Genomic DNA, 61,400 nt, shown 5'->3' with positions numbered 1-61,400 from the left:
TTCATGCTTTTATGACCTCTAGAATAGACTATTGTAACTCGCTACTCGGGGGATGCCATTCAAATCAGGTCAACAAGCTTCAGCTAGTTCAAAACGCTTCTGCAAGGGTACTTACTCGATCTAAGAAGTATGACCACATAAGCCCAATTCTAGCATCTCTACACTGGCTACCAGTTAAATATCACATACAATTTAAAATATCACTAATCACCTACAAAGCCTTAAATGGCCTAGCACCCTCATATCTTAGAGAATTACTATCAGAATACAATCCATCATGCACACTACGGTCGCAAAATTTTGGTTTCTTGATTATCCCTAGACTGTCAAAAGTATCTAAAAGTGGAAGATCCTTTTCCTACTTAGCCCCTAAGCTCTGGAATGATTTACCAACCGATGTCCGAGAATCAGACACAGTGGATCATTTTAAATCTAGACTTAAAACTTTTCTCTTCAACAAAGCATTCGCATAATTTGTCTAGAAAAGGTACTCGCAATAGTTATTTTTACGGAACAAAGCACTCACGGTCATAACACAGACCAACCAAATAAATAAATAAAAACCTTTTCTGCATGAACACTTAAAATGAATTGCATTAAATAGTTTGCCACCGTTTGCCACTGAACCTGCATTAATGACGACAGTGGGGCTTCCGGCCTTAGTCAAACGTTTGGCACGTATGGTTGGGTTGCGATTTTGGTGCTTTCGTGTGTCTTGTGAATAGTATGCCATACATACCCGTTTGCCACTGAACCTGCATTAACGACGACAGTGGGGCCTCCAGCCTTAGTCAAACGGGTTGGTATGTATGGTCGGGTTGCGTTTTTTGCGCTTTCGTGTGTCTTGTGAATAGTATGCCATACAGACCCGTTTGCCACTGAACCTGCATTAACGACGACAGTGGGGCCTCCAGCCTTAGTCAAACGGGTTAGCACGTATGGTCGGTTTGCGATGTTTTGGCGTTTTCTCGTGGTCCTGTTAATGGTATACAATATAGACCCGTTTGCCACTGAACCTGCATTAACGATGACAGTGGAGCTTTAGGCCTTAGTCAAACGGGTTGTCAGGTTTCATTTTCTCTTAAAGATCGGAAGGTGACCCTTATTTACCATATACACCCTCGCATTGGGCCCCCAATTTGCTAAATCCTCAACTGTGGATAATATAATTATGCCGCAATAGTTAGTCTGTCTGGAACTAAGTTGAGTTAAACCACATCACTGTGTGACATTTCAATACATATGAACGGGCGCTACGCTAATACGATTTTGTTTTTCTCTCCCTGTCTCATCCTCGACCCGAGGACAACGAGACAAACAGACCCAGTTCCGGTAGATGTGAAAGTCGGCACACCTCTGATCTACTGGCCGTCCTTCAACGTGATGCCCAGCTGATGCCTGACCAACGATCACCTACAGAACCCGCTTAATCTCCGCTAAATCTCCTTATCCGTTCTCCCAAGGGTTTTTCCCTCCTATGACTTATTTTTCCTCAGATAAAAGCCCAGGGTTTTTTTTCCCCCTAGGGGGTTTTTCACCCCGGGAGGCAGCCTTTTTGGGCTTTAGTTACCTCTTCTAGACGTTACTTTAGTAATACGTTCACTTATAATATTGAGTTATAGCCGCAGCAAATTTAACTGCTCATGCTATCATGTATTTTGTTGTGCTATCTGTTGTTTTTCTGTGCTTTTCACTGCTTCTATTTATGTAAAGCTGCTTTGAAACAATTGACTTTTGTGAAAAGTGCTATATAAATAAAATTGAATTGAATTGAATTGATAAAAGTATGGACTAATTCTAGACTTTTACTTTACTTAAAGGGACACAAGGCAGCATTTTTATGTTAATAAATCATCTTCGTAAGTCGGTATATGGTAAAATGACTCATTACCGGACGAATGAAGACTTTCTCGCCCGCCCCTACCGTCTGTAGGAAGAATACCCCACTTGCAAGTTCGCTGTATCCGACCCGGTGTCCTTCAGTCTCGCAACGTCTCAGATATCGCGAGAAGCAGGATCACTTTACACCAAACAACACAGAGGCAGGCGAGCTAAACACGGCTAGCGATTGTTGCAAATGGCAGAGCCGGGGAAGAAGCATCGAAAACCCTTGACGGAAGGGAATCATAACTGGATTGGAAATAAGCTGATAAACTTGGTTCCGAGGGGGGAGGGACAACAGTTCGTTTTTACGACAGTGTGTTTGAAGCATTTACTTTCAGACACTAGGGGGAGCTCGTAGAGAAATATTACGCAGACTTGCCTGGTTTCCCTTTAAGGTAATGTGATTGGTACCAGAGCATGTGAAATATTCCGCTCTACTGTTCAAGCGCTCCACTCAGTCGCTCAGTGCCCAAGCAAGCGCTCCGTTAACTTTCTGCTCACGCTCGCAAATAAACCAATTCCCGCTCAGATCCCGCTCCGACATAAAAAAATATTTAGTAAGCCTAATTGTTTTCTGTATTGACGTTGTTGGATAATTGCATTTAATTAAAGTATTAGCTGATAAATCGCAGTTATCTACAGTTGTGTGTTTGTCACAGGGTGACTTTTATAGAGCGGAACCAAAATTGGCGAAACTTGGTTCCGCTCGAAGATGGTTCCGTCCAGGCCGCATTCGAGGACACACTCCTTCACTTCCTGGTTTCCAGGGTAACGTAACCGGGACCTTACGAGCCACAGGTGAAACAAATTGAATGAGTAAATTATGATTGAAGGCGGTGTGAGGACGAGACGTATAAAAGGCTCTGCAGAAACATGAATGAGGGGCAGCGATTGACACGGAGGCGATTGGCACAAAAAGCATGATTGACACGAGGAGCGATTGCCACGGGGAAAACTCCTTTGCCAAAGGCAGAGTAAATGACACGCACCTTTTGAAGAGCCCGAAGGCTCTGTTGATCCGGGCTGCGCTGGGAAGCGTGCGGAAAGAGGACAGAGCCACAGGAGGCGAAAGAAAGGCAGGTCGTGAATCGATTGAAGGAGCACCCGGAAGAGAGCAGTTGTTGTTGTGTGCGGTGTGAAGCGCTGCGCTTGCATCCTCTAGTACACTGGCTGTGGGCTGCTTATCTTTCTCTCTGGCTGGAGCTTATATGACTGTGTGGACTTTGTACACCTTAAGGGTTGAAGAAAGATCGGAAACATTGGAAACTGAAACGCAATAACGAAGAGGAAGTAGAGATAACGTGAGTGTATATCTGCATGGAGAACATTGAGATGCATGACATTGCTGTGTAACCCTGTTAGGAGAAGAGACGCCCTGTGTTGGGTGACCGAGGCGATCGCCGTGTGAATCAGAACAGAGGACATTTGGAACCAAGGTTGACAGCATCCGTGAGTATAACACACTTAGCTGAATATGCATTGTGTTGGATATCCTGTTCTGAAAGCGATTATCTCTGAGTGAAGGAGGACGGCCCTACCCCTAATTTAGCGCGGTGGGTGAGCCTAAGGAATATTGGCTGGGGCTAGCCACGGCGACGCATCTACTGACTGGGCCGTATTAACCATCGCCGAACAGACCCCGGCGAAGTGGAGAAAGGCGGGCATCTTAAGTGTACCCTGGATCGTGGGGGGTGAGTCTTTTGTGCTGTGGAACTTTCACTTTGACGTGGTGCTGTGTATTGCTGTGTATTGCTGTGTGTCTTGTCAGCCAAAACCCCCACCTTCATACGCCTCGTCGAGGAAGAACGAAGAGGCTGCCGGTCTCAGTGTGGTTACTAAATCATGTTGTGAGCACGCCCCAGGTGAAAAGGAACTGTGTGAAACCCGTACTTACTGTACGCTGTGTCCAGCAGAGAGGTGAGAGCAAACCAAGTCCAAGTAACTGTGCCTCTTGTGTCCCAGCTGTTGCCTGTGGAAAGGGAGAGAGAAAGAGAGTGAGCGACACGAAAAGGAACTGTGTGAAACCCGTACTTACTGTACGCTGTGTCCAGCAGAGAGGTGAGAGCAAACCAAGTCCAAGTAACTGTGTCTCTGTGTCCCAGCTGCTGCCTGTGGAAAGGGAGAGAGAAAGAGAGTGAGCGACACGAAAAGGAACTGTGTGAAACCCGAACTTACTGTACGCTGTGTCCAGCAGAGAGGTGAGAGCAAACCAAGTCCAAGTAACTGTGCCTCTTGTGTTGTGTCCCAGCTGTTGCCTGTTGAAAGGGAGAGAGAAAGAGAGTGAGCGACACGAAAAGGAACTGTGTGAAACCCGTACTTACTGTATTTATTGGTTTCTAGTTTAACTGATACGGATATAATTCAAATTAACAATTTGTTTCCACGACATCCACATGTTTTACTAATTCACAATTTTAAGTTATAATAAATTTAATAAGTAATTACGAAATATTATAACAATTCGTTCCCCTTATGAGAAAAAGATTAACAACCATAATATTATATAAATATATTATTTGAAAAAAACTAAAATAAATTGAAGAACAATTTCTTAACAAGAAGGTTTTTAAGTGCGAATTTACATTGCATCGGTAAAAACAGAACACAGTGTCTTAAAGAAATTAAAATTAGACAGTATTTATGAACCTGTAAATGTACAAAACTAATGCAATACAGAATATTTATTTATGGAATTTTCAATAGTATATTAGTAGATAAATTAACATGTATCTATATAGTATGAAAACGAATAAATCATTATTTTGGCTAAATTAATCTGGATAGATAATTTTAGTCAGACTAAACATTTCATCATTTCAGAACAAGAACAAGCTTAAATGCTATCTATAACAACTTACATTTTATCCCAAATGTTACATGGTCGAAAATATGTAGAAATATAGCTTATACGAGAACAAATTACAGAACAAAAATGTTTAGCTCACGCGGTAACGAAAAGCCGTTAATTAAGCGGACTTTCTGTAAAATAGAGGACGTGCTGAATCAGTCGAGTCTGCAGATTATCATCAATGTTTATAATGTTCCACGCAGATACTGTTGATGAAAAAATGGTATATCTAAATGTCCAGGTAAGTCAAGTGTTCAGTCAGTTAATACTAAAGGCACAGGCGGTTTTGGCTACAGCTTCCTCATCCACGAAGTGGCCGCTGTACATACACAAAGAACTATAAATATTTTTATTTTAATTCAATTCAATTCAATTCAATTTTATTTATATAGCGCTTTTCACAAAAGTCAATTGTTTCAAAGCAGCTTTACATAAATAGAAGCAGTGAAAAGCACAGAAAACGACAGATAGCACAACAAAATACATGATAGCATAAGCAGTTAAATTTGCTGCGGCTATGACTCAATATTATAATTGCACGTATTACTAAAGCAACGTATAGAGGAGGAAGCTAGTTAAAGCCCAAAAAGGCTGCCTCCCCGGGGTGAAAAACCCCCTAGGAGAAAAAAAACCCCCCGGGCTTTTATCCGAGGAAAAATAAGTCCTAGGAGGGAAAAACCCTTGGGAGAACGGAAATGGAGATTTAGCGGAGATTAAGCGGTTCTGCCGGTGATCGTTGGTCAGGTATCAGCTGGGCATAACGTTGAAGGACAGCCAGTAGATCAGAGGTGTGCCGACTTTCACATCTACCGGGACTGGGTCTGTTTGTCTCGTCCTCGGGTCGAGGACGAGACAGGGAGAGAAAAACAAAATCGTATTAGCGTAGCGGCCGTTCATATGTATTGAAGTGTCACACAGTGATGTGGTTTAACTCAGCTTAGTTCCAGACAGACTAAATATTGCGGCATAATTATGTTATCCACAGTTGAGGATTTAGCAAATTGGGGGCCCAATGCGAGGGTATATATGGTAAATAAGGGTCACCTTCCGATCTTTAAGAGAAAATGAAACCTGACGACCCGTTTGACTAAGGCCGGAAGCCCCACTGTCGTCGTTAATGCAGGTTCAGTGGCAAACGGATCTGTATGGCATACTATTCATAAGACTTACGATAGCGCCAAAATCGCAACCCGACCATACGTGCCAACCCGTTTGACTAAGGCTGGAGGCCCCACTGTCGTCGTTAATGCAGGTTCAGTGGCAAACGGGTCTGTATGGCATACTATTCACAAGACACACGAAAGCGCGAAAAACGCAACCCGACCATACATACCAACCTGTTTGACTAAGGCTGGAGGCCCCACTGTCGTCGTTAATGCAGGTTCAGTGGCAAACGGGTCTGAATGGCATACTATTCATAAGACTTACGATAGCGCCAAAATCGCAACCCGACCATACGTGCCAACCCGTTTGACTAAGGCTGGAGGCCCCACTGTCGTCGTTAATGCAGGTTCAGTGGCAAACGGGTATGTATGGCATACTATTCACAAGACACACGAAAGCGCGAAAAACGCAACCCGACCATACATACCAACCCGTTTGACTAAGGCTGGAGGCCCCACTGTCGTCGTTAATGCAGGTTCAGTGGCAAACGGGTCTGTATGGCATACTATTCACAAGACACACGAAAGCACCAAAATCGCAACCCGACCATACGTGCCAAACCGTTTGACTAAGGCCGGAAGCCCCACTGTCGTCGTTAATGCAGGTTCAGTGGCAAACGGTGGCAAACTATTTAATGCAATTCATTTTAAGTGTTCATGCAGAAAAGGTTTTTATTTATTTATTTGGTTGGTCTGTGTTATGACCGTGAGTGCTTTGTTCCGTGAAAATAACTATTGCGAGTTAAGAACCTTTACTAGACAAATTATGCGAATGCTTTGTTGAAGAGAAAAGTTTTAAGTCTAGATTTAAAATGATCGACTGTGTCTGATTCTCGGACATCGGTTGGTAAATCATTCCAGAGCTTAGGGGCTAAGTAGGAAAAGGATCTTCCACTTTTAGACACTTTTGATAGTCTAGGGATAATCAATAGGCCCGAATTTTGCGACCGTAGTGTGCGTGATGGATTGTATTCTGATAGTAATTCTCTAAGATATGAGGGTGCTAAGCCATTTAAAGCTTTGTAGGTGATTAGTGATATTTTAAATTGGATGCGATATTTAACTGGTAGCCAGTGTAAAGATGCCAGAATTGGGCTTATGTGGTCATACTTCTTAGATCGAGTAAGTACCCTTGCAGAAGCGTTTTGAACTAGCTGAAGCTTGTTGACCTGATTTGAATGGCATCCCCCGAGTAGCGAGTTACAATAGTCTATTCTAGAGGTCATAAAAGCATGAATAAGCTTCTCTGCGTCAGATGTAGACAGTATATGGCGTATTTTTGAGATATTTCTAAGATGGAAGAATGCTGTGCGGCAGACGTTGGCGATATGACTATCAAAGGATAAGTTGCTGTCGAACATCACACCTAAGTTCCTAACCGTGGAAGATGGCACCACAGTACAGCCATCTATGTGCAATTTGTAATCTGACATATTATGTTTATAGCGATTTGGTTCAATAATAAGTACCTCTGTCTTATTGGAGTTGAGCTTAAGAAAGTTATGTGCCATCCAGTCACTAACATCGCTAATGCAGTCTTTTAGCTTAGAAAACGTGTGTGTTTCGCTGGGATGCGAGGAGATGTAAAGCTGGGTATCATCCGCATAGCAGTGAAAACTTATGTTATGTTTCCTGATAATGTCTCCTAGGGGTAACATGTATAACGAGAACAGGATAGGACCTAAAACTGATCCCTGCGGTACACCGTATTTAACCAGGGAGTGATATGACTCTTCCTCATTTACATAAACAAAGTGATAGCGATTGGTTAGATATGACCTAAACCAGGCTAGCGCCTGACCACTGATACCAACATAGTTTTCTAGTCTATTGAGTAGGATTCTGTGGTCTATTGTGTCAAATGCTGCACTAAGGTCTAGTAATATAAGAATTGAGATTTCACCACGATCGGATGTTAATAGGAGGTCATTTGTAACTCTAAGCAACGCTGTCTCTGTGCTATGGTGGGGCCTGAATCCTGATTGGAACTTTTCATATGTACTATTATTTGTCAAGAATGTGCGTAACTGGCTTGCCACTACCTTTTCTAATATTTTCGAAAGAAAAGGGAGATTTGAGATTGGTCTAAAGTTATTAAGTTCTCCTTGGTCAAGCTGTGGTTTTTTAATCAGCGGTTTAATAACTGCTAGTTTGAAAGCTGTTGGAACGTATCCTATTTCTAGCGATGAGTTAAAGATATTTAGAACCGGGGTTGACACTACAGGGAATACTTCTTTAAGTAGTTTTGTGGGAACGGGGTCTAATATACAGGACGATGATTTGGATGATGTGACTAGTTTAGAGAGCTCATCTATTGTAGTAGGTTTAAATGAATCAAGATGTTCGTATGGTAGTCTAGTGTTAAGTGAACTAATGGGTAGAGTGGTGGCTGCCTGTGTAGCTACGATGTTTTCCCTAATAGCCGAAATTTTGTTAGAAAAGAAGTTCATGAAGTCGTTACTATTGTGTTGAAGTTTACTATTGGTTTCTGTTTGTTCTTTGTTTCTAGTCAGTTTCGCAACTGTGCTAAAGAGGAAACGAGGGTTATTATGATTCTCATTTATAAGCTTGCTAAGATATGTAGATCTGGCGGTTTTAATAGCCTGTCTGTAGTGTTTAACACTCTGTTTCCATGCTGCGCGCCATACTTCTAACTTTGTGCTTCTATAATTTCTTTCCATTTTTCTAGCTGCCTTTTTAAGGGCTGCTGTGTCATGGTCATACCATGGAGCTGGCGGTTTTTCTTTGAATCTCTTTTTTCGAATGGGAGCAACGGCATCCAATGTGTTAGAACAGACATTGTTTAGGTTTTCTATTACAATATCTAGATCGTCACAGTTATCTGCTACATGTTTCATTTGGGACAGGTCTGGAAGAGTGCCAATAAAGCTATCTTTAGTGGTGGAAATTATTGTTCTGGCTAGTCGGTAGCATGTTGTAGATTGAGTGATCCTATCTAGAAGTACAGTGTATGACACAAGGTAATGGTCAGAAACTGCATCACTCTGAGGTGATATTTCGACGTCATTAATATTGAGTCCGAGTGACAGAATTAAGTCTAATGTGTGATTACGAGTATGCGTTGGCCCTGTCACGTTTTGTCTAATATTGAGAGAATTTAGAACATCTATAAACGCACGTCCTAATGCGTCTTTTGGGTTGTCCACATGGACATTAAAATCACCAACAATAAGAGCTTTATCTACAGTGACTACAAGCTCAGATAGGAAATCTGCTATTTCATTAAGGAAATCTGCATGGTGGCCCGGTGGTCTATAGATTGTCGCTAAAGCAAAAGAAAGCTGTTTGTGGTTACGATCAGTTATTTCCATATTTAACAACATTACTTCAAATGATTTAAATTTTAGCTGGTTTAAGTGGTTTTAATGCTGGTAAGCAATCAGTTATATTATGTACAAATATATTTGTATTTGTGTTGATCAGTTAGATTAAAGTTATTTTAATCTTTAAAACTGCATCTAGATGCAGACGACGCTACAGTTATTCTGTCATCTTAGTTTCATTTCTTTCATTTATATATAAGGCTGGCGACTTCATTAAAATAATATTTGAACTCCATAACTTATTGCAAGCCATTTTTACAGATTCTCGAACTAGCAAATTCCCAAAGGGCATTCTGGGATGAGCGAGCGGCGCTGAGCGTATTGAGCGAGCGGAGCAGAATTTTCGGAAATGCGCTCTGCGCTCTGATGGAAATATTACCGCTCCGCTCCCGCTCCGCTCACATGCTCTGATTGCTACTTAGGAATATAGTTGCAGATTCGACTATCCTTGCCTACCACCAATAGAAAAGAATAGGCAAAAGGTACTAATTTTCGTACTGTAAAACAGTATACACATTTTCAGATTCTTCTGACTGTTCGGCATTCAAGTTGTGGGTTGTGGCTTACGCAAAGATCCAGTGCACGTCACATTCACCCTTAGAGAAGAAACTGGCAGGTGCTGATGCAATTATGCATTTTTTGTATAAAAATATATACATTTTGAGCTCAGTTGTGGCAATGGTGTAGATTTTGCACATTTTTGAGTCTACACATTCCTCACTCATTGTTCTCTGTAGTTGCAGATCCTCAGAATCAGCTTTTGATTATTAAGTGCATGCATCATTATTAATGTGTGTGTGTGTGAGTGTTTGTGGGTCAGAGGTTCAGCTCTGTTGTTCCTGAGCTGTAGTGGGTTGAGTCACAGGATTATTGATGCAGCTTCTCTCTTCAGCTCAGACACATTCATAGACGTCTCGAGAAGAAGACCAGCTGTATGCTTCTTCAGTCTGACGTCCCTTACCTGCAGGATGAGAAAAAGGCAGATTTTTCTTTTCCTCGTCTCAATCTTCATTTCTATGGGTGAGTCACTGAGCTTTTAACTAGGTAGGGTAAGATAGTCTTTTGTCTAATCAGCTAATCAGAGCTCTCATTACATGGGTAATCCGTTCAGTGGAACAAATGAGTTTGTAGGCAGGCAACATGCCTAGTTATTTGTCATTTCATACCTTCTTAAATTAGAAACAGTACAATTGAGAGATTACATGAAATTTACAACCATGTTAAATGTGTCTAAATTTACCTAAACTATATAGTATACATCTATGTTCCACTGATCCAAAATGGACAGTTTTAGAATCGTTTTGACTGTCATGCATTTATTTCTAAGCACATCATAGAGACCCTTGTGTATTTAAAACTTTGATTGTTTTATTTGTTATTTCTGTGTTTCAGGGAAATCTGATTTCGCACCATATTTTTATGATAATGGTGATGACAGTTTCAGTGGAAATATGGCGTTATTCACTGTTGCAGAAGACACATCTGTCGGTTAGTTCTCAAATACACTTCTGAAATCAACTATAATATCTGCATGTTATCATGTTAAATTTGATATGTATACGAATTTTATATGTATTTTTATTATAGTGGTGCTACTGTGTTATTCTCAGTAATATGTTTCTTTTTTGTTGAGTTTGTATTGTAGACTTTATATTTAATAAATTGAATATAGATTTTTTGGTAAATTGGGTTTATTGTAATCACAAGCCCTATTTGTACTTCATTTATTAAATAAAAACACTATACGTACACACAAGGACACATGCCAAGGTAATTTAGACTAATTGTGGTGCGTTTATTTCACAGGAACTCATTTGTATACACTAAATGGCTCTGACCCAGAAGGGGAACCCGTGACCTATGGCATGACCTTTGATAAGGGCTACAAAGAGTATTTCAATGTTGAGCCCAAATCAGGTCATGTGACTCTCATTGAAAGTCTGGACAGAGAGGTGTGTAGTTAGGTTTTTAAAGCTGCAGTCCGTAACGTTTGCCTCCATATCACCATCTCGAATTGAGGGTTACATTTCCCCCGAAACCATCCTTGGCTCAAATTAAAAATCATTATATTTTGAATTGGAGTAAGGATACAGATTTTAACACTTAAGACTCAAAACCGATTCTTTTTTACACCAGAAACATTACGAATTGCAGTTTTGACATCCCATGATGGTAAGGATCGATTCCAGCTCATCTAAGTTAACAATTCAATTTGTTTTGATTGCTTAGGTTCAGGATGAGATTGTGACATTTGTGAGCATCACAGATGGCAGAAACAAGGTGACAGACTGAACCAACCCACAACAAATCACTAGCTGAGGGCACGCTCATATTATACCTAACCCAACCGTTTCAGTGTATTTGTACTATATCATTTATTTAAACAAGATATAAGTATCTGTTATTTGTTTGTCAAATGTGCTTTCAATCTGATTCCTTCAGGTTGTGGAAAAAGTGAGTGTGTTTGTCACAGATGCTAATGATGAAAAGCCAGAGTTTTTAAATCTACCGTTTATGGCAGACGTCCCTGAGGTGAGAAAGATGGCATGATATCGTCATATTAAAAATGATTGAGTCACGATGAGGGCTGGAGCTCTTAAACTGAATGTTTTGACACTGTGTCTGTCTGTGTTTGGGTTAAAGGACATCAAACCGGGCAGAAGCATCTATAGAGTCCAAGCTGTAGACAGAGACCTGGGGTCAGGAGGAAGTGTCACCTACTACCTGCAGGTCAAATGTCATCTCACACACTGTTTGTCAGTCACATGTATACCAAATACACTAATGTACCATCATGTGATGCTCTTGGATTACATTTCAATTACATTTGTCCAGGTATTGAGGGCTTAGCCTCGCTAGTCTTTGCGTTTGACTGATTGAATTGATTTAGCTTCAGAATCTGCATTTTTAATGTCACCTCAATGGGTAGAGATCAGAGGATTGAGCGAGTGGGCCACACCATAACCTGAATCGTTTTTTTTTAAACCAGGACTTTGCCCTCTTGCCAGTGATGATGCCAGCAAAGCGCTGATAAGGGGGTGTCTGAAATACAAAGGGGGGCGATCACATGAATGCATATAATTCTCCCAGCTAAAAAATACATATACCTTCCTTAAGTTTTAACGTGTTATAAACAAACATCTCGATAATACAACCACAAAAACTGCAGCTATAGTGAGCAACGAGCAGAGCTCTGAATAATCTTACTACAACAACAACAACAAAACGCATAGAAGTTGCTGTGTAGTTTCTTTCTTTTTAATGCATTTTAAATGTCCATGGTGTAATTAGTTAATCCAATATACAACCTTGAAATTATGGAATGTTCGTATATCCTTCATGTCTGCTTTCCATAGTACAAGAAATTTTACATAATGAAACATAATTTAACTGTCTTTACAGCACACTGTGGCTTAAATTCAGTATCAGGGGGTCGCCTGAGGTTGTGTCTATACCCCAGAAGAACATGTTTACTCTCATCAGACCACAAAAATGACACTATTTTTATTTGGGTCAGATGATGTGGTTCTGCACATGACTTTTATTCAACAATGCTGCTTTACAGGGGCTTCTTGCAAACAGTTTAGCCTCAAATTAGAGGTCTTGTGACCGTCACAGTAACTACAGATCATCTTAGATAATCTTTGATCTTTCTAGAGGTGATGAAATGCTGCCATCCTGACTATTCATTGATCTGTTTTAACAGTAGTTGCTTGTTTTCTTACATGGGTTTTGGGTTTTTGTTGCCATTTTAAAGCATTTGAGATCATTTTAGCTGAGCATTCTAAACTTTGCTGCATTTCTTTATACGTTTTCCCTCTCAAATCAACTTTTTAACCAAATTGCGTTGTTCCTTCAGGCAATGTTTGAAATGGCTCATTTTATTTAACAATTCAGCAGCAGGTTTAGGCCCAATTCCATTTCTACCCCTTACCCCTACACTTTCCCCTACCGCTCCGCTTAGCACATTCACATGAAGGGCTAGCAATGTTGCAATTTTCTTTTAGTTGAAGGGATAGGGGAAAGGGGAAGGGTCAAAAACTTGACCCTTCAAACAAAGATTTTTCAGGACCTCACTTCAAAACAGTAACATGGCTGCTTATGCAAGTATATTTCAAGTCTTTTTTTCAGATTAACAAAGTTTTTAATGACAAATAATCACGTGTTACATTCAATCTTGTGTTCATATTTACAGTACAAGAAATTGCAACATAGACAAATGTAACCTCCGCAGTGTGATCACATCCCTGTTCCCCCTGACTGCATCTTTTACAGTCTATGGACTGAACGCGTCCCTGTTTCCCCGTCTGATCGCGTCCCCCCGGTCTGATAGCGATCTGGAGGAGGGACATGGGGAAAACTCTCGTGCTTAAGATTGCCAGTCCACCGAAACGTGAATAGATGGAGGGAGAGAGCATCTGATTCGCTAACAGAGGGATGTGTGGTGTGCTAATTTTGGGCTTCCAGGGCCACCTTTTAGGCTGTAACTAAACGTATATGACTACATTTAAAGGCAGCATCCTTTAAAGCAACACTATGTAGTTTTTTTTACCTTTAAATAATGTCTCTAAAATTATTTCAGTGATAGAACAACTTTTAACTGGACAAATTGTACTGTTGCTGCAACCTGAGCAGCCTCCTAGCTGCTACAAGCACACGCTGAAAGTGGAGGTGGAGGGTAGGAAACACAACCCCGCCCCTCCCCCTGCCTGCAAATGAGTGTCTGATACCAGGCACTGTTGCGCTTTTCAACCACATGGGGGAGCTGTAAGTCATTTTTACATGAAAACTACATAGTGTTGCTTTAAGTTGATGATAAATATAAGCATCTATTTTGACATATGACGTAGGCCTATGGTAAATGATGACATATGGTTGTGTAGTAGTGGTGTCTCATTTCTATTGGAATATTTTTAACCCTGTCTCCTCTGTTTCAAGGGGGAAGGGGTGAGGATTAGAGGTAGGGGTATAAAATAAAATTGAAATTGGGCCATATTTTATAACAAACATTTGCTTCCCTCTTTCTTAATAAAGGACAAGAAGGTGCTGTTTTTTCGTTAACTCGTCTGCTTTTATTTTTATCACACCACTCTCAATGAATCAGTCTATAACTCAGAACAAGTAGTGTGTAGGGATGTGCCATATCATACCAACGTCATATCATGATGTCAATGATATAGCAACTTGATGACGTATGTCGCATTTATGTTCCCTAATGCGCACAGCAACAACACCTGAGAGCAAGAACAGCAAGGGGGAGAGACTAGCAGCGGGTGATGTGCGCCAAAACAACAGCATAGCACAGAGAAAAAGCTCAGAATTTTTTCTTGGCTTGTCATTCATTAATTCACTAATTCTTATTTTGTGTTTTTCTTGCAGTCTGAACTCAACAACAAATTCACTATTGATGGTCACAATGGAGTTCTGCGCATTAAACTTGGTGAATCGTTGGATTATGAACTTTCAAGGATTCATTTTGTAACTGTGATCGCAAAGGTGAGGATCAAACTCAACAAAACAAATGTGTCTTTTCTCTTTCCTCTGCGATAGTGAAGGGAGTGTGCATCCAGGGTTAGAGTTAAAAAATGAAGTCATCATTCACTTCTCTTAATGACCCTTTTGGGTGTCTTTTGTTAAACACAAAAGGAGGTGAATTTAATTTAATGGGAGTATATTATGACTCATATTAAAGCAGTAGTGACCTTATGGCTAAAGAGTGTTGGGCTCGTAACTCAAAGGTCATCGGTTCGAGTCTCATGTCTGGTAGGTTGCGACTAAGGTGCCCTTGATCAAGACTAATTTCTCCCAGTTACTCACCGGGCACTGCAGTGATAGCTGCCCACTGCTTTGTGTGTGTGTGTGTGTGTGTGTGTGTGTCTGTCTGTGTTTGTGTGTGTATATGTGTGTGTTCACTACCATACTTAACATTTACATTACTTATTAATCATTTTTCAATGATTTTGTTTTTAAGGATTATATGTCTTATGTGTATTCTTTTCCAAGGACGGTGGTGGTAAATATAATGGGAAATACCATGTTTTGACCTCAACAGCGATTATAACCATCAATGTACTTGATACCCAAGATTCCCCTCCAGTATTTGTTGGTACTCCATATTTTGGATTCGTTTATGAAGTCTCTGTTCCAGTAAGTGATATGATTACACATCTACAATCCAGAAATGGATGGAATGTAATAATGCAAGTAATATTATTACATAATATAAAATAATTATAATTACATAATATAAAAACAGGTCGATGATCACATTATTGTCTTTGTTGTTTTGACTTTATCTCGTCAGGGATCAGAAATATTCACTGTAATCGCAAAGGACGGTGATCAGAACAACGTCAATCCAATAAAGTATTCCATCCTAAATGGTACCAATTGAATTTTTGAGCTTGACAGTCAGACACCTGGTTGATGTTTCTGGTTAAATGTTGCTGGTTTTAATGGACATTTGGGACTTTCTGTTTGCATCAGACAGTGAGGGATTCTTCAGCATCAACGGCACCAGTGGTTGTATTAGCTTGACGTCATTTCCCGTACAGCTGAGAAATGAGCTATATGAATTGAAAGTCAAGGTTGCCTACATTTTCATCAGAAAATTACTATCACTAAAGATTGAATGTAAATGTAGAAGTTGCCTGTATAATACGTTTTATGTTTTGAAGGCTTCAGAAGTTGGTTCTGACAACCAGTTACTTGACTATGCCATTACCACGGTTACTATTCGTGTGATGGACCTCAACAACCACCCACCAACCTTCTACGGTGAAACCGGTCCACAGACCATGTTTGAGTTGAGCATGTATGAGCATCCACCTGAAGGCGATATCCTCCGAGGTCTGAAGATCACAGTGAACGACTCAGATCAGGTCAGTGAATTAAACGTTCTGACTTGAATGCATTTGACAGATGTCATGTCATGTACAGTAGGTTTCATCATATCAGGACAGTTGTGGATAGTAAAGATTTTTATGTATAGATTTACAGTTTTCAGGAAGCGAAACAGGTGTCAGCGTGAAAGTTGGAACAAAAGCAATAAAATGTGTAACAAAATTTTAAACCAGTAGTGTTTTTTAGTATTATTAAAGATTATTAGTAACACTAGCATGTAATTTTTTGTGATCCCTGGGTTAAAATGTCATACTGAAACCTGAAATTTCAGTACAGCTCTAATCAGCTGGGATGGGTTTTGTTTGTCTTTACTGTTTATTAATATAGGGAGCAAATGCTAAATTTCGACTGCTGCTGGTGGGTCCAGCACGAGTTCTCCGCGTGGTTCCTCAGACCGTTCTTAATGAAGCTCAAGTTACCATCATCGTAGAAAACTCCACTGCCATCGACTATGAGAAATATCACTTCCTAACATTCAAGGTTACTCTTGGTGTTGTTTAAAAAGGACATCATATGATGCTCAGTGTCAGAGCTAAAACCGTGTGTGTGTGATGTTTTTCAGCTGTTAGCCGTTGAGAGCGACACTCCAGAAAGATTCAGTGCGACTGCAGATATCGTGATCAATCTTTTGGACACAAATGACAATATTCCAAAGTTTTCCTCTGAATTTTACATCGCCAAAATCCCTGAAAATTCTCCCGGCGGCTCCAATGTGGTTCACCTCACTGTGAGCCAAACCCTATTTGGAACAGGACACAGATGAATGTTGATGAATAACTTTTATGTGTTTGTGTCTCACCTATAACAGCAGCTTCATAATCGGCTTTATTATAATTTCTGCTGTTTTTGGATTCTCTTCCAGGCGACAGATCCGGACTCTGGGCTTTGGGGAGATGTGAAATATTCTATCTATGGTTCTGGTGCCGATCTGTGAGTAAAGAGAAATGAACTGTGCCAGCACTATTGATAACTATGGTCTTGAACAAGTGATTCTGGTTCTTATGCAATGCAAAAATGTTGTCCCTGAATTAATGGGACTTTAAAAGTAAAAAAAATATAACATTTTAGCAAGCATACGTTTTATAAGATTTTAGTATTGTTGACTGTAACAGGATAATATCGGATAATAATGGAGTACTAACAGACAAACTCCAGCAAAGGCTCTGACTAATCTTCTAAATAATTGTCAGAATCAGAAATAGCACATCCACACTCGCTAGTGAGTCAGGTCCCAATTAGGCAGCAGTTTGACAGCTGGAGGTAAGAAGCACACGGTTAATTCAAAACCTGCAAATTTATGCTGTGACTCTTCCCTAGTGCAGGAGGCAAATTATAATCTTGTGAAAGATCGCAGCTTTCCGACCGACTGTTAATTTTCACATTCAGAGTCACATTGACAAGAATAAAGAAGCCAATTAAAATACAGACTGGCTTACGCGATTGATTTTCATTTCAAACGCAGACAATTTATTTTGACCGTAAAACCATCTTTTCAAATTATGTTCTGGTTTTGATAATTCACCCACCGCCTGTGGTGTTGTTAGGATACAGAAACTTGATTTCAATACAGTGACAGTTTGTTCTCTTCATTACTAAATGATGGAAAAATGATGCTGTCATCATAAGTAACGTTTGACACGTTTTCTATGTTGTTCTCAGTGAAGTGGCTGTTATTGTGTGTTGCAGGTTTTTCATTCATCACACCTCTGGTGTTATTTACACACAGCCCTGGGCGTCTTTAGATGCTGAAGTGAAGACAAAATATAATTTCTACATAAAGGCTGAAGATATTGAGGGCAAATATAGCCTTGCAGAGGTGTTTGTGACCGTGCTGGACCGAAATGACCACCGCCCAGAGTTCAATGACAAGTTCTTAGAGAAGACCATGATTATTGGAGCTCCACTGAAAATAGAGGTTTGCTTTTTTATTATATAGTCCTATGCAAAGGTTTGGGCACCCCTGACAATTTCCATGATTTTCATTTCAAATATTTGGGTGTTAACTGATACAAATAACTCAAGGACAAAGTAATATTTCAGTAGTGAAATGAGATTTATTGGATTAACATAAAATGTGCGATATGCATCAAAACGAAATTAGACAGGTGCATACATTTGGGCACCCTTGTCAATTTGAATACCTGTAACTACTTAGCACTGATTCAGAAGTGGCAGGCCACGTAAATAATTGAAGAGGCAAAGGCGAAGGATGGTGAGAACTGTCAAAAACAGCCCACATACCATCTCCAAAGACCTACATCATCAACTTGCTTACGCCGTGGCTGGATATTTCAACAAGAGAATGACCCAAAACACTGTTCAAACTCTACACTGTTCAAACTCCCCTGTATATTCTGATATGTTCTGGAGTGGCCATCCCATTCCCCAGACCTGAATATCATTGAACATCTGTGGGGTGATTTGAAGTGGGCGGTCCATTCTCGGCATCCATCCAAATTAACTGGACTAGAGATTTTTTTTAAGGAGGAATGCTCCAAAATACATTCATCCAGAATCCAGACACTCATTACAGGCAATAGGAAGGATCTAGAGGCTGTTATTTCTGCTAAAGGAGGCCCTACTAATATGAAATTGCTGATCCAAACACCCAAATATTTATAAATAAAAATCATGGAAATTGTCACGGGTGCCCAAACTTTTGCATACGACTGTAGCTTTAACACAAAGCGGTATGTTTATCATTTACTCCATTTCTGTACATGTACTGTTATTTTATAGACATGCCTCAGTCTGTATCTCCAGAGTAATCAAAACCCCCTGAAGCCCCTGCGTTCAATCTGCTTATAGCTGCACAGCTATGAACTGTACAGCAGAAATCTATCACCAAATCTAAAGAATCCACTTAAGGAAGATTATTTGGTCCTGTTCCTTGGTTTGTTTTTAGGCTGTGGATGAGGATGCAGAGGAACCCAATAATCTGATTGAGTACTCCATTCTGAAAGCTGATCCAGACAACATTTTCGACATCAACGCATCCACCGGTGAGATCAAGCTGAAACCATTTGCTAAATCTATGGAGATTGTGCAGAACATCACCAGGCAGAAAGACTGCCGGTGGTCCGTGGTGGTACAGGCTCGCGATCAAGGCTCTCCATCCTTCAGTACCACTGCTGTTTTGAAAATTGATATCACAGAGGCGGTAAGACAACTTTAACTCTACATGTCAACTATGATAACTATAGCTGGACACAATTACTGAATTGTTTTTTGAACACCCTAATATTGTACATGCTTGTATTCATTGAAGAAGCTTGTATTACCATGTAAATACCATGTTGTACAGAAATATGAAGTTAACATATTCCAGTATCGTAACTTTACTAGCACATTCGTTTTATTCGATAATAATTTTGCGCATGGGCTTTAATGTCCATTTCTCCAAAGGCCCTGATTTACACAGCAACTAGCAGTTGAAGTGAAATGAATGCTTGTTATTTATACATTACTAACAACATTGTGTATGTGTGTATTAGAATGGGCTCAAAGGTCCTGTGGCTGCCTTTTTAATGCAGAGTCGAGACAATCCAGTGAAAGTTCTTGGTGTGGCAGCTATCATCGTTAGCGTTATGCTACTGGCAACTATAATAATCTCCACGGCTATGTATTTTCGCAACACAAAGTCTAACAGGATCACACCAGCACGACGTATCATACGCAAGAGACCCAGAGAGCATCACCAGTGGACCTTCAGACCTCCCCTCGGACTCACAGACAGTAACGATACAAGGGGCAACCACAACAACAGCCCCAGGCGAAAGCCACCTGCCCCTAGTGCTCCTGTCTTACCCCCCCCGCCCTCCAACTCGGGTGAGCGACAGTGGCCGACAGTGCCCACAGTGTCTGGTGTCGTGACGTCTGAGAACTGCAGTGGCAGCTGTAGATGGAGCTCAAATAAACCCACAGATAACGTTACAGGACACATGAACTCATCTCTGGTGTCTGAGTTAAAAAAGAGAATAGAGCAGAAAATCATTGATGCAAATCAAAGTTATTACTGCTGAAAACACTTAACTGGGTGATTACCATACAGAAACTGTGTGCACGAGCATGGGTAGGGCTGAGCGGGGCACAAAGTAATGCAGGATAAATTGTAACATGGACCTTTTATATATGTACACAAGGCCAAGCAATCTTTGCTTTTGATCTTTATTTCTCAATATCATAATTGATTCAAATTTGTAAAAAGTTATAATGTGTTTTCATTAAGATACTAAAAAAATAAGCACAACAGCAAATTTCTTTATCATATGTTTCAATGGATTCTGTGCATTCTCCTGCATCGGCCCCCGGAAAAGCGCAAATTCAAATCAGTGTAATTCCTGCATATTTTCCCTAAAAATCTCGCAACAGCACCGTGCCACTTACTAGTCCATATCTGGCATTTAAACTATTTATAAAACTACTACGTTATAATACATTTAGAGAATGTCTCATTGTGCATCTTTGGCAGGTTTTAACCTTTTCAATGTTACAGTTTAAAGGACACCTATAATGCAAAATCCACTTTTACAAGATGTTTGGACATAATATGTTGTAAACACAACCACCCTATGATGTAAAAAATATACCCGCTTCTTGTTTTTTAATCCCCATTAAACCATAGCAGTCTCATTAGACATGCCATTTTAATTCTCTCATCAATGTGAGGTCACATTGATAAAGCCCCGCCCACTTACAGTCCTGCATTACCATTGTTTTCACTCTCGGCAAGTTCTACTCTGTCCACTAGATACTATTGTCTCTCAGACTGTATTAATCAGATCTATTTTAACTGAAAGCGCTCACTGTATGTTTGTAAGGGAGTGAGGAGCTGTAGCTCATTTGCATTTAAAGGTACAGACATTAAAACAGAGCGGGTAAATAGGGTCATTTTGCACATGTTATAATGATCTTGGGGTATTTTAGTTGAAACTTTACAGACACATTCTGGGCACATCTAAGACTTTTATTAAATCTTGTAAAAAGGTTACAATAGGTGCCCTTTTTAACATAATGGAAACAACGCACTGTCACCAAAACAAAAGAGAGTTGCGTCAGCGATCTGGCGTCAGCATTGATTATGTGTTCTCATTAGTAGAAAAAAACATTTACCATAGTACATATGCGTTTGCTTTTGAGTGTCTGTGACATGAATAAATACATGATGTGCTTAAAAAGACCATTTTGAGGAGCCACAACTGCAATTCTTACAATATTTCTGTGTGTGTGTGTGTGTGTGTGTGTGTGTGTGTGTGCGTGCGTGCGTGCGTGCGTGTGTGTGTTTTTGCGGTTGTGTGCGTGTTTGCGGTTGTGTGCATGTGTGTTTCGGATGGATCAAACATTTAATGTTACAAATGGATGGTAAAGCAGAAAAGCAGAAGTTCTTTTAGGCTTCAGCTGTGTTGTACCTTGTTTTACAGTATTTTATCTCTGTCTCTATGTGTTTAAAATGTCTTGTATCTGTAAAACTATAATAAAAAATTCAAGAGGTTGGGAGGGGTTGATTATTATTAATTGGTGTTGATTATTTCAATACTTTCATGAGTTGATATAAAACACAATTTGAAGAATATAAAGAGAAGTGTTTAAAAAAATCTGAGGTAACAAATGTAAAACATTTACATTCTAAAAATGGCTGGGTTATTAGACACAACACACCGCTGGGTTAAAATTGACCAAATGCTGGGTTGTTTTAACCCAGCTGCTGGGTTATTATACACAATGGTTCCATAACAGCAACCCAGCATTGGATCATTTTTAACCCAGCATGTGTTCTGTCCAATATTTACCCATTATGGTCAAAAATAACCCAGACATTTTTAAAGTTTAATGGCAGTTTCCCAGACAGGGCTTAAATTTAGTCCCAGACTAAAATTAATGTTAGATCTGCCTAAACCACTTCACTGTCACCCAACCTTTTTTGAATGGGGGGGGTTTGAAAAGTTGATGTGCTCCTTCAAATTAATATCTAAATTTAATATTAAGTAACTCTGGCAAAAAACTGCGACTACATTATTTCTATCATCAGAAGACCTTGAAATATGAAAACTACATTATGAGAACTTTCCAGTGATATATAGTTTATCAAGATTTTTGGGGTTTAGAGTAGTGGTTTAGTGTTGTAAATATGTAAAAACAAATTGGGTCCACTTGTGGCCCCATGACATTTTATAAACTGACTCTCACTATGTCATAATTTTCAGAAAATTGTGATGAAATATAAAAACTGCATTTTTAGAGCCTTACAACGATTTATAGTTTGTCAATATTTGATAAGAATCCATATGCAAAGCATCCCGCTGGCAGGACAGTGACATTTAGCAGAATTAACAATGTTTTGAGGCACATTCTTATCATAATTGAATCGCTTACTCTCTGAACAAAATTTATTTTATAAAACAATGATTTGTATTCTAGAGCTTAGACAATTCCAACAATATATAGTTTGTCATGATTCAATAAACATTTACATCCAAAATATTAAAGTAAACCTATATATCTACAGTAAGTTAATTAAAAAAACATATTGTACTAACATATCTTAACATATATCAATTGCCACTGTTCTGTTTCAAGATGTACACCAGTCAAAACTACTTCAATGCTGTAAAATTAAGGCCTAGTCCTGGATTATCTAAAACTTTTCTGGGAAATTACCCCTTTGTGTTTCAGTTTTATTAAATAACTGATAGTAAATGTATATTTTAAAGCTGCACAGACATCTTGCAATCTGTTTATATGAATGACAGTTATATTTTTTTTAATGCAGGGGTCTTCAATGTTTTTCAGGGCAAGGACCCTTTAGATGAGAGAGGCATGGAGCAGTGACTCCCGATATTAAATGTGTAAAACAGAGATACAAGTAAGCAGTAAGGTACGGGAGGCTGCTTTATTGTATTAAAACTGCGGTCGGCAACTTTTTTGATAATATTTTTTGATCATATTCACTGAAACCAACACTTTGCTCCATAAGAACAACATAAATTAGACTGTTTAAGAAATAACCCGCGCTTCTAGCTCCACCCAGAGCCTGTTATTTGTTTTGCAAAAAGCACTACCGGTTCACTTGGTCCAATCAGCGCAGGGCTGTGTAAAATCTGCCTGTCAATCACAGTACCTGCACGCTCCACAGACCCCCTCCCCCTTGGCACGTTACAATATCACGTGCACCCACCTAAAGTTCACAAGCGTGTTGGATTGAATGCAGCGTGATGGTGAAGAGAACTTTCACTAACAAACTTTCAATTCCTTGGTTAACAACCAGAGCTAGGAAAACAACCGATGAAAAGAAGGAAACAAAGATAGAAAGCGACCGTGACCGTAATAAAACTAGGATCAATATCAGACCAGCATTTGAAAGGTGGAGGAATCTACGAGATTTTAAAGGGTTCAAGCTGGATGCAGAGCTTACCACATTTCTTCTCGACAGGTAATTGTTGTTCTTTATCAACCATTGATTGTATTTCTGAGTGTTAGGTAAGTAATCTAAGTATTCTTGCTAAGTATTCATTCACAACAATACTGGTGCACACGTGCTGACCAGGACGAGTTGAAGGGAGGTTGCTCATTGGTAGTGGGGGAGGGGCTTGAAATTGTAAACATTTGGAAACTGCTCAATCCTCCAGAGTTGCCAACGGCAACTTTGAGCACAACTATTTACATTAGCACTATTATGCTGTTGTTGTATGCATAATTTTCTGTGTAATTTTTTTGTTATAGTACAGCTGAACACAAAATTAATAAAATGTAATTTCTTTTTCAAATATTTTTAAAGTGATGTTTAACAGAGCAAGATAACTTCATTACAGTATTTCTGCTTATATTTTTCCTCTTGCGAAAGCTTTATTTCTTCCAATTTGCCTGAAATAAAATAAATATTTAAATTAAAGAACTGCTATGATCAATATTAGCAGAAAATATATATATACAAGATGAAACGTTTTTTTTTTCAAGTTTTGTTTGTTTATTGTTTGTTTGAGCAGAGGGTTTGTTATTTTATTTAATAAATGTGTATGTTTATATATTTTTAAAAGAAAGTTTTCCTGGAAGGCATTTTGTGAAACTTTTGTCAGGTATGGGGGAGGAAAGAACCCAAGTGCAGACAGCTCGTAACTTAAAGACGTTTAATAAAACATAAATATCCTTAAGGCGCAAACAATGAGAAGAACTCAAAAATATAAACACGACAGACAGAGGGATCACACGCGATGGTATCTTACGATACACAATGAACCAGCACAAGACATCAGACACAATGGCATTAAATAGGTGAAACTAAATTAGGGAACCATGATAAACAGGTGTGGGGAATAAACTAATCTAACACTAGATTACCATACGAACATCTTGAGTTATTTAAACCTACTACAATAAAAGAGCTCTCTAAATCAGTAACATCATTCAAATCATCGACCTGTATATTAGACCCCGTTCCAACAAAACTACTTAAAGAAGTATTCCCTGTAGTGTCAGACCCAGTACTAAAAATCTTTAACTCATCGCTAGAATTAGGCTACGTTCCAACAGCTTTCAAACTAGCAGTTATTAGACTGCTCATTAAAAAAACCACACCTTGACCTGGGAGATATTAATAACTTTAGACCAATCTCAAATCTCCCTTTTCTTTCTAAGATAGTAGAAAAGGTAATGACAAGCCAGCTATGCACATTCTAAGTGAATAATATTACATATGAAAGGTTCCAATCAGGATTCAGGCCCCACCATACCACTGCTCAGAGTTACAAATGACCTCCTTTTAACATCTAATCTTGGTGAAATCTCAATCCTTATATTACTAGACCTTAGTGCAGTCTTTGACACAATAGATCACACAATCTTACTTAATAGACTAGAAAACTATGTTGGTATCAGTGGTCAGGCTTTAGCCTGGTTTAGATCGTATCTAACCAATCGCTACTACTTTGTTTATGTAAATGAGGAAGATTCATATCACTCACTGGTTAAATACGGCGTACCACAGGGATCAGTTTTAGGTCCTATCCTATTCTCGTTATATATGTTACCTCTAGGAGACATTATCAGGAAACATTACATACGTTTTCACTGATATGCGGATGATACCCATCTTTACATCTCGTCACATCCTAGCAAAACCCACCAGTTTTCTAAGCTGCATTAGCGGTATTAGGGACTGGATTGCACATAACTTCCTTATGCTAAACTACAATAAGACAGAGATACTTATTATCGAACCGAATCGCTCCAAACATAATATGTCAGATTACAAGTTGCCCATAGATGGCTGCACTGTGGTGCCATCTTCCAGGGTTAAGAACTAAGGTGTGGTGCTCAACAGCAATTTATGGAAAGACAAAGGCAATTAGTTTAGGCTTAATAATAAGAATTGTTAATGATCACAGAGAAGAACAAGGACATACAGGTTTATCAAAGCGTTTTCAAAAGCCAAGAACTGCTGTCAGAAGTATTATTAAGAGATTTGAAGAGACCAGCACAGTGGAAAGCAAACCTGGTAGAGGTAGAAAGTGAAAGATTTCAAAACTTTAGGAAAGAAAAGTAGTGAGAGCGGTTTCTAAAGACACAAGAACAACTGTCAAGACACTAATGAATGATTTAACCAAGTCTAGGATTAATATCTCTAGAAGCCTGCACAGGAATGGACTAAGAGGCTGATGACAAAGAAAACATTGTTTGAAGGAAGAATTTTTAAGGAAAGTTTGGTTCCAAACTGATCATGAGCCCCATTCACTTCCAAAATAGAAAAAAAGAATACTATGGAGGTGAATGGGGCTCAATTTTGTAACAGTTTTGTTACAAACATTCATCAGAATATCTTCCTTTGTGTTAATTAGAACAAAGACATTTATTCAGGTTTGTAACAACATGAGAGAGCGAAAGATAGTTAACGTTTTCATTTTTGTGTGAACTATCCCTTTAAAAAGTTTCTGTTTTTCAGGAATACACAACAGAGCCGTTGTGTTTCAAAAGAAGTTGATTCAAATACAGATGAAGCGTTCAGGAACCAAGGACCATATGAAAAGTATTTTATTTTGCCATAATTTCCAACACAAATATATTACAGACACATTTACATACACCTAATATGCTAGATTATAAATAGAATTATTTTGAGAAAAATGAAGAATTAGAAACCATGTACAGGGCCAATTTTAAAATTCTCATGTGACAAGAGTATTTATGGAAATTATCTTTAAACAGTGCAAGATAACAAAAGAGGACATTCATTCATTCTTGTATTACATTTTTGTCTCTTTTTAAGACTGAATTGTAACTAAAGGTGGGTTGTATCCTGTCATAGCAGAGGACACTGATATGCATTGATGCTTAAAAACACACATTAATTAAGTCTCCTTTAGTCCATGCCAAGAGTGCATTAGGCACACTGTGAGACCATCACAGCTGTGGGGAGAAATGTGTCCATCAGCAGAAGTATTCATTTGGTTGCCCGTCCGTCCTGGCCGTAGCCTCTGAATCCACGCTAGAACGAGTGGACAGCAGGCGGTTGGATTCATCCTGGTTAAGTCTGGTCAGATACTCTCCCTCCAGTCCTTTAGCTTTGGTGCCTGGAGAAAGAGTTTCAAATGTCACATATGAATCTTGAATGTCTTTGGACTTCCTGCCCATCAGTTTTTGTAGCCTCCTCTTTAGCGCCCCGCAGCACACAATGAGCGTCAGGGGAACCGCGATGACGCAGGCAACTGTGATCACGACAACATTAATGAGCTTTTGCGTGCCACTGGCACTGGCGGCTTCATCCGTTGAGAAAATCACACATTGCTCCTTCTTGGGAATGAGACCTTTCACGCACACACATGCTATGTACTTGGTTTTGGGCACCAGCCCTTCGATCGTGATGCGATTTTTTCCTGGCCCAACATTAATGCGCCGCATGTCCCTCTCGCCAAACACAGCATACAAGACGCTAAATGATGTGGTGTTGGTTGCGGTGGGTGCCCTCCAGTTCAGCGACACAGCATGGTCTGTGTCGCCGATAACTTTAACTGAGCGGACCACTCTGCGCTCTGGGCCTTGCTGAAGGGAAGAGGCATTAGCATCAAGGTTACTCAGCACATCTTTCTCCAACTCGTTTGGGCTGTTGTCCGGCACGGCGGCAGCTGCAGGAGATGCCCCGGCCTTCACCTCTGAAGCCTCATCAGAAATGCTGTAGCTTTCGATCTGGATGGAAGCTGTGGCTTTTGGTCCATTGAAGGGTTCAACGAGGGGCACCGCCACTGACGTTGTGGATGGTGGCATGTATCTGGCAATGAGTTTCTCCTGATATGCGGCACGCACGAATCCGCCACTCTTTTTGCCGTGGTTTTTCTTGCCGATTTCATCTATTTGCCATGTGTCTGAAATGACGAGTGAGATGATGGCGTCTGCACTCCCAACAAAATTGGAGGCTCTGCAGACATATTTTCCTGAATCTCGATATGAAACAGCAGGAACGCTGAGAATGGACCAGATGATGCCCTCTTTTGAAATTTCCTGTTGAACTGAAAGCCAACATATTAAATTTCTACATTTGATGTCTAACAGAACTACTACAAACAACAATGTTTGAAATGGCATGAGATAAATTTCTTACCAAACTTACCAGTGGCATTCATTGGTTTGCCATCAGCTCGTGACCAGGACAGCTCTGGGATGGGCACTCCGATGGTCCCACAGCGCAGCAGGACATTGTTGCCGAGGGAGCTCCGGACCCTGGCGACTGCCGTGTGGACCCGGGGAGATTGACACTTGCGAAGCTCTGTGTCAGAGAAGGGAACTCCAGACAGGCTCTCTGGCTCAGTGCAGCGCAAACGTGTATCGATGAACGCCACTGAAGATGAAGGAAACTTCTGGAACTGTACCAAGTCAAACAGACGACAGTCACACAGCCAGGGGTTGTCATGGAGACCTGTGCAAGGAACAGATCATTTTGACACTGGATGGATATCTTTTTCTTTTACATAACAATCATTTGAATCCTTCTGTTTTAATTTAATTCAAACTACATGAAGTGATCAGGTGTAAAAAGGCTGTAAAAGATATATGACTAAATCTATACAGTGGCTTGTTAAATATAAAAACAAACTCTTACCCAAAATCATTTTGGAATTATCTGTATCTTGAGGAGGTTTCAGAGAGAACCATGAAGAAAGAACTTCTGCCGGAATGGTAGTCAGACTGTTGCTGGAAAGATCCAGGTATGTTAAGTTTTTGATGTACAAAGACGCCTCCACTGGGATGCTGCTTATCTTATTATTGTGCAAATCCAGAAGCCGAAGGCTGGGCATGTCCATCAAACATTCCCATGGAAATGAACTGAGAAGATTTCCATCCATCCGTAATTCATCCAAGGCATAAAGTCCACGGAAACTGTCCACGCTGAGCGAGGAGAGTGAGTTGAAGGATATCCAGAGGTACTCCAGGCTGTTAAGATAATGAAAGCTGTCAGCTGTGATGTGGCTGATCCCTGTTTTCTCGATGCGGAGTTTAGAGGTGTCCGAAGGAAAGTTCTTTGGGACGTCAGTGAGTTTCTGGTCATTGCACAGGATGCTCCTATAAGAGCAGATCATTATTATAAATCACTTTAATGTTTATAATTAAAATATAATGTCAAGTAAGATTATGAAAAAAACATTCAAGCATTGTTATTAGGTTATACTTTTATATAGATAGGTAGATACATTAAATATATAGATATATAGATAGATAGATAGATGGAAGTGCATCTGCGTGTGTATGTTAGAGCCATCAGGCCTGATTCCCAATCCCTTCAGACAAACATCAGAGGAGATTAAAACAATCACGCCAGTTAATCCAACAAACTAAAGCGAGAATAAAATCTGCCATTGGTCCATATAAAACATTTTAAATGACATTTGTAAATGACAGTCCATGTTAATTTTACCTTGATTTGGAACCATCACTCAGTTTGTGGTAGAAGCAGCTACATTGAGGAGGACAGGAGCTACAGAGCAATGCAAAAGAAAACAGCAACAGTCCAAAAGTCAAATCCACACTAGCAGACATCTTCTATTCTATCAGCTCTATAGCTACTGTGCCGGAGTTTCTGAGCCTGTTATCTGTTCTGCATCTCCCACAAGCACTTTCTGCTCCCTCTGCTCTCAATCCCCAGATAAAAGGGATAGAGCAGATTAGAGGAAGGACTTGGGGTATTTTCATTTACACGATTACTCCTTCCTGGAAGCTCATAGGCTGTGTGCTTGCCTTTTGTATATATACAGAACAGACACTTGTTTTTTGATTGGAGAGTTAATTTTAGACCTGGGATTGGACAACAGTTTTTGAATTAATGCCATTTAAATAGTGAATACGGTCGGGTTACTTTCACTAAATGTGTCAGGATAGACAAGGGGAATTAGAATTAGGTACAGTTTGGCTTTTTTGCCTGTTACTTAAAACAATAAATGCAACTCCTCAGTGTGTTTGATTATGAAGCATGGAACTCAGGATTTAATTACACGGAGGACATTTAAAATTAAATGGGTAAATTATATTGATGATAATATGGACTGATGCCTTTATTTGGTTTGCTGAAACTTACTATCACATTTCTCAATCTTTCTTTTGAATGCCTTCAAATTAACTTGTTATTGAGCCTACATCACTCTTAATTATTTTGCATTCTTTGAAGAGAAAATATTGTAAAATAAATCTGTGTGTACAGTATTTCCCAATGGCATTTAAGTTTTTAATTGTAACCTTTGATTAATTTGGATATTTGTGGCCACCATCCACAAAAATGTGACCCTGGACAACAAAACTTAAGTAGCACGAGTATATTTGTAGCAAAAGCCAGAAATACATTGTTTGGTTCAAAATGATAAAAAATTATTAATGTTTAAACCAAAAACATTAAGATATTAAATAAAGACCATATCCATTTACATATTATGTTAATTTCTTACCATAAATATATGAAAACTTTTCTTTTTCTCAGTAGATGCAATGCTAAAGATTTCACTTTGCCACAATCAAGGTGATTTTCTCAATATTTAGATTTTTTTGCACCAGATTCCACATTTTCAAATATGTACCTCAGCCAAATATTGTCCTGTCCTAACAAACCACACATCAACACTGTAAGACCCTAACCTAAATTTAAAGTATTGAAAACTTTTATGGAAACCAATTACCTAAAAAGATCAATTTTTTTAAGTAAATAAAATGTATAAATTACAATGAATCAACACCGAAAAATTCATATTTCATTTTATTTAATGTTTAAGGACAACATACTTAAAACTACTGTTTTACCTTTATTCTTATTATTATACTAATTTATTCATTTAGCTGACGCTTTTATCCAAAGCGACTTACAATTGCTGAATATGTCAGCCTCTGGAGCAACTTGGGGCTAAGTGTCTTGCTCAGGAACACAATGGTGTGTCACAGTGGATTCGAACCCGGGTCTCTCAAACCAAAGGCGAGTGTCTTATCCACTGCGCCATGTGGTCCAGGGTGCCAAATCAAAGCTTATCGCCACAAATTGATTTTTGCACAAAGGGTTTTTCATCTTTCTCTCTCATGACAGGTTTTGTTCACACACCCATGTCGACAATCACCTGGCTCTACTGTGACTCTGAAGTTTGATTTATACTTGAAGCATCTGCCGAGTGGGCAGTCGTGCATGCTAATGCGCAAGACCCCATTTTGCATGCCAGTGCTCATGGTATATTTTGTGAAGACTCATTTAGCATAGGCTTTGGGTGCAGCTCTACATCCAAAAATGATTGATCTGAAACACTATTAGTTAAACATTTTTACCAATATCCCCTGGTGGAAGTGCCACCACAAATGAACTGGTTAGTGTGAAGAACTGAAATTATATAGTGGGCATAGTGAAAGTCACATCTTTGTTAAGTATTGAACGCATACTTAAAATGTGACATTTACATTTAACTATCCCAGTGAGTAGTGAACACACACACACACACTGCAAGTAATGAACACACACAGCCGGAGTAGTGATCCTCTATCCACTTGTTAAGTTTTGAGGTAAGGAATACTGTTTCCGCATCGTTTATGAGCACTATTTTTATATTACACATTAAAGTGAAAATTGTATAAACTCATGGTGTACACAGCAGTCTCCAGGCTCACGGAATCTTTGACAGCAATATTTTAAACATTTGTAAAAAAATCTATGTCCATGTCTGGTCATTTTGGGTTTTATTATAGAGATAAAATAAGTATCTGGGATTTTGCTATGCGTATCTGTTGGCATGATTTTTTTGTCATTTTCAATGGCATTTGAGATCATTTAAACCTGGAAGTGATGCAAGACATCAAACTTAACAAGCGGATCATTACAGCGACTGGGAAACAATGGGGTTCAGGTGCCTTGTTCACGGGCACCCCAGGCCGTGTCCCAAATGGCACACTCTGTACTTGTGGACTTCTTCCACCCTGTGGAGTCCATACTTTGATCACATCATGTAGTGCAGACCTTAGGGACCCTTGATGCAAGTCAATGAGGATGCACCGTTTAGAGTCATATTTTGAGACTGACGTGAGCATCATTCCTGAAATAGGAAGAGAAGTGGTGAACTTCCATCCGTCGTCTGATTGCTCTTTCACAAGGTTTGTAAAGTGTGTAGATCCTGCAGCTGTGCCTGCAGCAGTTCAGGTTTTGCAGAGGAACGCATCAAGGGTGCAGAGGGGGCGCTGATGAGCACACTTAGGAGTGTAAAATTAGATTAAGTGTAGATTAAGCGAGCATGTGTAATTTAAGGCCACAAGACCGAAAGTCCACATAAAGTGCGTCATTTAAGACAAGGCCTCAGTCGCAACCTGCTGGCCGCCAGACTTTAACCGTCAAGCTGACAGTATAGCTCCGTATATGCTCCTCATGGTACTTTGCATAACGTCAAACACACCTCTTTCCGAGACAAGGAAAATTGCACTGGAGAAATTAATGTGGTGAAACAGGACATTTTTCAAATTTCAAACATGATTATAACTTCTATAATAACAAATAAAATCTCAATCAGATCAGATCTAGGGTCGGATGAGCCCCTTTAGAACATGACCCCACAAACACAGCTAATAATTTTTATTATTACAACGTTAATTGTATTGTGAACATAAAGCTAAAAAAGCGTAAAAAACTCTTCACCTACAGTGCAGCTTTATATGTAGAAATCATTTGATGCAGATTTAAATGTCGCTTCTTGTTTTTTAATCATGATTTTGCTCCTTTGCATTTTCTTTATATTTGGTTGCCTAGCTGTCAACCAAATCAATGGCCTTCAACCTTTAGAAATGTTCACTCATAAAAACACTTTCTCATTTTAACAGCATTAGGCTACTCTAAATAACATAAGTGCATTTATATGCTTCATTTCTCATAGGCCTTCATTTTATTTATTGAAGTTATTTCATGTTTACATACATACACATTGCATTTGTAAGCTGTAAGAAGTTACTAAGCATTTAAGTTATTAAGAATTGGGTAATAACTTGTTGTTTTACTTTGACCCAATGAAAGACGAGTTTCAATGACTGGCTGTGTGTTGTTAACAGGCTGTGGGCCGGAACAGATACTGCACTGTTTAACAACTAAAGAACTTCAGCTGCGTTAAATCAATGTAAAATTAGTGCTGGTCTACCGCAGACAGACAGATTTTGTGTACCAGAAAAACAGAGGTAATGTTAATAAAATCTATACATTTTTAAGCCTTAAACATTCTATGTCAAAATGTAGTTCTGCACGTATAGTGGATATTTTTTTAAGATGGAGATATTTTTAAGAGTCTCTTAATTTGGTCTCTTCTGCCACATGTTTGCATTTAATGACACAAAAGACATGATAACAGTAACATGTTCTATGTGTCTCCACTACAGAAAAGATAGAAACCTTACTCCACCCCCCAAAAAAGAATTTTTTTTAAATTAATAAAATGCGCAGTTTGGACGCATGGTTGATGTGAATGAGAAACTTCTGAGGTATTAAAACATTCCTGCAGGGATTTCTGAGGTTTTAAATCTTTCACAACAGCATCATATATAGTTAAAGTTCCAGTTCAGCATTCTCACATTCACAGAGATTGAGAAATAGATTTTGCAGAAAATGGCTTCATATTCATTACCGGAGGGATTCAGTGACTTTGATATGTTTGCTTTTGGATCTGTACTGCTGGTTGGAGGTCAGTTACGTTTATCAATCTGTTTATTTATCGATGCATCTTAAATTGATGTTTATTTGTGAAACATTCGATGTTGTATAGTTTAAGTATTCTGTTGTTGTCACTTGTGTCTGAAGTCTCACAGTCTATACCAGCGGTGGGCATTCCTGGTTCTGGATAGCCACTGTCCTGCAAAGTTTAGGGTGTTTGTGTGTTTAATTAGGGTTGGAGCTAAACTTTGTGGTACAGTGGGCCTCCAGGACCAGGATTGCCCACCCCTGGTCTATACAGTCTGAATATCTGATTTTCTCCATTTAGGTCTTCTTGGGTTTTTTCTTAATTTCATATCGATCATGGCGTTCCTCAGGGTCCGTGAAATGAGGACACCCAGTAACTTTTTAATATTAAATCTGGCTTTGGCTGATCTGAGTCTCAACATTAATGGTCTGATAGCTGCTTATGCAAGTTATCTAAGGTAACCAGCTGAACTAAAGAGGGAATTTGCATTAACAAATGATGTTCAACATTCAGATATGAAAGATTTGCAAGTTTACTTCTCTCTTTCTCGTAAATGAAGCTGTTCAAATTTTATTAAAAAAAAAAATCTGTTTATTTTTCTGAACTTTATGGAAGATTCTGGCCATTTGGATCAGAGGGTTGCCAGGCCCATGGTTTTCAGGGGATGGCCTCAATTCTGGCTGGAATCAGTTTTCTCGGTGCTGTTGCCTGGGACAGATATCATCAGTACTGTACTAGTGAGTCCACAATGAAGACACAACTCCATCTTTAATAAAATACCATACATTACATTCCTTCAGAGTTATGGCAAATAAAATAGCAACAAATCCTTAAATATTACAAGTGTCACATTCGGTTGTGTACCATATCTTTTAAAATATATAGAGGTTTAATTTTGACCTTTAACACACCACAAACTTAATAATCTCAACTAGATGTTTGTTAACTGCTTAAGGCGTTAACAATGTTTTTCTTTAGAGCAGAAAATGTTCTGGAGCACATCTATGACCATCAGCACTATCATCTGGATTCTGGCTGTGTTTTGGGCTGCTCTACCGTTGCCTGCGATTGGCTGGGGAGTGTTTGACTTTGAACCAATGAAAACATGCTGTACACTGGACTACAGTAAAGGAGACAGGTATGTTCATCTCACCAAAACTGCTAAAATATTTAACTTTTCTCTTGCGTTCCTATGTCACAAATGGCGTGAAATGAAATCAAAACGCACAATATTCAGTCTTTAAACTGAATTAGAAAAATGTTTCATTCTTGTCCTGGATGCTGATTGGTTCATAGCAATTTTATATTTAAGATTAAGCACAGTAAAATACTGTTTACATAGCTCCAATGTGGATTGAATTCAGTGTCTTTATACAGTGCTGTTCCAAAAGCACATTGTTTTAAAACAGCTGTACAATAACCAAAAGTTTGTTGTATAGTTCTGTGCATCTCACTCACCTGCTGTGTAACAAACTTCTCTTACAATTTACAAAAATTTAAAAATGAAACTAAACGTAAATGTTTCAATTTTGTTGGAGAACCTCGTCATTGGATTATTGTCATTTTCTCTGCTTTTCTTAATTTTACGAAATTGTAATTAAATTTTCTTTTTTTGCATTAAAATTTTTTTTCTGTTTGCTGTGGGTCATACATTAGCGGGGTATGGTGCAAACTCTCTCAGTTCATTTTAAACCAATGGTAATAATAAGCACACATATTAATTGTCCATGGCCTGTCAGTATTGGATTAATCCAGATCACTCTTTTAAAACATGTCCAGTAAAAGTGTTATGATTTATTTTGCTATTTTGACAATTATTTTGCTATGACGCATTCAATGTACCTGTATATTTATTAATGTGAAACACAGATATGTTCAATTTATTTGTTCCATCCAGGCATGTTGCAAACAATGTGATTATATTTTAAAAATAACGCAACATCTTGTACCATATTACTCATAAATTTCTCTTCTATTTTATGTGTACATAAATTTGAATGTTAATTTTTTCCTTGTCTTCTCCAGGAATTACATTACCTACATGCTGACCATAACTGTGCTATATTTAGCATTTCCTGTTCTCATTATGCACTCTTCCTACAGTGCCATCTATGCACATTTCAAAAAGATACACCATTTTAAGGTACTGAAGCACTGAAGCTTTGATATGCTGTTAGTGTCACCAGTCTCATCTCCCTCAATATATCGTGCATAAAAAGCTTCTTACACTTGTTGTTGAAGGCCCGTGCTGCAGTCCTATGTACAGCTTACAGAACCAACATAATTTTTTGCATAAATTATTTTTATTCTTTTTCATTAATAATTTCTTGTAAATAAACATAAACTTCAAGATGTCTGTGTTTCTTAGTTTAATACAGGCTTACCTCTGAAGGTGCTTCTGTTCTGCTGGGGTCCATACGTGCTCATTTGCACATACGCCTGCTTTGAGAATGTTACTCTCATTTCACCAAAGCTCAGAATGGTCAGACAATCAATAATCACAAATTCGATAATGAACACTATTGCTAGTCTGAAAAAAATGATCATGTTCTGTTGTTGTAATTAATAGAAATGATAATGTAATTGTCATGTTAGAGTCAACTTATGTTATTTGTCAATTTTCTAGGTCCTTCCTGTCTTGGCAAAAACATCTCCAATCTTCCATGCTGTGCTGTATGCGTACGGCAATGAGTTCTACAGAGGAGGAATTTGGCAATTTCTTACAGGGCAGAAATCTGCAGACAAAAAGAAATAAAAGTGCATAGATTCAGTTATTTTATTTGATATGTAAACCATGTATTCAGATCAGTCTACACAGGTTTACACAGTGTTACTGTAATTTCAGTTCTTTTGGACACTGTATTTGTCTTGTATACTTTTAGTTAGTTATTCACACGGAGGACAGTGTCCTCCAATGATAATGTTAGAGATGACTTTAAAAAATAAACCTCTGCCTAACACAAACTTTACACATTAGGATTTATTTAAGATACAGAAATGTATCTGTTTGTATTGCATTCCCATCATATTATATATCTGTTATTTTAGAAGTGAGTTTTGCACTCAAATCTTGGAATTAGTAAATGAACAGATTTGCACAAAGGGCTTTTGTTTGTTAATCCACATAATAAACTGTGAGCCACAAGATTTATGAGACATTCTTTAGGGGCTAACTAGGGCACTTATACAATTTGAAGTGAAAGCATAGAAAGCCACATTGGAGAGTTGTTTTAAAACTTTAAAATTTTTAAAGCAAATTAAGACTAAAGTGTTATTGATATGCTATATGTTCAACAAGTGTTAACTGGCATGTTGACTCTGTAAAATGTAGAGGGTCATTGCATTTGTAAGCGGGATAGCTTGTGCTTCTTTACAAAATATGATTAAATATAGTGTTAATTGTATGCTTTTATTTAACCCTAATAAGTCCCTTGGGTTCAATCTTACCCCAATACACTTTTCTCTAGTTTAAAAACATGGTTTCCATCATCTCAGTGCAATACGATTTTGTGACTTTTCCAGATTATCTGTCAAGAGTAATAAAAAAACTGGGCTTGATTCGGTCATTCTAAAGAGGAGTAAAAAATAATTCACCAAAAGAGTGTAAAAAATTATTTCACCCCTTTGGGGGTAAAAATGACCCCAATTGAAATGAATGGGAAATGCAAAAAAAATCTTTTTTTCTTCTATTTGTCCCAAAAATTCAATGCATCCAAAATAAATCAGAAAATTTTAACACAGAAAGGTAAGCCTGGTACTAGAGCAAAAATGCAATATAGAAAATACATGCTCAATCACACACACACATTTTGGTTTCAATGTTTTGTGGGTACATTCCATAGACATATATTTATAAATATTTATTTTTAATGTCCTTTCTAATGTTTATTTAAACATAAATTCACAAAACATTTCATTAAAGTATTGATGTTGAACAGTTGGATACATCCAATAAAATGAATGGGTCTCTATGGGCCTCTGCTGGTCGAAATGATTTATTTCCTAAACTGTAATTCTTTTATGTTTTTTCTACACCAAATGGCTGAATTCAACAAATAACATCTAGATCAACATCTAAAAACAGATCTAAAAGATTAGATCAAAATTAATGTGATTTTTTCATAAAATTTGATATTTCACAAGAAAGCTAATGGTTTAGTTGAGGAATTGGGTGGTAAACGAGTACAAAAATACTTCACATCTCCCAAAACACAGCATTAATGTATAGATGGGAAGTAAACAAAAAATGATATATTATTTTTATCATTAAAAATGTATATATTTTTGTAATCACTCTTTTTATTTCTGTGGTCATTTTTACCCCCAAGGAACTGTAACATATATAGGAAAATAGGGGCTTATGAGGGTTAAACTGATAGTCAGTTTCATTTGTTACAGTTCACTCTGGACTGCCCAAAGATAACAGATTCATAAATCTACAGCACTGATATTCTGATATCACTGAAAATTTACAGCTCTGAAATTGAGCACTGGTCACAGATTGTCCAATCAGAATCAATTATCATGTGTCTATAGACTATATAAAGGTTGCATTTTTACGTTTTCTGTTCACTATTTATGGGGATTAATACTGACTGCTGAATAGTTTTTAAGATATAAATGTGTTTCATAATTCTTTTATTAAGGGCCTTTGTGTTCTTTGGTTTATTTACTTGAGGGTTTGTAATCTTCAGTAATTCCACTGCAGAAGGAACTGTTTTTAGATCAGTAGATTCAGGTGTAAGAGGATCAGAGCTGTCTCAAACTCAGTGACCCTTACAATCGCTGGTGAGCATCCAGGCTGAAAGTCCAAAGGTCTGACCCCTGAAATAACTCTGTTCCTCATGCTCATGTTGAAAGTCTTTTCACTTTTTTAGTTGAAACATTATCCATTTTTAAACAGAAAATCCTTAACAGCCGAGGATCCAGTTTTCAATTAGAGATACCTAACACGGTTTATTAGTTAAATTTTTAACTTCATGAAGTGCATCACTGGTGCTACATCATCATTACCGCTGATTTCTGCCATTGACCCCATGAGTAGGATTATCTTTTAATCCAGATTTTTTTGTTTTAGACAATCGGCTCGCTGTTATAACCATTTGTACAAATCCAGAAAAAGATCCTAGGCAAAAACAAGTTACCCTTGTATCAGGGCTGGAGTGGGACTCATTTTCAGCCCAGATGGAAAAATAAAAACCCTTATCTTAATTCTTTTATTACTTAGATCATGTATTTTATATTGCTAAATAAGGTAAGGTATGCATACTTTGTGTAAAAAAAACAACACATATATAATAGACTTTTAAAATTTTGTTTTACTTTAAAACATCATATACATATGAAACTTAGTTTTTTCCAATAAACTGATGAGTTTTGCATCAAATATATTTTTGTTACTCTTGAAATAGACAATGACTATTCATAGACGATTCATTGTCTCATCTATTCCTTAGATTTTTTAAAAATACGATTGGTAGATCATTTTACTTTTAGAAGCCGTTCGTATAAGTGGTGTAGGTCAAGTTTATTTTAAATCTATACGAGCGGCAAGTGCACTCAAATATAGACGCATCTGAAACAAAACTTGTTTTCACAGGCGAGCACTTTGAAAAGCAGAAGAAAGGGATGCGTCCTGCGTTTTCCATGTTTTTTATATGTTAATGACCTTAATGAAAGAATTCTTCCAATTATTGGTCACATTAGTTACAAAATTTAAATGATGTTGGGTATTTAAAAAAATTAGTTGTCTTAAAAGGCAATGATTTTTTTCTTAAAAATCTGTTACTTCTTGTGCATATTTGTTTTGGCATCTAAGAGAAATACAATCTGTTAAAACAAGAAAACACAATAATAAAAAATCAGAATTTAAAGTAACAATTAAAATAAATAAATTAATGTGATTAAAATAAAAACTGTTGAAATGTGTTAAAATGAATAAAACATGTAAAAGTGACTGGAGTTGAAAGTCTGTAATATCCTAAGCCACGAAGTGATTTATAAACGAGTAACAATATTTTTAAATATATTTTAAATGTAACATGAAGCCAGTGTAAGACCTGAGGACTTGAGAGATGTTTTAAGATTTTTTGGTTCTGGTCAGAATTCTGTCAGCAGCGCTCTGTATGATCTTTTTTTTCTAACTCTAACCCTAATCCCAGTATAGAGTCCTTTGCAATAATCCACCCTGCTGTTAGTGAAGAAGCATGATTCAGGTAAAATATCATAAGCATTTATTTCAAATGACTTCAGTTTTGGCTTTGTTTAACTGGAGAAAGTGAATTTCACCAACGCATTTACATAGAGAGTAAATGGTGCTGTAGTCAAAGGGGTGGTGATGGCGCAGTGGATAAGACACACGCTTTTGGTGTGAGAGACCTGGGTTTGAATCCACTGTGACACACCATTGTGTCCCTGAGCAAGACACTTAACCCCTAGTTACTCCAGAGGCATGCGACCTCTGACATTTATAGCAATTGTAAGTCGCTTTGGATAAAAGCATCAGATAAATGTAAATGTAGTCTTTTGGTGACAGGGCTAAGTATATCTGGGTGTCATCTACATAGCTGTGGTAAGCAATTTGTTTATTTAAAAATTTTGGAGCATATACAAATTAATCAGAAGCAGTGCAAGAATTGAGCACTGTGGGACTCCACATGTCATGGGTGTCCACTCAGATTTATGTTCACATAGTAACCTCTCCCTTTTAGGTATTTAAACCATTTGAGGACTATCCCACAGAGCCCTGCCCAGTTTATCCAATCTATATATGTAGAGTATTGTGTTATCTAGAGGCTGTTTACACTTGGCATTAACATGCGTTTTCGTCAATCGGATCACAAGTGGAAGACGTTAATGCCAGGTGTAAACGGTGTTCAAAACGTTTTGAACGCGTCCACTTTCGACCACTTTCAACCACATCCAGAGGTAGTCGAAACCACTTTCGATCGAATCGCTTTGGAGCTGCGGAACGCAATGTGTGCAAAAGTGTTCGAACAGCCACATGCGACCGCCTTCTCTCCGCCCATTTATCTAATCTGAGGTATTAAACACAAATTTTACGTCTTTTTTTACTTCTGGTGTGAACATACGGTGAACAGCGCTATTTTTAGCCTTTCATTGATAAAACTACTGCGGGTGTTCTCCGTAGTTTCCTTTTGAAAGCGTGAAAGTTGCGCGATCCTATTTCATCAATTGCACTGAAAATTCAAAGAAAGCTCTAACACTCACACTCACAAAACTCTGTGCAGCATGTTTACTTGCTAAACAAGTAGTGGACGCCGACATAATATTAGTTTGCGTCCATATAAACTCAAAATTACTCCCGCTCGCGTTTGAATGACAGCAGAGAGACTCGCCCACCGTCTCACGGACCGTCCCCTCACAGTATTCAGGACAGAAGTGGTCGAAAGTGGACAAAAGAGACGGATTTAAATACCAGGTGTAAACGTAATGTGTCTCTCTGGTCCACTTGTGATCCGATCGATGAAAACACATCTTAATACCAAGTGTAAACAGCCCCCTAGTGTGTCAAAGTCATCACTAAGATCTAGTAGCACCAGCACTGATATTTTTCCAGAATCAGAGTTTAATCAAATATAATTTATTATCTTTATGAACACTGTCTCTGTGCTTTGATTTTTATGGAAACCTAAAAATTGTCTAGATAGCCATTTGAGTTAAAGAATTTGTTCAGCTGATTGAACTTTTTCAGTGATTTTGCCTATAAAAGGAAGATTTGAGATTGGTCTGTAGTTGCTAAGTATGTTTTTTTCTAGGTTACTCTTTTATAAGAAGAGGCTTAACTGCCGCTTTTAGGGCCCCCTGAAAAATGTCTTTGTGCGGAGAGGGATTTATTATTATTTTTTAGTTTTGACACTGTAAAATATAAAAGTTATCCTCACTTCAACAGTTAGTTACCATTCAATGGTTTTTGTAAATGGGCATGTTCAGGTCAAGAGGGCAGTCATTTTAATGTCAGGGTTAATGTCAAAAATCTTGTGTCAGCGCTCTTTAGTGTACTGGAATTGAACTGTGTGCAAAACAACCTGTTACCCAACCAACCCCGCTCTCCCCTTCAGGGGAAACGTCTCGGTTACGGATGTAACCCTCGTTCCCTGAAGGAGGGAACGGAGACGTCACGTCGTGACCGACGAATTGGGAACTCGCTTAGAGAGACCAATCTGCTTCGAATACTACTAAAACGCCAATGAACTTGGCATTGAGATATTTGCATAATGCTGGCGCCGCCCCGCCAGGTGCATATATAAGCAGCAGGTGCAAATAGGGAAATTAGCTTCTTTTTCGCTGAGAAAGCCGGAAAGTGTGACCGGCCGTAACAGCAGGTGGCAGCACCTGTGGCGACGGGACGTGACGTCTCCGTTCCCTCCTTCAGGGAACGAGGGTTACATCCGTAACCGAGACGTTCCCTTTCAGTCGGTCACTACGACGTCACGTCGTGACCGACGAATTGGGAATCCCTACCAAAACGCCACTAGGGGCTGACCTCTTCCAGTGTCTGCGTAAAAGCCCTCCGGTTCCACTTAAGGAGGAGGAGATAGGTTTTAAGGCAGAAGGCCTGGCACTAGATGTTCCAAAACCCCACAGTAGTGCCAGCGACTGGGAAGCGCCCTATCTGAGCGGTATAGGAACGCTGCGGAAGCCACCGCCCCTCTTAAGGGCTAATGGTGGGCGAAAGTAACCATAGTTGAGGTAAAAATGACAGCCGTGGCTGTGTAAGCAAAGCAGTGCTCTGCTAAGGGAAACGTGGGCTGGTAGGATTAACCCCACGGAATAATACTCACAAAGGAACCCGTTGGGACACAATGTGGAGCCCAAGCCAAACACGTAGGTTTGTAAGAATACAGCTAGTGAAAGGCTGACAGCCAATGCTCCGCAACAAAGGCTGCCAAGGCAGCGGGCGAAGAGCAATTCAAACCATTACGCATTTTTGCTCTGATGGCCTTCCATACTGAAACTCAATTAGGAGCCTCAGTCGGAGGCTGCAAGCCAACTTGCGAGTCTGCTCTCCGTGCCCTCCCTGGTGAGGAAAGAACACGAGAGGATACAGGCTCGATACGAACACTGTAAAATCTAATGAACGTATTAGGTGTCGCCCAACCAGCAGCTCTGCAGATGTCTGTTAGCGAGGAACCACGAGCTAAAGCCCAAGATGAGGCAACGCTCCGTGTGGAGTGCGCTCTCAAATTAAAGGGGCAAGGAATACCCTGAAGATTATAAGCCAGGGCGATAGTATCAACTATCCAAAGAGACATCCTCTGCTAGTGACAGCTTTCCCTTTCTGCTGGCCACCATAACAAACAAAGAGCTGGTCTGAGGTCTTGAGGCTTTGCGTGCGAACCACGTAGAGTCGCAGTGCGCGTACGGGGCACAACAAAGCCATGGTTGGGTCTGCGTCCTCCGGGGGCAGCGCTTGCAAGCTCACCACCTATCTCTGAAGGGAGTGGTGGGAACTTTGGGCACGTAGCCTGGTCTGGGTCTCAGTGAGACAGCAGGACCAAACTAAAAGCACAAAACGTCAACAGAGAATGCATGTAAATCCCCTACTCTCTTCATGGAGGCCGATGCTATCAGGGTTAGAGTTTTCATTGATAAAAACATCAGACTCGTAGACTGCAAAGGCTCAAAAGGGAGACCTGAAGGCTTCAGCACCATGGACAGGTCTCAGGAAAAGAGGGAGGGCGCGAGGGGTTTAGCCTGCGAGCGCCTCTTAAAATGTAATAATTAAATCATGCTGGCCAACTGATCTGCCGTTGATAAGTGAGTGATGAGCAGAAATAGCAGCGATATCAACTTAAATGGCGGAGGGACAGCCTACCATCTAACCTATGTTAAAGACATAAAAGCACAATGTTAATGGGCATTCTCTGGGGTCCTCGCGTTGCGAAGAGCACCGGGTGACGAAAAAGGTTTCATTAAGCGCGTAAGCCCGTCTTGTGGACGGTGCTCGAACCGCGTCGATGGTGTTAGATACCGCTTGCGATAAATCACCTAAACCTTGCGCGCGCTCAACGACCATACATGGAGATCGCACAGGTCGGGCGCGAGTGCCAATGTGCCCCTTCCTTGAAAAAGAAAGTCCTTCCTCAGGGGAATCCGCCAGGGAGGGCTGTCGCGAGGAGCATTAACTATGAAAACCAATTCTTGGTCGTCCAGTACGGACGATTAATAAAGGCTCTCCTCGTCCTGCCTGACTTTGCACAGTGTCTGCGCAATAAAGCTCACTGGAAGGAATGCGTATTTACGCACCCCCCGCGGCCAGCTGTGTGCCAACGCATCCACGCCGAGGCTGCCCTCCGTTAGTGAATAAAATAGGCGACAATGGGTATCGTCCGGCGACGCAAACAGATCTATCTACGCACAACCGAACTTCTTCCAAATTAGCTGGACCGTCTGGAGGTGGAGTCGCCATTCGCCGGGGGCGCAGCTCGGGAAGCGCGTCTGCCGCTGTACTGAGTGAACCCGGGATGTAAATGGCACGAAGGGACCTCAGATGCTTCTGACTCCAAAGAAGGAGATGACGAGCGAGATGCGACAGGTGACGAGAGCGCAAAACCGCCTTAACGGTAAATAACGCAACAGTCGCAATGTTATTGGTGTCGGCTAATACATCCTTCCCTCGCATCTCCATAGCGGAGCGTACAAGTCCCAGATATACAGCGCACCGCTCGCGGCAGTTGGGGTGCTATGCACACCCCTGAGACTGCAAGCCCGTCATACGTGGCTGATCATCCCGTGCTGAGGGTATTGCAATATACAGAATGCCAGGAGACCCCTCAGGGGCATATCTTCAATCGGAAATGCCGGGTCTACCACGGGGAAAAATTTAAATGACACGCAGGTGCAATGTTTACACGGTGTATGTCGGTGTGCCACGCTCTCCTCGAGACTCGATCGTAAGCCAACGCTGAAGCGGTCTCATATGAAGCAGCTCGGGCGGCGTCACAGCCGCAGCATGCTGTCATATGTCCAGGAGCTTCTGAAATTGTTTCAGAGGGACCGCGTACTTCCCTCGAATTAAACCGAGGCAAGTCAGAACTGACTGGATGCGCGCTCTTGTTAAACACGCCAGTTAGTCGATCGAGTCTTATTTCCATACTGAGAAAAAGGATCCTCTGCACGGGGCAAAGTTGCTCTTTCCCAGTCGACCTGAAGACTTAAACGAGCGAGATGCCGAAGCATTAACTCTCTGTGTTCGCGCACGTCTGCCAAGAACGGACTATTATAAGTCGCGTAGAAAAAAGCAGAATGCGAACAACGCTCTCTCTCTGACATTTTAATGCCGTGACTAGCACATGGAGACACGGAGAGAGAGAGACAGCTCGAATGGTGTACTTAGTATTAATATGCCCACCCCACGACGCAGAGCGAAAAAACGGTCTAAAGCGAGGGGAGATGGACACAATAAAGTACACGTCTTACAGGTCTAAGGCTGCAAACCGATCTGAATATTGAAATACGAGCCTCGGCGTTATCATCCAAAAAGAACACCTTCGTAGAGCCGGTGCGTAAATCAAATCGATCGTAACCCGCCGCGTATTTTGGGTACTATGAGATAAAGGCTGGAAAAACCCTATCATCATCATCATCTCGGTTAGAGGGACCGGCTCGAACATCCTTCGCCAACAGGATATCGACTTTTGCACGCAGTACATGTGCATCGGACGCTTTCACCACAGTGAAACGAAAGCCCGAATTTGGGGTGTGCCGGATTCGTAACCGAGGCGGATCGTGCGTAAAACCCAACGAAACGGGCTGGGAACTGAAGCCAAGCACCCAGGCACCGTACGAGGAGAAATAACGACACTACCGAAGTACCCGCGGTGGGGCAGCGAAGCGAGACAGGTGGGACTGCCGGTGCGTCTGCTGTGACAGCATAAACATCTACAGTATGTGTGTGTGACACTGACCTGAGCCCGCTGAGGGTAACGGTCATCTGGTCTCCTCTACGGAGAGCGCAGACTCCGATGAGGGTGCTGGTTGTCCGGTCTCCTCAGCGGAGAGCTCGGACTCCTCAGGTCACCCGCTGGCGATAGAGGAGAGGTAGGGGAGCTGGTGTGAACCCGCTCACGGCTCTCTCGATCCTCCGGAGACCTAGAGAGGGAAGAGGAATGCACTCTTATGTGTGGTTAAGTGGGTACCGGCCGAACAGCCGGTGGAACATATGCAAACCAAGGATTTTCCACCCGACCCTCTATCGGGGGAAGGAGCTCCATCTCCTGAAGAGTGATCCTCTGCCAATCCGGGTCGCCCTTCACTGGCCACTTAAACTCCCGAATTTCACGGGAAGCGGCTAAGCGGGTGGGGCGAGCTGCTGACGACCGGTTCCCCTGCGCTGCCGAGATGGGGTCCGAGGAGGGGAACGGAGGTGGTCGCCGCAGGACGCCGACGGCGAGAGGCAGACTGAGGAGCCGGCGTGGTGGACCAAGGGCAGCTCTCTTCCGCCGGGGCATGACCTAGGAGATCGCCTCAGTCTGCACAGCGGAGCTGTACGACTCCCCTGGCTCGCCGAAGAGGCCGGTCTGTGAGACAGGAGCATTCAAGTTGTTCTCGTCCGTCATGTCAGCCAGACACAGCCAAAGGTGGCAATCTTGAACCACTGAGGTGGACATCGCACGACTGAAGGTCGCGGCCTCCCTGGTAAATCCTTGGTGAGCCTGCAGCAACGTTATTACGTGCAGGGCTGAAGCCGCCTCTCCGGCATGCCTGATGGGCAGCGTCCGTAACCGGACGACTGTCTACAAACACGGGAGGGAAGGGTTGGGTGGTCCCTCCAGGAACGCATCCCGCTCCACTGAAGGGGTCCCCGCCCTTAGCGGCTCCATTGGTGAGGGAGGTGAGGGGTGAAAGCTGAACGGCCGGACGGCCGCAAATCACGTCAGCTCTTCGTGCCGTCGGGGAAGAAAGGCACAGGAGGAGAGGACCGAGAGGCCCGAGCAGCTCCGAAGTACCAACCATGTGGGCGGTACGGTTCGGGCGGAGAGGGGTTAACCTTTCCAACTCTACCGTCTCCGCCGCTCGAGCGGGCACGGCCGCCATCTCCGGAACGACTCTGCCTCGGAGGAAAAATGGACACCCCTCTGATGCTGCAGAAGTGACGGGACCAGAAGGAGGTCCAATGGATTCGGCAGACATCGTAGAACACGACTCTGCAGTCTCCACCGGAGCCTCGACCGGCTGAGGATGAGAAGGCCGGTAGGTGGAGGACGCATCCTCCGTCCTACTCAGCGTAGTGACGCTAAAGGCGCCCTGCGAGCGCTTGTCAGCCGCACCATGGCGGCCTCAGTACTGCAAAGGCGCGGACAGCGTTCCCGTAGAAACGACAGTCGTCTCCGCAATCCAAGAGGGTTATGCTCTCACAGAGAGAACAGAAACTCTCCACGAACGCAGCCCCGGAGTGCTCGATGCCTGAGCACGAAGACAGCGCTCGTGACCGTCACTGGAACCCTTATACTTCTCGCATCCAAGATCGCACGGGCGAAAAGCTATCCTGAAAAGGACGCTGATCTCCGCATATACGAGAGAGTGGCTGCCTTTAAAAAGGCACAAAGCTCTCTCGGATCACTCTTTTAGGGAAATTCACTCGGATGCTTAGTTGATGAGCGCACAGGAAGGCAACGCACACACTAAACTCAAAACAATAAACAGATGTAGAGCCGTGGAATAAGCTAAGCGTCCGCTGTGATACTGCTAGTTCAACCAACTTTAGCAATCAAATCCCAACAGAGTAAAGTAGCTTCTCAGTAGCAGATACTGCCGGCTTTCGAAGCGATAAAAAGCTAATTTCCCTATTTGCACCTGCTGCTTATATATGCACCTGGCGGGGCGGCGCCAGCATTATGCAAATATCTCAATGCCAAGTTCATTGGCGTTTTAGTAGTATTCGAAGCAGATTGGTCTCTCTAAGCAAGTTCCCAATTCGTCGGTCACGACGTGACGTCGTAGTGACCGACTGAAAGGGAACCAAAAATACAATGGAATGTAGGCTTAAGCAACATCTTTACTTTATTTGAAAATGTAACAAAAGCAGCTGATAGAAAGGTTATAAAAGTCCTTAAAACAATTGCTCCATTTGGTATTAACAGAGAGAGAGATGTAAGAGATGTAAAGCAGAGACGAATACTCACTAAATACAGACTCAGTGATCACAGTCTGGCAATAGAGAAAGGCCGACATAGACAAACATGGCTCCCAAAAGAAGAGCGAATCTGTGTCCATTGTGACAGTGGCGAGATCGAGACAGAGACACACTTTCTCCTTTACTGTGGTAAATATAAAGAGCTTAGAGAAAAATACTTTGACAAAATCTCAAAGCTCATACCAGAGTTTCATAACTCTTCAGATTCAGATCAAATGAAGATGTTACTGGAGGAAGACAGACACCCATCAGCTGCTGCTAAATTCATTTATAAGTTACACACATCAAAAATAATCTACAGCCCTGATCTTGTACAGTACTTTTATTTTACCTCTCATGTGCCTCCATAAATGTACATTTGTATACTTCATATGTGTATATTTCAAAGTCAACTTTATTTTGTAAATATCCTCTGATTCTATTTTATTTTGCAGTAGTACTTCATCCATCACCCAGCTCCTTAGCTTAATTGCACCTTAATGTTTGTTTAATATTGTGTTATTGTATGTTTCTTGTTTTATGTTTAATGCTTTGGCAATATTGTAAGTGACACAATCATGCCAATAAAGTTCTTTAATTGAAAATTGAAATTGAGAGAGAGAGAGAGAGAGAGAGAGAGAGAGAGAGAGAGAGAGAGAGAGAGAGAGAGAGAGAGAGTAGGGGGAATTTCAAAATAAAAGCATATCCATGAAAATTGACAAATGTTTTGTATTAATTATTTTTCATCTATTTAATTACAAAGTACTTTGCATACATTAATTTATTATTGTACAACTTACTGTTACACATTTACAATTGTAAATTTATGTTTTTATTTATTTACATGTGTATGAGAGCATACAGTTTTGACAAGTAGAGGGCAACTGACACACATGCAGCAGTAAAATTGATCAGGTTTGCATTTACTGTGTATATGTTGTAGCACTTATAACAGAAAGCACCTAATTCATTTGTTTCTTTTGAAGTGAAGACCTTTTCGTTTTTGGTATAGTAACAACACCTCTTTTTTAGTTCCTCTCTGGATTAGTGTTAGTACCAGTTGCCCGTACATAAATGACTTGTTAAATACGTGCTTGAACAGTGGTTTCTAGCTTGTATTATACTTACCCTAACCCTAATTTCAGTTAGCTAACCCATTTCTAAAACCCCTAACCCTAACTTTTTATAACCCTAACCTAACCCTAACCCTAACTATTGCCCTGACCCTAACCCGCAAAGGGTTAGGGCTATAGGGTTAGGGCTATAGGGTTAGGCTATAGGCTTAAAACGAAGATGTCACCTCTGGACATGTCTCCTCTGAATGTTTTTTCTCTATATCTCTTCCAAAATTTATAGTAGAGACTTGAAACTTGGTATATATACTATTTGGATTAGGTATTGAAGATACAACGTCTCCCCCTGTACAGTTTGGTTTAGGGAGTACGAGGATGAGGTACTGGCCGGCGCATGTTTTTGAAGGTTAACCAACTGTCAATCTCATATGGGATAGGATACTGATTACTAATGGTTTTGTTAGGGTTAGGAAGAGGATAGACCAGGGTCCAGAAAATCCAGGCCCGGTAATGTACTGGGTTAGGTTATTTGTCGTACGGACTGAACTGTACGCTATGCTCCACCCCATACTGCCTACACGGCTGTTGGTTTGCTAGGTGGATGCACAGAAAGGACCGGGCCGGCACATGTTAGTAAAGGATTGTTCTGCCCCCCTGCTTTTCCTCCTCGGACCAGAGCGCAGGACTCAAACGTCACTGGTCCCTACACCCCCCAAGCTCCGGTTACAAGTTGTATTCCCCTTTTACACATCATCAGTTATATAGGGTAAATGCATGATCAGTCAAATGACTGATCCTCAAATATCTCATGACAGGAAGGTCCTAGAGACTTCAAACCAAGTTCAAACTCTTCCCTTTTTGATTGCGCTTAGGGTTAGGTTATTTGTCGTACAGACTTAACTGTACGCTATGCTCCACCCCCAGACTGCCTAAACGGCTGTTGGTTAGATAGGTGGATGCACAGAAGGCACTGGCCGGCGCATGTTAGTGAAGGATTGTTCTGCCCCCCTGCTTTTCCTCCTCAGACCAGAGCGCAAGACTTGAACGTCACTGGTCCCTACGCCCCCCAAAAACCTCGGCTCCAAGTTGCATTTCCCATTTGACACATCATCAGTAGTGAACCTCAGGATCATTGGACGTTTCGGCCTTAAAATCACTAGACGCCCTCCCCTGAGGCGGCCCGCACCAGGTGATCAGTCTGGGCGTGTGTCTTCCCACCCCCCTAATGCTGGGCTACCCACCTTGTGATTGGAACTTAAAAAGTTCCTCATAGCAGGCAAGGTTACTAGCCTTGGAGCCAACGTGTGGCATAACCCAACTCCCTCAAACTTTAATAAATACAGGGGTTTGGAACTCAAGAGCTCCTTATTTTAAGGTTATAGGCATAAATACGAAGAGTGCACCCCCTGGAAGTGCACCCCCTGAGATTTTTTTGGACACCCCCAGGGATCAAGTTTTCTAGGCGTTTCAGGTGACGCTGATTCTCCTGGTATGATTTCTGTGAGAAGTATTTTTGAGTTTGGACTTGGTGTTTTTTTGAAAATTTTTAGGGTTGGTGTTAGAGTTGGGGTTAGAGTTGGTGTTAGAGTTGGGGTTAGGTTAGGGTTAGGGTTAGGTTAGGTTAGGGTTAGGGTTAGGTATAAGGGGTAAATGCAGGATCAGTCAAATGACTGATCCTCAAATATCTCTTGATAGGAAGGTCGTAGAGACTTCAAACCAGGTTCAAAGTGTTCCCTTTTTGATTGCGCTTCTTTTGGTACCACCCTCGACTTCCTGTAATAACCGGAAGTCTGTGTAAAACCGGAAATAAACATTAAAATGCTTATATCTCGAGAACGGAAGGTCGTAGAGACACGGGGACAAGTCTGGCGTGTTCCTCGTGGTCGAATTATGTTAGGCGGAAGTGGTCAGATCTATTCTGTGACCTAGGGTTAGGGTTAGGTTAGGTTATAGGCATAAATACGAAGAGTGCACCCCCTGGAAGTGCACCCCCTGAGATTTTTTTGGTCACCCCCAGGGATCAAGTTTTCTAGGCGTTTCAGGTGACGCTGATTCTCCTGGTATGATTTCTGTGAGAAGTATTTTTGAGTTTGGACTTGGTGTTTTTTTGAAAATTTTTAGTATGGGTCTGAAAATTTTGTCACCAGGGACCTATTTTTCTAGGCGTTTCAGACGACGCTGATTCTCCTGGTATGGTTTCTGGGAGAAGGAATTTTTTTTTTGAGTTTGGACTTGGTGTTTTTTTGTGATTTTTGAATGTTTTTTTTGTGATTTTTGAATGGTTTCTTATGCCCATTCCCCACGAACCTTGGGGTTAGGATAGGGGATGGTGGGGGGATAAAAGAACGAGTTAAAACGAGCAAAAACGAGTGAAAATGTGTGAAAAAAAGTGAAAACGATCAAAAACGAGTGACAGTGTGTGAAAATGTGTGAAAAACGAGTAAAAACGAGTGAAAATTTGTGAAAAACGAGTAAAAACGAGCAAAAACGAGTGACAGTGTGTGAAAAAGAAGTTAAAACGAGTAGGGTTAGGTTAGGTTAGGGGAATGAAGGCCTTTTCAGGCAGCACTGGCACAGGTATACTTAAAAACATTCACTCTGGGAAAATTAAAATAATGTGTCAAAGGTAGTTCAGTCTAAAGTTATAAAGTTCTTTCAATGTGTGTAATAAAAAAATGAAAAAACAATCTAAAATCAGGAGAGGATGTTATTTAAATAAAAAAAAGGTTTTTAACAGAGAAACACAGAAAACGGAATTGCCAATAATACACATTTTAGAATTGGGTTCAGAATAAAAAGTGGGAAGGAGAATTAAGGTTTATAATAATAAATATGTAAAATGAACAAAGACAATTAAGAAAGGAAAGAAAAGACCTGGGTTTTGGAAATACTAGGGTTACTAAAATTGGGGTTAGGGAAAGGGGCAGATGAGGGGGATATTTTAATATAATAAGGAATAGGTTTAAAAGAATAAAAAGAAGAAAGGGTTTGAAATCCCAGGGTTACTGACATTGGGTTAGGTTAGGAGTTAGGTTAGTCCAGAGTCCAGACAAGTCCAGACCCGGTTGTGCATGGGCCATCAAGCTCTGACCACTCCAGACAATCCAATGGACACCCCAGGAACCAGAGGAGCCCCCCGCTCCCCATCATACAAAAATATGCAATATTCACACATCAACAGATCTCTGAATGGGCAATAAGAAAGAAGAAAGTCCATCCTTTGGTGTAACCTGTACGTAGAGAGAGTGAGAGAGACCATGACCAATCCACCACTGTGTACCTAGAAAAGCCTCCAGGACCTCTGTGTTTAGATTATGTGTCTGAAGAAGGAAATTTTTATTTTGTTCAGTGTGTTCAAATGATCTTTTATTGTGTAAAGGAAATATAATGTCAAAATGAATTTTTAAAGGAGTACTGCATCCCATTATAAGTCAATGGGGCCCCAGATATAAAGTGTGTTAAAATCAGTATATGGGGTTCTAGTCTCCAATGATGTGGATTTTAGGTGTATAGTGTATGTCAGACACAGTGTATCCCCCCATAAGGGTTGTATTCATATTGTGTTTGATATATATAGGGCTGGTGCACTTGGGTTAAATCTCAGGCCCCTGTGATGTTGGGGTTAGAAAAGGGAGAGGTTCAAGGTTCTAATGAACTTGGTGTAAAGACTCTCATAGGGGTGGTGTAATTGGGGTTAGTGCCCAGACTCCTGTGATGTTGGGGTTAGAAAAGGGAGGGGTTTGGGGTTCTAATGAATTAGTGTAAAAACTCCCATAGGGGTGGTGTAATTGGGGTTAGGTTAGGGTGTAGGGTTAGGGTTAGGGTTAGGGTTAGGGTTAGGTTAGGTTAGGGTTAGGGTTAGGGTTAGGTTAGAGTTAGGCCAAAGCCAGACCCAAGGTCCAACTTGGAAGCACTGGCCATCGTTCAACTGGCCGCCTCAGGTAAGTTCCCATTATCACACCAACAGCCCAAAATAGTATGCACAAGCACTCACAATATCCTACTTTTTGGAAAATAAATCCACCTTGGTGGTTAGTGAGCTTAGGGCTGCTTTTTGCAGGGTTTGTGACGTTGGGGTTAGGGTTTGTGTTCAGGTGAGAGGATCTAAATGGATCTACTTCAATCACCATCCACAATAAAGGTTTCCAGATGATGTTATGCTGGTGTTCGAGAGAAGACTTGGTCTGTAAGCCTGTATCACGCGACGTTTCGACAGCTTTTCGTGTCTTCTTCAGGCGAGGCTTGATTTTTGGAATTATTAAAGAGGACTCAACACCGTTCTTCTTGTGGAGACTGACTCAAATTGGGCCCAACACTATTCCAAAATTTTCAGAAGGACATTCAACATCGTCCAATGACAGAGACTAATACCAGAACGGTTTTCTACACTGTGTTCCTGACATAAGACCATAACACACCGTCCCAAAGTGTGCCTCCATCCTATTTTAGACGTGAGATCTACCTTAAAAATCCATCCTATACTTACTTTCCCCATCTTGGGCCGATAGGAGATCCCTAGGTGGGTCTTCAATGTCTCCTTTCCAGTGGAAACCAGTTCCAAAACGAGTGCTCCATGTCACTCCTCGTGTTGAGCAACGCTCCTACCAACTTTGATCCCAGTGGAGACTGCTCTGATTGAGCTCTCAACACCCCTATGTGGTGGAGTTTAAATAACACACATAAATATTTTTTTATTGTGTGTCTAAAATTTTAATTTTAGCTGTAAAACCTCTTTAATAATTTTACACGCTCTACACACTGTGTTTGGTGGAGCTAATAATTTTCCTCTGTCTCAGTGTCCATCTGTGTGGGTCTTTATATATCTGAGAAGGGCGTGGCTTCTCTCTTTCTATTTTCCAACGTCAAATAAAATTTTAAGAAGCATATTTTTGCATTTTACTTGTAATACTATAATGAAACTATTAGCACAATAATGCAAACCACACTTTTCAAGGTCCAGAGAGCGAGGCACTCGCAAGGTTAGGTTAGAGTTAGGCCAAAGCCAGACCCAAGGTCCAACTTGGAAGCACTGGCCATCGTTCAACTGGCCGCCTCAGGTAAGTTCCCATTATCACACCAACAGCCCAAAATAGTATGCACAAGCACTCACAATATCCTACTTTTTGGAAAATAAATCCACCTTGGTGGTTAGTGAGCTTAGGGCTGCTTTTTGCAGGGTTTGTGACGTTGGGGTTAGGGTTTGTGTTCAGGTGAGAGGATCTAAATGGATCTACTTCAATCACCATCCACAATAAAGGTTTCCAGATGATGTTATGCTGGTGTTCGAGAGAAGACTTGGTCTGTAAGCCTGTATCACGCGACGTTTCGACAGCTTTTCGTGTCTTCTTCAGGCGAGGCTTGATTTTTGGAATTATTAAAGAGGACTCAACACCGTTCTTCTTGTGGAGACTGACTCAAATTGGGTTAGGTTAGGGTTAGGTTAGGGTTAGGGTTAGGTTAGGGTTAGGTTAGGGTTAGGGTTAGGGTTAGGGTTAGGTTAGGTTAGGGTTAGGTTATAGGCATAAATACGAAGAGTGCACCCCCTGGAAGTGCACCCCCTGAGATTTTTTTGGTCACCCCCAGGGATCAAGTTTTCTAGGCGTTTCAGGTGACGCTGATTCTCCTGGTATGATTTCTGTGAGAAGTATTTTTGAGTTTGGACTTGGTGTTTTTTTGAAAATTTTTAGTATGGGTCTGAAAATTTTGTCACCAGGGACCTATTTTTCTAGGCGTTTCAGACGACGCTGATTCTCCTGGTATGGTTTCTGGGAGAAGGAATTTTTTTTTTGAGTTTGGACTTGGTGTTTTTTTGTGATTTTTGAATGTTTTTTTTGTGATTTTTGAATGGTTTCTTATGCCCATTCCCCACGAACCTTGGGGTTAGGATAGGGGATGGTGGGGGGATAAAAGAACGAGTTAAAACGAGCAAAAACGAGTGAAAATGTGTGAAAAAAAGTGAAAACGATCAAAAACGAGTGACAGTGTGTGAAAATGTGTGAAAAACGAGTAAAAACGAGTGAAAATTTGTGAAAAACGAGTAAAAACGAGCAAAAACGAGTGACAGTGTGTGAAAAAGAAGTTAAAACGAGTAGGGTTAGGTTAGGTTAGGGGAATGAAGGCCTTTTCAGGCAGCACTGGCACAGGTATACTTAAAAACATTCACTCTGGGAAAATTAAAATAATGTGTCAAAGGTAGTTCAGTCTAAAGTTATAAAGTTCTTTCAATGTGTGTAATAAAAAAATGAAAAAACAATCTAAAATCAGGAGAGGATGTTATTTAAATAAAAAAAAGGTTTTTAACAGAGAAACACAGAAAACGGAATTGCCAATAATACACATTTTAGAATTGGGTTCAGAATAAAAAGTGGGAAGGAGAATTAAGGTTTATAATAATAAATATGTAAAATGAACAAAGACAATTAAGAAAGGAAAGAAAAGACCTGGGTTTTGGAAATACTAGGGTTACTAAAATTGGGGTTAGGGAAAGGGGCAGATGAGGGGGATATTTTAATATAATAAGGAATAGGTTTAAAAGAATAAAAAGAAGAAAGGGTTTGAAATCCCAGGGTTACTGACATTGGGTTAGGTTAGGAGTTAGGTTAGTCCAGAGTCCAGACAAGTCCAGACCCGGTTGTGCATGGGCCATCAAGCTCTGACCACTCCAGACAATCCAATGGACACCCCAGGAACCAGAGGAGCCCCCCGCTCCCCATCATACAAAAATATGCAATATTCACACATCAACAGATCTCTGAATGGGCAATAAGAAAGAAGAAAGTCCATCCTTTGGTGTAACCTGTACGTAGAGAGAGTGAGAGAGACCATGACCAATCCACCACTGTGTACCTAGAAAAGCCTCCAGGACCTCTGTGTTTAGATTATGTGTCTGAAGAAGGAAATTTTTATTTTGTTCAGTGTGTTCAAATGATCTTTTATTGTGTAAAGGAAATATAATGTCAAAATGAATTTTTAAAGGAGTACTGCATCCCATTATAAGTCAATGGGGCCCCAGATATAAAGTGTGTTAAAATCAGTATATGGGGTTCTAGTCTCCAATGATGTGGATTTTAGGTGTATAGTGTATGTCAGACACAGTGTATCCCCCCATAAGGGTTGTATTCATATTGTGTTTGATATATATAGGGCTGGTGCACTTGGGTTAAATCTCAGGCCCCTGTGATGTTGGGGTTAGAAAAGGGAGAGGTTCAAGGTTCTAATGAACTTGGTGTAAAGACTCTCATAGGGGTGGTGTAATTGGGGTTAGTGCCCAGACTCCTGTGATGTTGGGGTTAGAAAAGGGAGGGGTTTGGGGTTCTAATGAATTAGTGTAAAAACTCCCATAGGGGTGGTGTAATTGGGGTTAGGTTAGGGTGTAGGGTTAGGGTTAGGGTTAGGGTTAGGGTTAGGTTAGGTTAGGGTTAGGGTTAGGGTTAGGTTAGAGTTAGGCCAAAGCCAGACCCAAGGTCCAACTTGGAAGCACTGGCCATCGTTCAACTGGCCGCCTCAGGTAAGTTCCCATTATCACACCAACAGCCCAAAATAGTATGCACAAGCACTCACAATATCCTACTTTTTGGAAAATAAATCCACCTTGGTGGTTAGTGAGCTTAGGGCTGCTTTTTGCAGGGTTTGTGACGTTGGGGTTAGGGTTTGTGTTCAGGTGAGAGGATCTAAATGGATCTACTTCAATCACCATCCACAATAAAGGTTTCCAGATGATGTTATGCTGGTGTTCGAGAGAAGACTTGGTCTGTAAGCCTGTATCACGCGACGTTTCGACAGCTTTTCGTGTCTTCTTCAGGCGAGGCTTGATTTTTGGAATTATTAAAGAGGACTCAACACCGTTCTTCTTGTGGAGACTGACTCAAATTGGGCCCAACACTATTCCAAAATTTTCAGAAGGACATTCAACATCGTCCAATGACAGAGACTAATACCAGAACGGTTTTCTACACTGTGTTCCTGACATAAGACCATAACACACCGTCCCAAAGTGTGCCTCCATCCTATTTTAGACGTGAGATCTACCTTAAAAATCCATCCTATACTTACTTTCCCCATCTTGGGCCGATAGGAGATCCCTAGGTGGGTCTTCAATGTCTCCTTTCCAGTGGAAACCAGTTCCAAAACGAGTGCTCCATGTCACTCCTCGTGTTGAGCAACGCTCCTACCAACTTTGATCCCAGTGGAGACTGCTCTGATTGAGCTCTCAACACCCCTATGTGGTGGAGTTTAAATAACACACATAAATATTTTTTTATTGTGTGTCTAAAATTTTAATTTTAGCTGTAAAACCTCTTTAATAATTTTACACGCTCTACACACTGTGTTTGGTGGAGCTAATAATTTTCCTCTGTCTCAGTGTCCATCTGTGTGGGTCTTTATATATCTGAGAAGGGCGTGGCTTCTCTCTTTCTATTTTCCAACGTCAAATAAAATTTTAAGAAGCATATTTTTGCATTTTACTTGTAATACTATAATGAAACTATTAGCACAATAATGCAAACCACACTTTTCAAGGTCCAGAGAGCGAGGCACTCGCAAGGTTAGGTTAGAGTTAGGCCAAAGCCAGACCCAAGGTCCAACTTGGAAGCACTGGCCATCGTTCAACTGGCCGCCTCAGGTAAGTTCCCATTATCACACCAACAGCCCAAAATAGTATGCACAAGCACTCACAATATCCTACTTTTTGGAAAATAAATCCACCTTGGTGGTTAGTGAGCTTAGGGCTGCTTTTTGCAGGGTTTGTGACGTTGGGGTTAGGGTTTGTGTTCAGGTGAGAGGATCTAAATGGATCTACTTCAATCACCATCCACAATAAAGGTTTCCAGATGATGTTATGCTGGTGTTCGAGAGAAGACTTGGTCTGTAAGCCTGTATCACGCGACGTTTCGACAGCTTTTCGTGTCTTCTTCAGGCGAGGCTTGATTTTTGGAATTATTAAAGAGGACTCAACACCGTTCTTCTTGTGGAGACTGACTCAAATTGGGTTAGGTTAGGGTTAGGTTAGGGTTAGGGTTAGGTTAGGGTTAGGTTAGGGTTAGGGTTAGGGTTAGGGTTAGGTTAGGTTAGGGTTAGGTTATAGGCATAAATACGAAGAGTGCACCCCCTGGAAGTGCACCCCCTGAGATTTTTTTGGTCACCCCCAGGGATCAAGTTTTCTAGGCGTTTCAGGTGACGCTGATTCTCCTGGTATGATTTCTGTGAGAAGTATTTTTGAGTTTGGACTTGGTGTTTTTTTGAAAATTTTTAGTATGGGTCTGAAAATTTTGTCACCAGGGACCTATTTTTCTAGGCGTTTCAGACGACGCTGATTCTCCTGGTATGGTTTCTGGGAGAAGGAATTTTTTTTTTGAGTTTGGACTTGGTGTTTTTTTGTGATTTTTGAATGTTTTTTTTGTGATTTTTGAATGGTTTCTTATGCCCATTCCCCACGAACCTTGGGGTTAGGATAGGGGATGGTGGGGGGATAAAAGAACGAGTTAAAACGAGCAAAAACGAGTGAAAATGTGTGAAAAAAAGTGAAAACGATCAAAAACGAGTGACAGTGTGTGAAAATGTGTGAAAAACGAGTAAAAACGAGTGAAAATTTGTGAAAAACGAGTAAAAACGAGCAAAAACGAGTGACAGTGTGTGAAAAAGAAGTTAAAACGAGTAGGGTTAGGTTAGGTTAGGGGAATGAAGGCCTTTTCAGGCAGCACTGGCACAGGTATACTTAAAAACATTCACTCTGGGAAAATTAAAATAATGTGTCAAAGGTAGTTCAGTCTAAAGTTATAAAGTTCTTTCAATGTGTGTAATAAAAAAATGAAAAAACAATCTAAAATCAGGAGAGGATGTTATTTAAATAAAAAAAAGGTTTTTAACAGAGAAACACAGAAAACGGAATTGCCAATAATACACATTTTAGAATTGGGTTCAGAATAAAAAGTGGGAAGGAGAATTAAGGTTTATAATAATAAATATGTAAAATGAACAAAGACAATTAAGAAAGGAAAGAAAAGACCTGGGTTTTGGAAATACTAGGGTTACTAAAATTGGGGTTAGGGAAAGGGGCAGATGAGGGGGATATTTTAATATAATAAGGAATAGGTTTAAAAGAATAAAAAGAAGAAAGGGTTTGAAATCCCAGGGTTACTGACATTGGGTTAGGTTAGGAGTTAGGTTAGTCCAGAGTCCAGACAAGTCCAGACCCGGTTGTGCATGGGCCATCAAGCTCTGACCACTCCAGACAATCCAATGGACACCCCAGGAACCAGAGGAGCCCCCCGCTCCCCATCATACAAAAATATGCAATATTCACACATCAACAGATCTCTGAATGGGCAATAAGAAAGAAGAAAGTCCATCCTTTGGTGTAACCTGTACGTAGAGAGAGTGAGAGAGACCATGACCAATCCACCACTGTGTACCTAGAAAAGCCTCCAGGACCTCTGTGTTTAGATTATGTGTCTGAAGAAGGAAATTTTTATTTTGTTCAGTGTGTTCAAATGATCTTTTATTGTGTAAAGGAAATATAATGTCAAAATGAATTTTTAAAGGAGTACTGCATCCCATTATAAGTCAATGGGGCCCCAGATATAAAGTGTGTTAAAATCAGTATATGGGGTTCTAGTCTCCAATGATGTGGATTTTAGGTGTATAGTGTATGTCAGACACAGTGTATCCCCCCATAAGGGTTGTATTCATATTGTGTTTGATATATATAGGGCTGGTGCACTTGGGTTAAATCTCAGGCCCCTGTGATGTTGGGGTTAGAAAAGGGAGAGGTTCAAGGTTCTAATGAACTTGGTGTAAAGACTCTCATAGGGGTGGTGTAATTGGGGTTAGTGCCCAGACTCCTGTGATGTTGGGGTTAGAAAAGGGAGGGGTTTGGGGTTCTAATGAATTAGTGTAAAAACTCCCATAGGGGTGGTGTAATTGGGGTTAGGTTAGGGTGTAGGGTTAGGGTTAGGGTTAGGGTTAGGGTTAGGTTAGGTTAGGGTTAGGGTTAGGGTTAGGTTAGAGTTAGGCCAAAGCCAGACCCAAGGTCCAACTTGGAAGCACTGGCCATCGTTCAACTGGCCGCCTCAGGTAAGTTCCCATTATCACACCAACAGCCCAAAATAGTATGCACAAGCACTCACAATATCCTACTTTTTGGAAAATAAATCCACCTTGGTGGTTAGTGAGCTTAGGGCTGCTTTTTGCAGGGTTTGTGACGTTGGGGTTAGGGTTTGTGTTCAGGTGAGAGGATCTAAATGGATCTACTTCAATCACCATCCACAATAAAGGTTTCCAGATGATGTTATGCTGGTGTTCGAGAGAAGACTTGGTCTGTAAGCCTGTATCACGCGACGTTTCGACAGCTTTTCGTGTCTTCTTCAGGCGAGGCTTGATTTTTGGAATTATTAAAGAGGACTCAACACCGTTCTTCTTGTGGAGACTGACTCAAATTGGGCCCAACACTATTCCAAAATTTTCAGAAGGACATTCAACATCGTCCAATGACAGAGACTAATACCAGAACGGTTTTCTACACTGTGTTCCTGACATAAGACCATAACACACCGTCCCAAAGTGTGCCTCCATCCTATTTTAGACGTGAGATCTACCTTAAAAATCCATCCTATACTTACTTTCCCCATCTTGGGCCGATAGGAGATCCCTAGGTGGGTCTTCAATGTCTCCTTTCCAGTGGAAACCAGTTCCAAAACGAGTGCTCCATGTCACTCCTCGTGTTGAGCAACGCTCCTACCAACTTTGATCCCAGTGGAGACTGCTCTGATTGAGCTCTCAACACCCCTATGTGGTGGAGTTTAAATAACACACATAAATATTTTTTTATTGTGTGTCTAAAATTTTAATTTTAGCTGTAAAACCTCTTTAATAATTTTACACGCTCTACACACTGTGTTTGGTGGAGCTAATAATTTTCCTCTGTCTCAGTGTCCATCTGTGTGGGTCTTTATATATCTGAGAAGGGCGTGGCTTCTCTCTTTCTATTTTCCAACGTCAAATAAAATTTTAAGAAGCATATTTTTGCATTTTACTTGTAATACTATAATGAAACTATTAGCACAATAATGCAAACCACACTTTTCAAGGTCCAGAGAGCGAGGCACTCGCAAGGTTAGGTTAGAGTTAGGCCAAAGCCAGACCCAAGGTCCAACTTGGAAGCACTGGCCATCGTTCAACTGGCCGCCTCAGGTAAGTTCCCATTATCACACCAACAGCCCAAAATAGTATGCACAAGCACTCACAATATCCTACTTTTTGGAAAATAAATCCACCTTGGTGGTTAGTGAGCTTAGGGCTGCTTTTTGCAGGGTTTGTGACGTTGGGGTTAGGGTTTGTGTTCAGGTGAGAGGATCTAAATGGATCTACTTCAATCACCATCCACAATAAAGGTTTCCAGATGATGTTATGCTGGTGTTCGAGAGAAGACTTGGTCTGTAAGCCTGTATCACGCGACGTTTCGACAGCTTTTCGTGTCTTCTTCAGGCGAGGCTTGATTTTTGGAATTATTAAAGAGGACTCAACACCGTTCTTCTTGTGGAGACTGACTCAAATTGGGTTAGGTTAGGGTTAGGTTAGGGTTAGGGTTAGGTTAGGGTTAGGTTAGGGTTAGGGTTAGGGTTAGGGTTAGGTTAGGTTAGGGTTAGGTTATAGGCATAAATACGAAGAGTGCACCCCCTGGAAGTGCACCCCCTGAGATTTTTTTGGTCACCCCCAGGGATCAAGTTTTCTAGGCGTTTCAGGTGACGCTGATTCTCCTGGTATGATTTCTGTGAGAAGTATTTTTGAGTTTGGACTTGGTGTTTTTTTGAAAATTTTTAGTATGGGTCTGAAAATTTTGTCACCAGGGACCTATTTTTCTAGGCGTTTCAGACGACGCTGATTCTCCTGGTAT

At 40.5% G+C, this 61,400-nt stretch overlaps 3 protein-coding genes across 6 annotated transcripts; 2 read left to right on the top strand and 1 right to left on the bottom strand.

Annotated features, from left to right (window-relative positions):
- The first annotated feature begins 10,070 nt into the window (after positions 1-10,070).
- On the top strand, positions 10,071-21,636 carry LOC135758037 (cadherin-related family member 1a). The gene is made up of 17 exons (XM_065272851.2): positions 10,071-10,259; positions 10,632-10,727; positions 11,046-11,191; positions 11,469-11,519; positions 11,682-11,771; positions 11,883-11,969; positions 14,619-14,735; positions 15,243-15,386; positions 15,544-15,622; positions 15,726-15,826; positions 15,917-16,120; positions 16,470-16,622; positions 16,705-16,869; positions 17,005-17,072; positions 17,829-18,057; positions 19,048-19,302; positions 19,637-21,636. The coding sequence occupies exons 1-17, from the start codon at positions 10,208-10,210 to the stop codon at positions 20,162-20,164; spliced, it is 2,565 nt and encodes an 854-aa protein (XP_065128923.2). The 5' UTR covers positions 10,071-10,207; the 3' UTR covers positions 20,165-21,636.
- Positions 21,637-26,285: 4,649 nt separating this feature from the next.
- Positions 26,286-29,210, bottom strand: lrit1b (leucine-rich repeat, immunoglobulin-like and transmembrane domains 1b). The gene is made up of 4 exons (XM_065272340.2): positions 29,041-29,210; positions 28,228-28,688; positions 27,739-28,044; positions 26,286-27,637 (listed from the first exon to the last, which is right to left on the bottom strand). The coding sequence occupies exons 1-4, from the start codon at positions 29,160-29,162 to the stop codon at positions 26,562-26,564; spliced, it is 1,965 nt and encodes a 654-aa protein (XP_065128412.1). The 5' UTR covers positions 29,163-29,210; the 3' UTR covers positions 26,286-26,561.
- A 3,507-nt stretch (positions 29,211-32,717) lies between these two features.
- Positions 32,718-36,646, top strand: rgrb (retinal G protein coupled receptor b). 4 transcript variants are annotated; one of them, XM_073816171.1, is made up of 9 exons: positions 32,770-32,801; positions 33,000-33,101; positions 33,200-33,301; positions 33,599-33,755; positions 33,914-34,035; positions 34,277-34,436; positions 35,324-35,441; positions 35,667-35,780; positions 35,925-36,646. In XM_073816171.1, exons 3-9 carry the CDS (start codon positions 33,226-33,228, stop codon positions 36,051-36,053), a joined length of 876 nt encoding a protein of 291 aa, XP_073672272.1. In that variant the 5' UTR covers positions 32,770-32,801; positions 33,000-33,101; positions 33,200-33,225; the 3' UTR covers positions 36,054-36,646. The 4 variants fall into 4 exon arrangements, with proteins under 4 accessions (XP_065128372.1, XP_073672272.1, XP_065128371.1 ...); XM_065272299.2 differs by having other exon boundaries at positions 32,771-32,801; positions 33,183-33,301; XM_065272300.2 differs by lacking the exon at positions 33,000-33,101 and having other exon boundaries at positions 32,718-32,801.
- The last annotated feature ends 24,754 nt before the right edge of the window (positions 36,647-61,400 follow it).

The sequence above is a fragment of the Paramisgurnus dabryanus genome, chromosome 1 (genome assembly GCF_030506205.2).
Source record: "Paramisgurnus dabryanus chromosome 1, PD_genome_1.1, whole genome shotgun sequence".
NCBI classification, from domain to species: domain Eukaryota; kingdom Metazoa; phylum Chordata; class Actinopteri; order Cypriniformes; family Cobitidae; genus Paramisgurnus; species Paramisgurnus dabryanus.
Note: the sequence above shows the minus strand (reverse complement) of the source record. Positions and strands in the feature narration are given on the sequence as shown.

Coding starts and splice junctions, on each gene's coding strand:
- LOC135758037 (XM_065272851.2), top strand. CDS start 10,208: ATGAGAAAAAGGCAGATTTTTCTTTTCCTCGTCTCAATCTTCATTTCT. Junction 11,772..11,882: donor TTATGGCAGACGTCCCTGAG/GTGAGAAAGATG, acceptor TTTGGGTTAAAG/GACATCAAACCGGGCAGAAG. Junction 17,073..17,828: donor TATGGTTCTGGTGCCGATCT/GTGAGTAAAGAG, acceptor TGTGTGTTGCAG/GTTTTTCATTCATCACACCT.
- lrit1b (XM_065272340.2), bottom strand. CDS start 29,162: ATGTCTGCTAGTGTGGATTTGACTTTTGGACTGTTGCTGTTTTCTTTT. Junction 28,689..29,040: donor AGTGATGGTTCCAAATCAAG/GTAAAATTAACA, acceptor CTGCTCTTATAG/GAGCATCCTGTGCAATGACC. Junction 28,045..28,227: donor TAATTCCAAAATGATTTTGG/GTAAGAGTTTGT, acceptor TTCCTTGCACAG/GTCTCCATGACAACCCCTGG.
- rgrb (XM_065272300.2), top strand. CDS start 33,226: ATGGCTTCATATTCATTACCGGAGGGATTCAGTGACTTTGATATGTTT. Junction 34,437..35,323: donor GACTACAGTAAAGGAGACAG/GTATGTTCATCT, acceptor TGTCTTCTCCAG/GAATTACATTACCTACATGC. Junction 35,442..35,666: donor AAAAGATACACCATTTTAAG/GTACTGAAGCAC, acceptor TGTGTTTCTTAG/TTTAATACAGGCTTACCTCT.